Below are 72,089 nucleotides of genomic sequence, written 5' to 3'. Positions count from 1 at the left end.
GTAAATAGTGTTTATTCACCAGAATTAGGCAGTAATAATATTGTGTAATATAAATTACTGTGCATCAGAAAGGATACTTGTTAAGGATGTTAGAATTCTTACACTCACATCCTAATCCATTTACTCCTAAATCTGTTTTGTTGTTGATGATAAACATCAGTTTCAGTCAAAATGTGATCACATAGCCACAAATATAATTTTCATATAGATTTTGCCTTCCTGTGTAGGTTCAGAATAAAAGTTGTATACTCTGTTATGAAGATATTCAACAAGCTTCTACTATCTAACACAAAGCAAGAAATTAGGAATTTATTTATTTTTTTTTCACACAGAGAAGGTAGCACTGTTTTTTATAAAGCTGAATAAACATAAGATTTTAGCCATGAGAGCCACTACTGTTCAGTATCCTAATGATTTTTGTAATCCCTTTACTACTTGACTTAACAAAAATGATGTCTCCTAGTGGAGCATGGAATACCTGTCTAAGCAAAGCTAATGTATCTTCTTTCAGAGGTCCATTTTTGTACTTGTTTTTTCAACTACTGTTAGGAAAAATTTATTTTGCGACCAATTTGAATCTGCACTGAAAAAAAAGAAAAGGAGGAAGGGGGGGCGGCACCAGAAGACTTGGTTGGATGTCAATATAACTTTTTACACATTTTCACCACCAGCAAGAATGTAAATGATTCACATTGCAATTCTCTGATTAGAATTGCTTCTCTTGCTGTAGTATCAGCACCTGACAGAGTTTGAAAGGCCTCATTGTGGGTATCCATTTGGCTGACTGTTCGAATCATGCAATATCAAAATACACGTTGCATTCACTTGGGACCATGGCCTAATGTCAAACGGTAAATTTTGTTATTTCACATACGTGAACAGAATGCATCAGCGCTGCAGTACGTACAAAGTAAGGAGCGAGCAGTAGGTTCCCACGTTAGCTAGCAGAGGTGATTGGTGCCTTCAGAGATAGCAGGAACAGGTGCTGAGGCAGAAATCACTTGTCACATCATGGAAGAGATATGTAGGAAAAAGACACTTTGTCTGGTGCAAATCAAGTAATTATTATCAATAAATATTTGCTAACAACAGTTGTCTTTTGCCACTCAGACATTAGGAGTAGTCTATGGGTCACAAATACTACCTTTCAGTAATTTTATGATGCCAGAAAACATGGATATTAATAAATAAATGAATAGCTTTGGCATAACAGAAGATGTACTATCTTATATGAACTATACCGATTGTATGCTCACATTACAGACTGTGCACCATAACCAGCAGTCGTTGATAGGATACTTTTTGATCTCGCCGTGCAGTAGACCACGCTCTTGTACTGTTAACAGTTAGCTTACAATCAGTGTAAACAAGTTCATTTTATGGTGTTTCTTAAATAAACATGCCATAATGGCATCCCATGTAAAAATTATTTGCACAAAAAACTTCTTCCTGCTTCATTACATAAAACAGACAGTAGCATTGCAATTTCATAATGTGTTGGCAATATTAGTTTCTGCAAGGGGACATAAAAGTATGAGAGCATCAAGTAGGAAGAACTCCTACGTGATAGCTCACTAAGTCAGTTCACGGATGAACTGGCTTAATTATTGCAAAACTCAGATGGGAAAGCATGACCAGTTATACTGTATGTCCCTTATATCACCATCTATGGAATCACTGGCTAAAATGAAACGTTTCTGGAGGTTTAACGTGAGTGAGGAGTTACAGTAACTGCTTGGGAACATGAGAGCAGACACACTCTTGTCATGGTTCCGGTTCACTGCACCTGACCAAAACATGCAAGAATTGCTATATCATGCACCTCACGTTTTGTAACCCTTTCACATCTGTGCCAGCCATCTGAGAACAACTAATAAACTCCCTACAACACTCTGTGCCATCCTATATCATTGGTCAGAGACTAGCAACAGCTACACTAGGGAATTATTTATTTATTTATTCTCCATGGACAAATACAAGGTTTTTGTTTTGGATGGTTTACATATTGATCATTTCCCCTTATAACATTGTGGGAAACAATTACATACAATAGGACTACAGATAAAACATTATGTTGCCTTTTTTTGGTACATATAAATACTATTTATGCAAATGGAAGTATTCTACTCCCCTAAGAGGAATTCCTTAATACTATAACAACACTTATTGCTGAGGAACTCCTTCAAGGCAATTTCAAAGCAGCTTCCACTTAAGCCTTTTAATTTTTTTGGAAGTTTGTTATAAAATTAGATCCCTATGTAGTACGGGCTCTTGTCTGCACTTTTTGTATTATTTCTTTCCAGGTGATAATCTTTGTCCCTCGTAGTATTGTATACATACACTTCTCTATTTAGATGATAGTACTGCTTGTATTTTAGCATCAGCTGAACAGTCTTGTAAATATATAGTGATGGGAGTGTTAGTAGTTTCTTAATTTTGAAAATTGCTTTGCAGGACTCCTTATATACAAGCTTACACATGATCCTAACTGCTTTTTTTTAAGGATGAATACCCTATAAACATGCTTGGCAGCAGCACATCCCCATACTTCAATTCCATATGTAAGGTATGGATACACTAAAGCATAGTAGATTATACTGATTTGCTCATATTTAAGTAATTGTGATATTGTCCACATTGCATAAATTGATTTGCTAAGTTTTTGGCATAAGAAATCAATATGATGCTCCCAAGAGAGATGCTGGTCTAACATTACACCAAGGAAGTAAGTTTTATCTTTCAGTTTTATTTCTAAACCATCAGATGCAACACTCCATTGCATTTCATCTTGTTTGTGGTGTATTTGAAATTCCATTAGATTTGTTTTATTGACGGTTAAGCTTAAGTGATTGTTTTGGAAGTAATTCTTCAACCCAAATAAGACACCAGAACAATTTTGGGCCAAATCATTCTCGTTGGTTCCCCAGTTAACAACGGTTATGTCACCTGCATAGTTAAGTATCTTGCTAGAATGAGATTTTCACTCTGCAGTGGAGTGTGCGCTGATATGAAACTTCCTGGCAGATTAAAACTGTGTGCCTGACCAAGACTCGAACTCGGGACCTTTGCCTTTCGCGGGCAAGCGCTCTACCATCTCAGCTACCGAAGCACGACTCACGCCCGGTCCTCACAGCTTTACTTCTGCCAGTATCTCGTCTCCTACCTTCCAAACTTTACAGAAGCTCTCCTGTGAAACTTGCAGAACTAGCACTCCTGAAAGAAAGGATACTGCGGAGACATGGCTTAGCCACAGCCTGGGGGATGTTTCCAGAATGAGATTTTCACTCTGCGATGGAGTGTGCGCTGATATGAAACTTCCTGGCAGATTAAAACTGTGTGCCCGACCGACTGTATCCTTTCTTTCAGGAGTGCCAGTTCTGCATGGTTTGCAGGAGAGCTTCTGTAAAGTTTGGAAGGTAGAAGACAAGATACTGGCAGAAGTAAATCTGTGAGTACCGGGCGTGCTTTGGTAGCTCAGATGGTAGAGCACTTGCCCACGAAAGGCAAAGTTCCCGAATTCGAGTCTCGGTCTGGCACACAGTTTTAATCTTCCAGGAAGTTTCAAGTATCTTCCTGTTGTGTTCTGTGGGCAGATCATTAACATATAGTATGAACAATAAAGGAGCCAGAACTGACCGTTGGGGCACATCATACTTTACTATAGCTGGACTGGAGCTGTACTTCTCAATAACATTGCCCACTTTGTGTGTGACTTGTGTGAGCTGATATCTGTCTTGTAAGTATGACTGCATGAGACTTTTGGATATTCCTCTGATACCATAAGTTTCCAGTTTCTCAAGTAGCAGCTCATGAGATACTGTGATGAATGAACATGATAAATCTAGGAACAAGCATGCCACCCTTTCTTTTTCATCTAATTTCATAAGTATTGTCTGTACTAAATCACATATGGCAGATGATGTTGGCTGCCATCAACACAACAACACAAACAGCTGTGTTTGGAGTTGTACCATGAACAGAAAGCATGGACTGCTGATGAATGGCACTGTGCTATGCTCAGCTATGAATCATTGTTCTACACTACCCATTCTTGAGTGTTTTTGAGACGCACTGCAGTGTTACTCTTGGCATCATGGAACGGGGAGTGAAGAGGTAGGACTTCCGGTCATAGCTAGTAGTGGTTAAGGGAACTCTGATGGAATAGAATAGAATAGAATATTTTTATTAGCCCTTCAGTATTTTTCATGCAATTGGCTTCATCAAAGTTTACAGAGGGTTATAGTTTCAGTACGATATTCAAATAGTTACAGAAAGGGGAGGAAAGGAACTAAAGACCTTTTCTTCAGTATTATGTAAAACCATGTTTTATAAAATAATTAAGTACACACATAAGAAAAGAATCACTGTAAATAACTGGCTTATATAATATCAAAACATTTTCTTCATAACTTACGTAAAACATACATTTTGATGATTAGTTTCTAAGAATTCTTCAGTTGTATAGAATTTGTTGTTTTTAGCCAGGTTTGCAATGTATTCTTGTATTTATTTAGTGGTACTGTACGAGCTGAGCATGGTAACTTATAGAAAAATTTTATGCTTACGTACTTATTATGGACTACAGCAAGTCTTGTGGAAGGCAAGTCCAGCAGGTGACTGTTTCTTGTACTGTGTGCATGCACATCACATCTCATGTTCAATTTTTTCAGATTTTCTCTGGCATATATGGCACTATGGTACATCATGGTTATCTTGCATATTCATGTATTACCTCTCATGCGACACTAATGTGGTGCGACTTTTCAACAGGCCAATATTTCTTCACACATGGACACATGACATGTGTCTCTGGACTGTCTGTGTGATGCTGAGATACTCCCATGACCAGAAAGTTTCCAATATCTGCCCTCAATGGATCACCTCTGTCCCAGTGCCAGTAGTTACAACAGTTGTGGGACACCTTGTCTCAGGAGGAGATGCAGTGGCTTTACGACACCTTTCCCAACCAAACCAGTGCATTCATCCAGGCCAGAGATGAGGCAACATTTTACTGCTTGATCTGATTTCTGGATTACTGCAACACCATCACATACCCTCTCGACTCAAAGTGTAATTTTGTTTCCTCATCCACTTCTGGGTGCTTCAATTTTTTCATCAGCCAGTGTAAAATCATCTGTGCCAACTGCAGCTGCCATCAAGGCATTAAATATGATTTACCTTGTCAAGCTCATTCATTTTACACTCAATAAATGCTGAAAATATTGGGACTCTACTTCAAATTTAGTATTTTTCTGAGCATAGCATGTGGTACTTGTTTCTTCTATCACACTTTGCATTTTTTTCTCCTGTTGCATCTTGATTAAAGCTGGACCTCTGTAGTAATTAAACCTCACACTTCCTGCCATAAGACAGTCGAGTTTCAGAAGTTAGCCACTCTTTCTCTGATTCCATTCGTAAAAGAAAACTGAATTTCTGTCTTTTGCTGATGATGTAAGAATAAATTTTTGGAAATAAATAAATTTGTCAACTATTGTGGCAGAGCACTCCCTGCAAATATTGGACATTCAGGTTTGATATCTTTGACTGCCACATTTCACATTTCTTTTTGGTTGTTTGGAGAAAAGATAACTGCTCCTGTTAGAGGCATAAGCACAGCTGCTACTGAAAAGTGCAGCCTTTTTTGTGATTTTTCATTAACTTGATGAATGTAAAATAGTGTTCACTGAAAGACTGATAGAAAGTGTTAAATGACTAAATAGGAATGACTAGATGACAAATGAAAGATTATAAAAGCATGCTTGACTAGACAAAAGATAGGAGCTGCGTATAGGAAAATTAAAGAGACATTTTGAGAAAAGAGCATGTCTAGCAAGAGCTTAAATGGCACAGTGGTACCAAAGCAAAGAAAGGAGGGCTGAAAGGTGGAAAGAACATACAGATGAGTGAAATGATCTTGGAGACAATATTATAGAAAGAGAACAGAAAAAAATGAAGATTAGATGGACGATACAATATTGTGAGAAGTATTTGACAGACCTCTGAAAGACCTAGTTTGAATCAAGTCCCCTGGGATAGATGACATTCCCTCAGAATTATTCAAAAGCTTAGGAGAGCCAACAATGACAAAAAATTATTCTGCTTCATGTGCAAGATGAAATGAGTAAGGTTAAATACCAATATATTAAAGGATAACATAAGAATTCCAATTCCAAAATAGGCAGTTAGTAACAGGTGTCAATGTATCAAACTACACTACTGGCCATTAAAGTTGCTACACCAAGAAGAAATGCAGATGATAAATGGGTAATAATTGGACAAATATATTATACTAGAACTGACATGTGATTACATTTTCCCACAGTTTGGGTGCACAGATCCTGAAAAAACAGTACCCAGAACAATCACCTCTGGCCGTAATAATTGGCTTGATACAATTGGGCATTGAGTCAAACAGAGCTTCGATGGCATGTACAGGTACAGCTGCTCATGCAGCTTCAACACGATACTACAGTTCATCAAGAGTAGTGACTGGCATATAGTGACGAGCCAGTTGCTCGGCCACCATTGACCAGTTGTTTTCAATTGGTGAGAGATCTGGAGAGTGTACTGGCCAGCGCAGCAGTTGAACATTTTCTGTAACCAGAGAGGCCCGTACAGGACCTGCAACATGCGGTCGTGCATTATCCTGCTGAAATATAGGGTTTCATAGGGACCGAATGAAGGGTAGAGCCACGGGTCATAACACATCTGAAATGTAACATCCACTGTTCAAAGTGCCGTCAATGCGAACAAGAGGTGACCGAGACGTGTAACCAATGGCACCTCAAACCATCATGCCGGGTGATACGCCAGTATGGCGATGACGAGTACATGCTTCCAATGTGCGTTCACCGCAATGTCACCAAACACGGATGCGACCATCATGATGCTATAAACAGAACCTGGATTCATCCAAAAAAAATAACGTTTTGCCATTCGTGCACCCAGGTTCGTCAGTGAGTACACCATCGCAGGCGCTCCTGTGTGTGATGCAAGGGTAACTGCAGCCATGGTCTACGAGCTGATAGTCCATGCTGCTGCAAACATCGCTGAACTGTTTGTGCAGATGGTTGTTGTCTTGCAAACGTCCCCATCTGTTGATTCAGGGATCGAGATGTGGCTGCACGATCTGTTACAACCATGCGGATAAGTTGCCTGTCATCTCGACTGCTAGTGATATGAGGCTGTTGGGATCGAGCATGGTGTTCCATATTACCCTCCTGAACCCACCGATTCCATGTCCTGCTAACAGTCATTGGATCTAGAACAACGCGAGCAGCAATGTCGTGATACGATAAACCGCAATCACGGTAGGCTACAATCTGACCTTTATCAAAGTCGGAAATGTGATGGTACGCATCAATGTCGGAAATGTGATGGTACGCATTTCTTCTCCTCACATGAGGCATCACAACAACATGTCACCAGGCAACGCCAGTCAACTGCTGTTTGTGTAAGAGAAATCGGTTAGAAACTTTCCTCATGTCAGCATGTTGTAGGTGTCGCGACTGGTGCCAACCTTGTGTGAATGCTCTGAAAAGTTAATCATTTGCATATCACAGCATCTCCTTCCTGTCGGTTAAATTTCACGCCTGTAGCATGTCATCTTCGTGGTGTAGCAATTTTAATGGCCAGTAGTGTATTAGATTTGTGCATAAGCTCATAGCATTTCTGTTTTGTATGTTGGTGTGTCAGTTGCTATGGGTTTATTTATCAATTGTTACTTTTATCTGTAGTTCACTGTTGTACAAATTATCATTTTGTCATTTGGTGGTAGGGTGTGGAGCTGTGGACATTAGAAAATGGAGTGTCAGGTGGAGAAATCAGAACTTTTCTGGCATATTCTTCTGTTTGAAATCGGTGTTGGTGGTGGCAGCCAGAAACATTTGTGCCATTGGACAGAGCATGAGAAGAAAATGGTTTTCTTGTTTTAAGAGGGATCATTTTGGCATTAGTGTCTTTCAATGTTCACAAAGACCTCCAGGGTTTGATAAAGATGGTTTCAATGCATTAATCCACAATGGTGCATGACAGTGTAAACAAAAATTAGAAATATGATGAACTGTAATCATTCCACCATAGTGAGAGATTTGCAGGCAATGGGGAAGGTTCAAAAATCAGGTGTATGGGTACCGCATGCTGTAAGCCCAAATTACAAAACTCAGCTGGTTGCCATATATGCATATCTGCTTGCTCGTCATCAACTGGCTAGTGATAAACACTGTCAATACGTATCCTGTGTCATTACTGGTGATCAGAAATGTTGTCTTTATGTTAACATAAGGAAAAAAAACTGAATAGTTGAGCTGAAACAGAGCAGCAACTCCCCATACAAATACCTGAGTGGATCCACAAAAGATAATGTGCATCTGATGGAACAGCTTGGTGTGATGCAATATGAATGTAACCATCACTGCTGACATTTATCATCAACAACTGAGATGTCTTGCATACACAATCCAAGAACGATGACCCAGGAAGATTTCATGAAGTGATGTTACTCCATGATAATGCCCACCCATGTTCTGCTAGACTGACAAAAAATACTATACATGAGTTGGTTTGGGAAGTCATTCCACACCCATCTTATTCACCTAATCTTTGCATAATCAAATTTTCATCTTTGGTGCTCTCTATCAAAGAATCTTCAAGGAACTTCCTTTCCAGTTAAAAATGCACTCCAAAAATGGTTCGATGAGTTCCTTCACCTCAAAAGCACACGATTTCTACACTTGTGGAATAGAAAAGTTACCCCAGCGTTTTCAGACTGTTGTAAACAGTGAAAGAGAATATATTACAGATAACTAAAGTATTATTATGTGCATATGTTGTGTGTATTAAATTTAGGGGAAAATGCTACAAATTTATGAACCAACCTAATATCTGTTTAATAAGTGGTGGTTGCAAATGCTAACATGACTTATTTACAGAAGAATCGAAGAACTGGTGGAGGTAAACCTTGTGGAACATCAGTTTAGATTCTGGAGAAATTAAGAAACGTGCAAAGCAATAGTTACCATAAAACTTATCTTCTAAGGTAGGTTTAAGGAAGACAAAACTACATTTATTGCATTTGTAGATGTAAAAGGAGAACTTGTAGACTTTGAAATGCTGAAAGTAGCAGGGATAAAATGAAGGGAATGATAGATAATCTGCAACTTTTACAGAAACCAAACAGTAGTTAAAAGATTCAAATCACATGAAAGGGAGCAGTGGTCGAAAAGGGAGCAAGATCAGGTCATAGCCTCTCTCTGATAGTATTCAATTTGTATATTGGACTATCTGTCAACAGAACTGAGTACAGCTTTGGAAAGGTGATTAAAGTTCAGGGAGAAGAAATAAAAAACCTTGAGGTTTGCTGATGACATTTTAATTGTCAGAGGCAGCAAATAACTGGGAATAGCAGAATAATGGAATGGACAGCATCTGGAAGAGATTTTATAAAATGAACTACAAAAAAAGTAAGACAATGCTAATGGAATGAAGTCAAATTAAATCATGTAGTCCAGAGGGAATTAGATTAGAAAATGACACACTAAAAGTTATTTGGGTAGAAAAAAAAGGAGGTCAAAGTAGAGAGGACATAAAATGCAGACTGGTAATAGCAAGACAAATATTTCTGAAGAAGAGAAATTTGTAAACACACGACTCCACTCGTGGATTAGGCCTCAGGCCTGTTCTGACTGGTCAACTGCTGCATACAAGGCAATACGACGAGCTATCTGTGATCGTGGGTCATCAATCCCTCAACCCTGTATTGCCAGTAGATGAGCCCTTAGAGTGCCATGCCTTCTTTATTCAAGTAGCTCTTTATTTGGTCTTGCAAGACTGAGTACACTCTATTCAGACTGCCATACACCAGAAAAATCTTAGGAGGTAGCAGGAATCAAATCCAGGATATTCTGCTCTGAAGACAATGATGCTAACCATTCAGCTTCAAAGACATATAAATTTTTACAATAGTAAGTCTTTTCTGGTTGTATTTGGTTGGAGTCTAGTCTAATATGGAAGTGAAACAAGGATAGTACACAGTTCGGACAAGAAAAGAATAGAAGCTTTTGATATGTGATGCTATAAAGAATGCTGAAGATTGAATGGGTAGATCAAATAACTAAAGAGGATGTACTGAATAGAATTGGGGGAGGAAAGAAATTTATGGCATAACCTGACTAGCAGGAGAGGGCATCCAGCCACCCTCTGACACTAACATTGCCAAATCCATAGTAAGAGGGTGGGCCACATGTTAAGTGAGACAAAGGCCCAATGAAATGATGATGATGATGATGATGATAATGAGCCTGACTAGCAGGAGGGATCAGTTGGTAGGACATATTCTGAGACATCAAGGGATCATCAATTTAGTACAGGAGGGAAGTGTGAGGGGCAAAAATTGTGGAGAGAGGCCAAAAAATGAATACAGTAAGCAGATTCAGAAGGATCTAAGTTGCAGTAGTTATTTGGAAATGAACAGGCTTGTACAGGATAGAGTAGCATGAGAACTACATCAGACCAGTTTTTGGACATAAGACAACAGCAATACTTCTCACAAAAACATGAAGACTTTTTCTTCCTTTGATTGATAAATCAAGCCCTAGGGAAGTGTTCTCTTGAATGTATAAATGCAGAATTTTATAAGTCACTCAACAGACTGGAGCAACCGTACATAGCTGTGATTGAAGCAGCACCCCTCGTACAGCTGTATAATAAATGCTGTGGTGTACATCTGAAGGTTAATAAGAGTTTACTTGCATGACGAATTTACAGACACATTCAATGTAACTGAACAATATCTGTCCAATCCTGTGACTTCCAATATTTTCACTAGTGTTTTTTTGGATAAATGTTTCTGAAAGACTGAGCTGCAGAACAAGTATAGGTGTAGTTGCAACAATAAATAATATAAGGTAACCAAGACATTACAAAGGTTAACAATCACAGTACACTTACACTTTTCCATCAAAATGTAAGAAGCTTGTTCAGTAAGAAAACAGAGCTCCTCATGTCAATACAACACACTAAAGAATCTAAAGTTATTTATGCAGGTGTACTATGAATAATGGATCATCATCAAGAAGTCACAGAGATAGAAAAAAAGCACCTAGATGGATACAAGTTAGCATCATATTACTATAGATGTAATATGAAGAAAGGGAGGGGGGGTCTCTCTCTCTCTCTCTCTCTCTCTCTCTCTCTCTCTCTCTCTCTCTCTCTCTCTCTCTCTCTCTAGAAATTTAATTCTTCCCAAAAATATTTTTACAACATCATGAATCCAGTTTCCCTTTACAACTGGTCAGGAGTGTTTACAAAGGAAGCTCAGGAAAGGGTAGCTAACATCTGGGAAGAAAATACCTTCTGTTAGGAAGAGAGAGCTTTATTTAATGCAGAGAACCAGATCTAATGAAGACTTAAAAATGCACTATTAGGAATCTTGCAAAATTCTTTAGCATGTTATAAAAAGCAGTAAACATGTATTATGCACAAAAAAAATTCCAAGAACAAGACATACAGTTTGGAGCATTGTTGGGCATGAAAAGAATACGACTGGCAAGACAAATTATATTGAACTCCCATAAGTTAGTAGCAACAAGACATATGATACAAAGTAAAAATAATTGGCTAGTAAATTCAGTGAAGTTTCCCTAACAAAAACTGAAAGTGTAGAAACACAAATTGTCCATCAAATGCAGATCCACTGAACTTACTCAGAGAGATAATGTGTACTGCATCACCGGATGTCAGGTTTGCAACTCATCTGCTGGAGAGATCAAAACATTGTTTAGAGAAAGCAGCAGTCATGAGGTGAATTGAACCAAAGATTAAGCAGCTATACAGGGTATTACAGTGTAAAGTGAAGCACTGGAATGCCAATGAGAAACATTAGAGCAGAGAGGGCTGTGAAGAAGACGTCAGCCGATAGTACGCTGACTGACCCCTCTCTAGTATGACAACATGACAGCAGTGGCCCCTACGCAAAGAGAACATAAGCGCCGCTCCTGACTGGTTGCAGCCCAGTTCTACAGAAGCATCAAAACCAGTGTCCTGGATAGAAGCATACACTCTATTACTTCACTTGTATTGCATTGGTTATACTGAAGGACATTGAATATATTGCACGCCACCCTTTACTTATGATACATCTATGTATTTCTCAAAGTTAAGTACTGTCATTGACTCATTTTATAATAAAACTCTTTGATACAATTTGCTTGAATTGTTGTCTAGCAATCAGAGAAGCATGTTTTCCAGACACCCCATCTTCGATGACTAGGTAGGATACAACACAGGGTGAGTCAAATAGGACTCAACAGCTTACAGAAGTATTAAATCTGTCATTTTGTAGCAAACAACCTCAAGTTTCACATACAAATGTCAAGTATCATTTTGGTTCAGTGTGATTACCATTTGTGATGCAGCAAACATCCCACTGGTAATCAGTTTCTTCCCACACTCACTGCAGCAGATCAGGCATATCTTGTGCAATGACAGTGTGGATTTGATTTTTCGGGTCAGCAAAATTTCTTGATACGGAAGGAACATGCACACAGTCTTTAGTAAAACCCCAATGACAGGAATCTGGTGGTTTCAAGTCTGGGGAGTGAGATGACCATGCAATTGGCCCTTTATGGCCAATCCACCAACCTGAAAATCAGCTATCAAAGAAATCTCAAATTTCCGTGAGGAAATGAGGTGGTGCACCATCTTGCTGGCAGGAAACCATCCCATCTCAGTCATCTACATTGATTTGTGTAATTAAAAAGTATTCAAGCATATCCAGATACACAATACCAGTGGCAGTTTTCTCCAAGTAGAAGAAAGGGCCTTACACTTTCAATTTGCTAAGGACAAAAAACGCTAACTTTGGGGCTGTCATGAATGTGTTCTAGGTCGCATGTGGATTTTCGCATCCATATTCTGCAGCTGTGTGTGTTCACTGTGCCACCGATACAAAATGTTGACACCTTGCTAAAGATTATTGTGTTCAGGAATGTCCCGTCACCCTGTCTGATGCAACATTTCCAGAGAGAGTTCTCCAGTAGCAATCATATCTGTATCACTAACATGCTGTGCCATAGTGAAGTTCTATGGTTTCAACTGTAAACGTCTATGCAGTACTCACCAAAGTGCCATTTGTGGAATGCCAGTCTCACAAGACGCATGTCATGTTGACTTTTGTGGACTACAGCCTAAGCTCTCCCTATCCTGTTCGACATACTCATCAACACACAGGTGACCTGGGTGATTTATCATGTCACAGTGCACAACCCATCTCAACAAAGTTCATGAGGCAAGAGTAAATTGGAGTTTCTTTAGAGTATTTGGAGTGAAATTTGCACTGGATGACTGTTGCAGAATTCGTTTCCTGAATCCAAAAAATGCAGTGAAAGTAGCATGTAAACTACTAAAAATGCAATGATGGAGGTGTGTGTGTGTGTGTGTGTGTGTGTGTGTGGCGGGGGGGGGGGGGGGGGGGGGGGGTAACCTCCATGCAACTTTTAACCAAACTCCCAATTCTATTTGTGGTTAATAATAAGAGTGAATTTAGGATGTACTCAGCAGCTCACAACCACAATACTAGAAGCAGAAATAATTTCTTTATAGATTTAGCATCTCTCTAAAATTAAGGATGGAGTTTCATATGTTGGTGGTAAATCTAAAATAGATTGCCACGGATATCAGACAGTAAACTGAAAATACTTAAATATTCAAACACAAAGTAAAAGAATACATCATTAAGTACTCCTTCTACAATGTATCTGGATATCTGATCTTTCAAATGCAAACTCTGTGTAATTCCAATATCTGAGCCAGATAGATTCTGATTTTGTGAATAAATAGTGTGTTTGTTTTAACTTGAGACAATTAGATATCTCAAAAATCATGCATCGTATGAAAAAATATGTTCTATGTGAAAAGTTAATGTTAGTAAAGGGGACATCTGTTTGTGTTACAATTGGTCACTGCCCAACCTCCCATCCCATGTGGGCAAGGTCAAATAGGTATTTTGAAATGGGAACCGCCCCACCCAATTTTTACAACACATTCAAATTCTAGTGAAAGAACTGGAAGCGAGGTGTAGCAAAGCTAATGCAGTGAGCGCTCAGCTATGATCTACTCTCTTCTGCAAAAAGGAAGTCAGTAACAAGACTAAGTTATCTGTGCACCGTTCAATCTTTCAACCAACTTTGTTGTATGGGAGCGAAAGCTGGGTGGATTCAGGTTACCTTATCAACAAGGTTGAGGTTAAGGATATGAAAGTAGCTAGGATGATTGCAGGTACTTGTAGATGGGAACAATGGCAGGAGGGTGTCCACAATGAGGAAATCAAAGAAAAACTGGGAATGAACTCTATAGATGTAGCAGTCAGGGCGAACAGGCTTAGATGGTGGGGTCATGTTACACGCATGAGAGAAGCAAGGTTACCCAAGAGACTCATGGGTTCAGCAGTAGAGGGTAGGAGGAATCGGGGCAGACCAAGGAGAAGGTACCTGGATTCGGTTAAGAATGATTTTGAAGTAATAGGTTTAACATCAGAAGAGGCATCAATGTTAGCACTGAATAGGGGATCATGGAGGAATTTTATAAGGGGGCTATGTTCCAGACTGAACGCTGAAAGGCATAATCAGTCTTAAACGATGATGATGATGATGATGATGATTCAAATTCTAAGCCACAAGATACATGTGGTTTACTCAACCCACTGTTTTTAATTCATGGTAGATTGCACGGTAGTTGACAGATATCAGCAATCCCTGTTTTTGCAATAAAGAGCTAGCACATTTGATTTTACATTTCATTTATGATGTAAATGTAAACCTTCATGTTCTAACAGTTGATATTTATGCTCAAAATTGTACAGTACAAATAATATGGCTATACCTAGAACATTTGCTTCATACATTGCATCATTTTCGAGATATTTAACTGTCTCAAGTTAAAACAAGCATGCAATATAGACAGTGTAGTGGTCTTACGTGAACTCAGAATACAAGACAAGACTCCCAGGTAGATAAAACCCAAAAGCACTTATTTTTGACAAGAAAAAAAGAAATAATTCACAACTTAAGTGGAAAGAGGCAAGATAATTTGAACATGTTTAATTGATATTCTTGATCTGTACTTGGCAGTGAACAATAGTCTCTTAGAGTTCTTGGCAAACATACAAAATTGTGATATAAATGTGCCTGATGTGGACCAAAATCATGGCAAATAGCTCAAGTTGAAGCCGAAATGAGGCCTCAATGAAGACAGCTGTTGTTGAACACAATTACTAAAGTCAATATACATCTACAGATACTAATAGGTAAGTCCTGATACCCAGTGTCCTTGGAAGTCAATGTCAGAGAGGATGAGGCTCATTGCAGCTGCAGTGGCATGATGTTCAGGTTGATATGGCAGCTGAAATTTAGCAAGAGCTTAATGCTCCATGGCAGGACAGCTGCCTAAAGGCTGCTTGGTTGGGCAAATGTTGTTCAGCCTATTTGCTGGCATGTGACATGATGGAAGCAAGTAGTGCTGTGTTCACCATGCCTCCTAGTGGTGATATAAATGAACTGGCCACTGCTCGTCACATTAGTAGCTGCCAGACCTGCCCACAAAAACAAAATGGTGGTAGTGTTGTCACTAGGAATGTTTGTGTGTGGTTCCTGAAGACACATTGCCTATAGGCCCTTGGTCCTGCAATCTGCTGCATAGACCTGATGGTGGACTAAGGGTTATGACATAGCAGACCAGTGTTGGTGTTTTGTGCAAAGTGAAAATGCTTTGTTTGAAGTATTAGATATCTAATAAGAGCAGCTGAAGACGTGGTAGCTAGTACAGTGTCTTTTTTCTTCAAAGTAGCTGTTTTCTTCCTAAAATATGTATGTAGAAAGTGATGTAGAGGTAATTACTATTCGTGGTGCTAGTAACAACTTGTTATTAGAAAAGAAGTAGACAGCAGTGGCTGCTTCTACCTGTTAATGTATAGTTTGACTTGTTCCACATCCCTGAAGTCTCCCCTTCATGGTGGGATTTACGGAACACACAAAAAGTTTAAAAGAATAGTTGACCATGCACTAGTTAGATATGTCCTCAATAGAACAGTTCATAATGGGAGGGACCCTCCATGGTATCCAGTCGCTATAAATAAACTTCTAAAGGAACAGGGATTACTGCATAATAGGTATGAAACAAAGTGGAGGATGAGAGAGAGAGAGAGAGAGAGAGAGAGAGATATATATATATATATATATATATATATATATATATATGCTAAATGAAACACATGTGGCTATCAAGAGAGCAATACTGGATGCCTTCAATGACTACCATAGCAGAATATTATCAAATGATATTCCAAAAAAACTCAAAGAAATTCTGGTTGTGTGTAAAGGCTGTTAGTGGTATCAAAGTTAGTGTCCAGTACCTGGCAAATGAGACAGGAACTGAAATCGAGGGTAGCAAAGCAAAAGCTGAAATGCTTACAAACGTTCCAGTATAAAGCAAAACCCAGGAGAATTGCCCCAGTTTAATCCTTGTACCACTGAAAAGGTGAACGAAATCAATATTAGTGTCAATGGTTTGAGAAACAGCTGAAAACGTTAAAACTGAGCAAAAGTCCAGTTCCTGATGGAATCCCTATCAGATTATATACTGAATTTGTGACTGAGTAAGTCCCTCTTCTAACAATAACATATCAAAGATCTCTCAAACAGAAAACCATGCCCAGTTCTTGGAAAAAAGCACAGGTCACACCTGTATAGAAGAAGGGTAATAGATCTACAAAACTACCATCCAATGGCCTTGATATTGATTTGTTGTAGAATCTTAGAACATATGTCGAGCTCAAACATAATGAGTTATCTGGAACAGAATGACTTCCCTAATGCCAACCAGAGCAGTTTCCAAAAACATTGATCATGTGAACCCCCACCTCGCACTTCTCTCACAAGAGACACTAAAAACGTTGGAACAAGGCAGTTGGGTAGATGCTGTATTTCTTAATTTCTGAAAAGCATTTGGCTTGGTACCACACTTACAGCTATTGCCAACAGTATGATCACATCTAAATACTAATGTGATGTATAAACAAGAGTCCAAGGAACAGGTGTATATCTTTGCTGACAGCCACGGTAAAGGAGTTACAGAAATTATGAGAGATAATCACCCAGATTTTAATGTAACAGGCGTGATCAAGTCAGGCTCACCACTATGCAAAGTTTTGAAGAGCTGTGACAGCATTCCGATGACCTGTAACAACTGCATTGTAATCGGAGGCACAAATGATGTTTATTGAAATGAAACTTCATGTGCAATGAGAATTCTGAAGGAAACAATCAAGAGAATGCCTGAAGTACATTTCTACATTGTCAGTGTTCCATGGAGGCATGATCTGATGGAAAACATGTGCGTAAACATTGAAATTGTGAGAGCAAACAAAACATATGAGAAAATCTGTACAGGTTACCTGAATGCGACGTTTATAGAGATAAACAGTGGGAATAGAGAGCACTTTACAATACACGGTCTCCACATGAACACAAGAGGAGAAAAAAATTATGAGTGCCAAAACAATTAAATTCATTAATGAGTTGTCGAGAGAGCAAGGGACTCCAATCCCAATTCCACCAAAACAAGTCATCTGTAACAGTAGAACCAGCATTATCAGAGGTGACAGTTGTCTCTCCGTCATTATCAGAAACGGCAGCAGCACAACAACAAGCAACAGAAGCAATGTCATTATCAACTGCAGATCAACAACAACCACCAGTAGCAGCAGATAATCTGTCAGCCTTAGCATCAGCAGACACACCACCATCGTCAACAGCAGCATCCAGTCCATTAGCAGCAATTAGTAGAGCGTCAATCAGAAGATGAGTGACAAGACCCTCACACTTGAAGGATTTTTTTCTACCAAGCAGCCTGAAGGGGACACTAAGGTGAACAGTGCACCAAATCTAGGTAGCTTGACTTTGCTGTATCAGAATGTACAAGGACTAGGCAACAAAATGTGTGAGCTGGAAGTAATTTTAAAGTGTAATCTTAAAGAGGTTTCTGTGCTGTGTATCAATGAGCACTGGCTTTAATAAACCAGACTTTGATTCAATAAGTAGCTTTTGCGGAGAAACTTATAAATGTGAAGGTGTATACATCTATGTTAGAAGTAATGTTAAATCTAAAGAGGTAAAACTTAGCAAGGTGAAGCATGCAGAAAAAGATTCTGAATGTTGTATTTGTGAACTTAGAGACTGTCAAACTATCATTGCTTGCATCTATAGGTCACCATCAGGTGACATTACCATATTATTGTATTATATACATGATCTTTTAAATGAATTGAGAGGCAGGTCAAAATGCACAATAGTTCTTGGTGACTTTAACATTTATTTTAACAAAAGTAATAAGAACAATTTACAATTATTAGACTTGTTTAACTCATACAACATGCAACCTACTGTGCAGGAAATTACCAGATATGGGGATGGGTTTGAAACATTACTTGCTCAGATATTTACCCACAAACAAAGCTGTGCATGCAATACTGAAGTAACAGATACCAGCTTTTCTTACCATATGGCTTTAAAAATGATGACAAGGAATGAGAACAATAAGAAATGCACAGTCACTGAAAAATATGTACAAAGAAGTCTTATTAATGCTAATAAGGGTTTTTTAATAGTGTGCTAAAAAGGGTGCAGTGGGGCATAGAACAAACTGATAATGTAGACAAAATGTATGACAGTTTTTGTACTGATTATAAGTATTGCTACAATGTGGCATTGCCATTAAAAAGAATTAAAGTCAGAGAGAAGACAAACACTTGGGTAACACAAGGGATTAAAAAATCAGCAATCACCCTTAGAAAACTAAGCAAACATGCTAAAATAAATACAACAATAAAACCATACTATAGGAAATGTAGAAGTATCTGTAGGAAAGTTTTACAGGCAACAAAAAGGGTAAGCAATGATTCATACATTAACAAGGGAAGCAACAAATCAAAATCAATTTGGAAGGTTGTGAACAATAGCATAGGAAAATGCAAGACCAAGATCCATAATTTAAAAATTAAAAGTGAGGGTAAAGTGATAGAAAATGCTCAACAGATAGCCAATATATTCAATGAACATTATGTGAACATAGCACTGAGCCTAATTAAAAGTCTATGCAATTCAAACAACTAAAACACAAAAGTACCAACTTGTAAAAAGACAATGTTTCTGTACCCAGTAATACAATGTGAAGTTAGAAATGCTGTTAATAAACTAAAAAATGAAATGTCTTGTGTTATTGATGGAATTCCAGACAAGGTAATCAAACATAGTTCTACCAGTATAGATACACACCTAAATGACATTATTAATACTTCTTGCAGGACAGGGGGTGTTCCCATCAAAGCTAAAACTCTCCATAATAAAGCCACTTCATGAAAAGGATAGTACAGCTGACACAAATAACTATATGCCAGTGTCATTATTGTCAGGTTTTTCTAACGTTATTGTAAGAGTAATGTATGAAAGGCTAGCTGACTTCCTGAATAAAAATAAAATACTGGCTAATGTTCAAAATGGGTTTACAAGGAACTGTTGGGTCAGTAATCTGGCTCCTTGGTTCTTTTGTTTGAATACATCAAGTATGATGAGTAGACTGTCTTTGCTCTTGATGTTCACTCCCTTAAGTGTGCTACGTGTAATGTGTTGTTATCAGAATATAGGTATTATGAACAATCTGTTACTTATCTTTTTCAAAAAAAAAAAAAAAAAAAAAAAAAAAAAAATTATATATATATATATATATATATATATATATATATATATATATATATATATATAAAAACAAAGATGAGGTGACTTACCGAACAAAAGCGCTGGCAGGTCGATAGACACACAAACAAACACAAACATACACACAAAATTCAAGCTTTCGCAACAAACTGTTGCCTCATCAGGAAAGAGGGAAGGAGAGGGGAAGACGAAAGGAAGTGGGTTTTAAAGGAGAGGGTAAGGAGTCATTCCAATCCCGGGAGCGGAAAGACTTACCTTAGGGGGAAAAAAGGACAGGTATACACTCGCACACACGCACATATCCATCCACACATACAGACACAAGCAGACATATTTTCGCAACAAACTGTCTGTCTGCTTGTGTCTGTATGTGTGGATGGATATGTGCGTGTGTGCGAGTGTATACCTGTCCTTTTTTCCCCCTAAGGTAAGTCTTTCCGCTCCCGGGATTGGAATGACTCCTTACCCTCTCCTTTAAAACCCACTTCCTTTCGTCTTCCCCTCTCCTTCCCTCTTTCCTGATGAGGCAACAGTTTGTTGCGAAAGCTTGAATTTTGTGTGTATGTTTGTGTGTCTATCGACCTGCCAGCGCTTTTGTTCGGTAAGTCACCTCATCTTTGTTTTTATATATAATTTTTCCCACGTGGAATGTTTCCTTCCATTATATATATATATATATATATATATATATATATATATATATATATATATATATATATAGCTATGGAGTGCCCCAAGGTTCTGTGTTAAGCCCTCTGTTATTCTCGATGTATATGAACTATTTGCCAAACCATCTGACATTTGTAGAAACGGTGATGTTCGCTGATGACATTAGCATTTTCATAAAAGGGTACCACCCTCTCTGTTCATCTCCACCTCCCCCTATCTCTGCCTCTATTTTCGTCCCCTTGTCTCTGCCATCTTTCCTTTCTCTGTCCATCTACTCCTCCCCCGCTATCTGAGTCCATCTCCTTCTTCCCCCTCAGTGTCTGTCCATCTCCTCTCTCCTTTTCTCTCCACCCATCATATGCACCGCAATAGAACACTAGTGTTTCTTACCCTCACAGCATTTCCTTCCAGATCGTAACTAGTATGTGTACCAAATTTGGAGAAATCGTTCCAGGAGTTTAGGATGGCCTTCTTACCCATGAATTTTGCCAGCTAGGCACATGCCAAACATATTGCTCGTAACTCTACACATTTCTCCTATAACCCTCGCACATTTCTCACTGCAGATTCATTTCCACACAGCCTAATGTTTGTGACATCGTATCTCCTGAAATATATGCTCTACAATGATTTAATTTTGCAGGTTCATCCAGAGGTATAGGTGGCTAGTGTCTGAGAAATATGTTGTGAATAGATTTAGTAGTGATGTAGTAATAAATTAAAATGTCATGCATGATTCGGTAGTTTTTACGCATTTCACTGTTCATGACAACATATTTCCTGAACTATGTGTCATACAATGATATAGTTTTGTAGGTACATTCAGTGATATACGTGGATGCTGTATGCGAGATGTGTTGTGAATAGAGTCAGTAGTAAAGAAGTAATAAATTAAAATTCATGCAAGATACGGCAATTTTTCACGCATGTCAGTATTTGTAACATCATATCTCCTGAATGTGTGTAGTAAAATGACGTAATTTCATTGGAATGTAGGAGGAGATTTTTTCAAAGTTCCTCACCATCACTGAAATACACTATGTGATCAAAAGTATCCGGACACCCCCAAAAACATACGTTTTTCATATTAGGTGCATTGTGCTGCCACCCACTGCCATGTACTCCATATCAGCGACCTCAGTAGTCATTAGACAACGTGAGAGAGCAGAATGGGGCGCTCCGCGGAACTCACGGACTTCGAACGTGGTCAGATGATTGGGTGTCACTTGTGTCAGACGTCTGTACGCGAGATTTCCACACTGATAGACATCCCTAGGTCCACTGTTTCCAATGTGATAGTGAAGTGGAAACGTGAAGGGACACGTACAGCACAAAAGCGTACAGGCCGACCTCGTCTGTTGACTGACAGAGACCGCCGATAGTATGTATAATAGGCAGACATCTATCCAGACCATCGCATAGGAATTCCGAACTGCGTCACGATCCACTGCACGTACTATGATAGTTAGGTGGGAGGTGATAAAATTTGGATTTCGTGGTGGAGCGGCTGCTCATAAGCCACATATCATGCCGGTAAATGCCAAACGACGCCTCGCTTGGTGTAAGGAGCGTAAATACTTGATTGAACAGTGGAAAAACGTTGTGTGGAGTGACGAATCACGGTACACAATGTGGCACTCCGGTGGCAGGGTTTGAGTATGGCGAATCCCCGGTGAACGTCATTTGCCAGCGTGTGTAGTGCCAACAGTAAAATTCGGAGGCGGTGGTGTTATGGTGTGGTCGTGTTTCTCATGGAGGGGGCTTGCACCCCTTGTTGTTTTGCGTGGCACTATCACAGCACAGGCCTACATTAATGTTTTCAGCACCTTCTTGCTTTCCACTGTTGAAGAGCAATTGGGGGATGGTGATTACATCTTTCACCACGATCGAGCACCTGTTCATAATCAACGGCCTGTGGCGGAGTGGTTATACGACAATAACACCCTAATATACTGGCCTGCACAGAGTCTTGACCCGAATCAAAAAGAACACCTTGGGGATGTTTTGGAACGCCGACTTGGTGCCAGGCCTCACAGACCTCTCCTCAGTGCAGCACTCCGTGAAGAATGGGCTGCCATTCCCCAAGAAACCTTCCAGCACCTGACTGAACGTATGCCTGCGAGATTGGAATCTGTCATCAAGGCTAAGGGTGGGCCAACACTATACTGATTTCTAGCATTACTGATGGAGAGGGGCACATACTTGTAAGTCATTTTCAGCCAGGTTTCCGGATGTTTTTGATCACATAGTGTAGATTTTTACTTCCGCGTTACAAACATTAGGTAGTCCATGAAACCAAGAGATAGGTATACATACACTCCTGGAAATTGAAATAAGAACACCGTGAATTCATTGTCCCAGGAAGGGGAAACTTTATTGACACATTCCTGGGGTCAGATACATCACATGATCACACTGACAGAACCACAGGCACATAGACACAGGCAACAGAGCATGCACAATGTCGGCACTAGTACAGTGTATATACGCCTTTCGCAGCAATGCAGGCTGCTATTCTCCCATGGAGACGATCGTAGAGATGCTGGATGTAGTCCTGTGGAACGGCTTGCCATGCCATTTCCACCTGGCGCCTCAGTTGGACCAGCGTTCGTGCTGGACGTGCAGACCGCGTGAGACGACGCTTCATCCAGTCCCAAACATGCTCAATGGGGGACAGATCCGGAGATCTTGCTGGCCAGGGTAGTTGACTTACAACTTCTGGAGCACGTTGGGTGGCACGGGATACATGCGGACGTGCATTGTCCTGTTGGAACAGCAAGTTCCCTTGCCGGTCTAGGAATGGTAGAACGATGGGTTCGATGACGGTTTGGATGTACCGTGCACTATTCAGTGTCCCCTCGACGATCACCAGTGGTATACGGCCAGTGTAGGAGATCGCTCCCCACACCATGATGCCGGGTGTTGGCCCTGTGTGCCTCGGTCGTATGCAGTCCTGATTGTGGCGCTCACCTGCACGGCGCCAAACACGCATACGACCATCATTGGCACCAAGGCAGAAGCGACTCTCATCGCTGAAGACGACACGTCTCCATTCGTCCCTCCATTCACGCCTGTCGCGACACCACTGGAGGCGGGCTGCACGATGTTGGGGCGTGAGCGGAAGACGGCCTAACGGTGTGCGGGACCGTAGCCCAGCTTCATGGAGACGGTTGCGAATGGTCCTCGCCGATACCCCAGGAGCAACAGTGTCCCTAATTTGCTGGGAAGTGGCGGTGCGGTCCCCTACGGCACTGCGTAGGATCCTAAGGTCTTGGCGTGCATCCGTGCGTCGCTGCGGTCCGGTCCCAGGTCGACGGGCACGTGCACCTTCCGCCGACCACTGGCGACAACATCGATGTACTGTGGAGACCTCACGCCCCACGTGTTGAGCAATTCGGCGGTACGTCCACCCGGCCTCCCGCATGCCCACTATACGCCCTCGCTCAAAGTCCGTCAACTGCACATACGGTTCACGTCCACGCTGTCGCGGCATGCTACCAGTGTTAAAGACTGCGATGGAGCTCCGTATGCCACGGCAAACTGGCTGACACTGACGGCGGCGGTGCACAAATGCTGCGCAGCTAGCGCCATTCGACGGCCAACACCGCGGTTCCTGGTGTGTCCGCTGTGCCGTGCGTGTGATCATTGCTTGTACAGCCCTCTCGCAGTGTCCGGAGCAAGTATGGTGGGTCTGACACACCGGTGTCAATGTGTTCTTTTTTCCATTTCCAGGAGTGTATTTTCCACCAAGTTTCACAACACTAAACACTTCCAGTGTGTAACTTGTGCTCATTATCTGACATAGACTTACAGTCACGTTAAGATTTCTGGCCAATGAGAAAACATTCCAGCAGCAGATACACTGTTTACCACAAATAACATCGACTTCTGAGATAATACTTCTATTAAACGAATAAAAAAGACCTAAATGTTTTTGACAACGGAAATTAAATATCAGATGTTGGAAGGAGGTTGATGTCAACCTGCTGTGTTTACCTACAGGCTCATGACGCTATCAGCTACGGATTATTTGATATTTTGCCATTACAAATTGTATCCAAACGATGCACTTTTGATAGCTCAATATTGTATCGCAGCATTCAAAAGGTTTACTTTCATACCACACAAATAGTAACAATAAAATCATCAAATATGGAGAGCATTTAGCTACTGATAAGTAGTTTCCCGTCATTTTACTACGCGTTTTCGAGAGATCGTCAATTTACTGATGCTTTGAAACAGCTCGTATTCACAACATGTACTCTGTGATTAAAAAAACATGCCATATACATCCAATATGGCGGCTGCTAGGTTCTGCTTTTGAAGTAAAAAAGATGTCACATCTCGTTGGTCACGTTCCTCCCCAATCTTCGCAGTGTAATGGAACGTGGAATTCCACGCCATGATGGCAGCAACTCCTCGTCCACGTCTGGTTTCACGTCCTGTGAGAGGACAGCTTTTTAAGGGACTGAAGTACTGAGCCCACCTGTCTGTGAACTGTGCAAACTTTGTTCCGTGTTTCCCTTTCCTATCGACTTTCCTGAGGTGGAAGTAGGGGACCGGCCCAGCAGTTGCCTAAAAGAGCATGGAAAACCGCCTAAAAACTACAATTACGCTAGCCAGTGCACCAGCCCATATCGTGAAGTCGCTGCGCGGATTTGATTCTGCTCTGGCTCTCCTTCCTACCACGCTAGCTAGTGCGCTGTGCGAAGGAGAAATCTGCTGTGCACCAACTGAACAGCGAAAAGGCACATCAAGATGCATAAGCCAAATGTTAAAGTTGTAATCGTGACTGTCCGGCAGGAACTGACGCTTCGCGGCAAACACCACTTTGACGAGACAAATGTTCAGAATTTTCTTACTCTCCAGAGCTTCCGAGGAGAAGCTTGTGGTTCAATTTTGCAAAGACATCTTCAAAATGGCCGCACGAGTACAAAGTAGGCGAGAGTGTTGTAGGAGGGGCGTCCAACAAGTAATGCGACACTTCTTTTTCTCGGCCAATTTCGATTGAAAAAACGCGGCGGGACATGGTGGAATGTTGCTGCTTCAGCCCCAACAGTTTCATGTAGTTCCGATAGCTGGAGACGCTATATGTAGCCTTCGAAATAGCCTCTCTAATGGAGGTGTGTTACAAGCAGAGAGTTGTCACTGAGTTTCTTTTGGTCGAAAACCAGAGCATCGCAGGTATTTGTAACTACTTGGAAAATGTCTATGGAGACCTGGCTGTGAACAAAAGCACGGTGAGTCGTTGGGCGAGGGGTCTATCATCATTGCAAACCTGTCCGATCTCCAGTGTACCAGCCGGCTGTACACAGTTGTGACTCATACAGTGTTGGAACGTGCAGATGCCCTCATTCGAAATGACCGAAAGATCACAAACAAACACCTCGCCACACAACTGGGCGTCTCTGTTGGTAGTGTTGACACATTCGTTCACCAGCTGCGGTACTCAAAGGCGTGTTCCCACTGGGATCCACCCTTCAACCCAGATCGCGCACCTTCCGACTTCCATGTGGTTGGCCCAATAATGGATGCACTACATGGGAAGCAGTATGTGGTTGATGGGAAGGTTATTGATGCAACAAGACGTTGGCTCTAATGTCAACCCGTAGATTGGTACCATGCGGGCATACAGGCCTTTGAATTGAACGATTTTGAAAAAAGAGGGTTTTGTAGCCAAGAGTGGAGAATAATATAGTGTATTGGAATCCTGATTAAAACCAACATACTTTAAAAGAATATTGCTTTACTTGTTGAACCTAGGAGCTTGCGATGGTTTTTGGCCGGTAATTGAGTCTACTGAATGAGTTTAGAAGCACAGGTAGGGATGTGCACTAGAGACCACCATAAGCAATTTCCGTCGTTTTCTACAGTTTTTGTTATTAGACATGAGGTTGTGTTTTGCGCAGCATTTGTAAATACAAGATGCTTCTGAAAAGTTCGGTGACTGCTCTCAAAAAAATAAAGGAAACAAGAGTTAGAAACGAAATGCTTTTTACTGGCCTTCAATCACCACCAGCTACAGCACACTCCCAACATTGGCTGTAAAACAGCTGGAAAGTGTCAACAAACCCTCCTTGTGGGTTTACTCGAAGCACTGTGGTCACACGTCGTGGTACTCATCGTCTTCCCTACTTTCCAAAATACGTTGACTGGTGAAATAAAAATTGTTCGCCTTTTCCGACAGCAAGGCCTTGATCCATGATGAATTTCTACTCGAGGAAGGTGGGGAAGACGGTGATCACCATGCAGTTGATTATCGCTCGGTCTCCGGATCATATTGGATGCACCAGGTCACATCTTCTTTTTTCTGAGTCGTCAGTCTTCTGACTGGTTTGATGCGGCCCGCCACGAATTCCTCACCTGTGCCAAGAGTAGACCTTGCAATATAGATCCTCAATTATTTGCTGGATGTGCTCCAATTTTCTTCCTCTAGTTTTTTCCCTCTACAGCTTCCCCTAGTACCACGGAAGTTATTCCCTGATGTCGTAACAGATGTCCTACCATCCTGTCCCTTCTCCTTGTCAGTGTTTTCCAAATACTCTTTTCTTCTCCGATCCTGCGCAGAACGCCCTCATTCCTAATTTTCAATATTTGTTTGTAGCACCACATCTCAGATGTTTAAATTTTCTTCTGTTCTGGTTTTCTCATAGTTCATGTTTCACTACCATACAATGCTGTGCTCCAAACGTACAAATGGTTCAAATGGCTCTGAGCACTATGCGACTTAACTTCTGAGGTCATCAGCCGCCTAGAACTTAGAACGAATTAAACCTAAGGACGTCACACACATTCATGCCCGAGACAGGATTCCAACCTGCGACCGTAGCGGTCGCTCGGCCAAACGTACACTCTTAGAAATTTCTTCCTCAAATCAAGGCCTGTGTTGGGTACTAACAGACGTCTCTTGACGAGGAATGCTCTTTTTGGCAGTGCTATTCTGCTTTTGATGTCCTGATTGCGCCGTCCGTCACAAGTTGTTTCACTACCTGGGTAGCAGAATTGCTTAACGTCATCTACTTTGTGACCATCAGCCCTAATGTTAATTTTATCGATGTTCTGATTTCTGCTACTTCTCATTACTTTCATCTTTCTTCGATTTTCTCTCAATCCATATTCTGTACTCAGTAGACTGTTCACTCCATTCAGCAGATCTTGTAATTATTCTTTGCTTTCGCTCAGGATAGCTATGTCATCAGCGAATCTTATCATTGCTATCCTTTCACCTTGAATTTTAATTCCACTCTCGAACCTTTCTTTTATTTCCACCACTGCTTCTTAGATGTAGATTGAACCGTAGGGGTGAAAGACATCATTCCTGTCTTCCACCGTCTTCGTTCTTGAAAGACAGCATTCCTGTCTTCCACCGACTTCGTTCTTGATCTTCCATTCTTATTATCCCCTCTTGGCTCTAGTGCATATTGTACATTATCCGTCTCTCCCTTAAGCTTACCCTTATTTTCCTCAGAATTCCGAACACCTTGCACCATTTGACATTGTCGAACCCTTTTTCCCGGTCGACATGCTGCGAACTCTCTTGATTTTTCTTTAGTCTTGCGTGCATTATCAAATGTACTGCCAGAACTGCCCTCTGGTGCCTTTACCTTTTCTAAGGCCACACTGATCGTCGTCTTGCCTGTAATGGAACAGATGTCTGACAAAGCGTGACCACAACGTTTCGAGCGACTCCACAAGTAGCGTTTGCTGTTGGTTTCCGACATCTTCACAAACAATACCGGAAGTATGTTGTAGGTAATGGTGATTACTTTTCAGTAAAAATATTTTGTTTCTAACTCTTGGTTCAAATGGCTCTGAGCACTATGGGACTCAACTGCTGAGGTCATTAGTCCCCTAGAACTTAGAACTAGTTAAACCTAACGAACCTAAGGACATCACAAACGTCCATGCCAGAGGCAGGATTCGAACCTGCGACCGTAGCGGTCTTGCGGTTCCAGACTGCAGCGCCTTTAACCGCACGGCCACTTCGACCGGCTTCTAACTCTTGTTTTCCTTATTTTCTGACACCATTAACTGAACTTTTCAGCCACACTTTGTATTTCGCGTTGTACACATTTAAGTGCAGTATAATGTACGGGGTGTTCAAAAAGTCTCTCCGCAGTGCCGTATGATTGTTAGCCGCGCGTGCCGTATACCGCAGAGACTATACCGAAATGAAACCCTGTGAAATACAAGTTATTAATTTTTTGAATATCCATTTTTATTTACATATTTTCACATTAAGTGTTCAAAGTGTCCCCCCTCCCCCCCCTGTTGTTGAAGACACAATGCAGTTCGTCTCAAACACAAGCTGTGACTTTTCTTCTGTAACATAAGCAGTGAAAGTGGATATTGCGGTTTTCAGTTCATCGATGAATTTTGGACAGCTTTTATAGACAGTTGCTTTCGCTGCACTCCAGAAGAAAAAGTCAGGTGGTGATAGGTCGGGCGATCGTGGAGGCCAAAGTCGCTGTGAAATTATGCGATCACCAAAAACATCAGCAAGCAGTGACACCGAAACGCGAGCTGTATGCGCGGTTGCACCATCTTGTTGAAAATAACCGTCCAGTATTTCACTTAGCACAAGTTATCCTATGAATGGGTACAGAATATCGCTGCAGTATCGTTGTGCGTTTATTGTTTCGTTGAAAAATATTGGACCCACAATCCGACGTCTAGAAATTGCAATCCAAACTCCTATTTTCACAGAATAAAGTGGTTCCTCATGAATACACAATGGAGTTGCAGTACTCCACATACGAGAATTTTGCTAGTTCATGTACCAGGATAAATGAAACCACACTTCATCAGTGAAAAACGTTTCATTAAGAATATCCCTTCCATTTTGTTGAACGAAATTTCTGAACCATTGACAATAATGCAGTCTCTTGCCATGATCAGTATTTTTCAGCTCTGTCACTTTGTATGGGAAAAGTTCTAATTTTTTTTCCTTACAGCTGTGTGGGCCGTTCCGACACTAACATCGATTTCCTGGGCGAGTTTTCGTACTGACTTGTTCGGATTCATGGACATTTTATCGGAAATATCGAGTAGTTTATCCTCAGACAAAACGCAAGGACGACCACTTCCCGGTGCATCTGTCACTGAACCCGAACGTCGAAATTGGTTAATCAAATCTCGCACAATAACGCGATGTGGGAGCGTTGTCTCCGGGAAAACTGAATTAAATGTTTGACGAACTGAAACTGTGTACTTACAACCAGCTTTGAACACTTGTTCGACTAAAAACACACGTTCTTCAATGGTTAGCATTTTAACAGTGACAAAAACGAAACAAACGAACAAAGCAACTTAAACGTTCACGTCAACACGTGACGACACACACCAACGATACTACTGACGCTGGCTGAGATAAACGAAACAGTGGAATGTTGGGAGAGTCCACTTGAAGGGAAGTAACCCAGGCAGGCGAACAATCACACGCCACGCGCGGCTAACAATCATACGGTACTGGGCAGAGACTTTTTGAACACCCCATATTAAAGCTGTTTGGTATACATTGTTCATTCTTCAGGTATAGTATTTTATGGTGAGTTTGGAATTAGAAGACGGTTGTTTACCATGGAAAATGTGATACTTGCAAATGAAGTGAATTTCTTTAATGTCTTCAGAATGGAAATTAGTGTTAGTTTCCAAGAGCTCCTGTTTCAAAATATGTTTAACTTGCAACTGGTTTTTGTTAATACTACTTCTTAATTTGATTTCGCTTACAGGATGGTACCGACCGCAGAAACAATCGAAATATAGAAATTCCCAACACCACGAGCATCAGATGAACGCAGGCTTACCACAGTAACATTTCTTTGTATGAATCTCACTTGGGAAAGAAACGTCATTAACACTGTTGAAGATTTCACACATCGGGAATAATTCCGGGCCAACTACACGTAACGGATCACTTTGCCGAAAACTGGTGCTTGTAGTTGGTTTCACCAAAACAATTTCAAATAATTTTGTCACTGATTTATTGTTTTTTAATGTTCATTCGCCAGACATACAATTAGTACATGAAAGAGGAGAACCTTATTAGAATAAACATTGGAAAACATTCGTGTAGTAATTATCTGCAGACATGGGTAGATAAATGAAAAACAAAAATGAAAACAGTAATTTGGCGTAGAACATGAGGCGTAAGACTGAGGGACATACGAGGGTGAGTCAAATGAAAACCTTAAATTTATAATAACAAATCAAAATTTCGCACCGTAATCCTGTAAGTTGGTAAGCGTGCTACAAACAGCGTGCAGAATGTCCTGTAGGTGGCAGCATAGTGCAGATCATGGGTGCAGATGCACACATACCATCGCAGTATCAATATGAAGATGGCCCCCCAGGGAAGAACAGCGTTCCGTTATTAGGTTTTTGCGTAGTGAAGGAGTGAAACCTATTGAAATCCATCGACGAATGAAGGTTCAGTACGGTGATGCACGTTTGTCACAGCAGCAAGTATACGAATGGAGTAGGAAGTTCGCAAATGGTGTGACTTCAGTGGAAGATGCTCCTCGCCCAGGTCAGGCACAACGAGTTGTGACTCCACAGAACACTGCAGCAGTTGAAACCATAGCGAAGGAAAACCGCTGAGTGACACTGCAGCATGTTTACAGATTACTCATGTGTCAGCACACCACATTGTGCATGATGTGCTCCAGTTTCACAAAGTGTCTGCAAGATGGGTGCCACGGCAGCTGACTCCTGAAATGAGAGAACGACGTGTTGATGCTTGTGAAGAACATCTTCGGCGCTTTGAACGAGAAGGTGATGGCTTCCTTGCAAGAATCGTTACTGGGGACGAAACCTGGGTTCACTTCCACCAACCGGAAACGAAGAGTGCGGGCAAGGAATGGCGCCATTACTCATCACCAAAACCATGGAAGTTTCGAACAGAACCATCAGCAGGGAAGGTTATGCTGACTCTCTTTTGGGACGAAAAAGGCGTCATTTTGGAGCATTACATGCCTAGAGGGGCCTCTGTCACCAGTGCATCATACAAAGATCTAAAAAAAATCATCTGCGGCCTGCAATCAAATCAAAGCGACGTGGATTGCTGTCAGTAGGCGTCCTTTTGCAACATGACAATGCAAGGCCCCACACTGCCCGTACAAAAGTTTTGTACCGCTTCTGCACAGTAAATAACATTTAAAAAAATATTTAAGGTTTTCATTTGACTCACCCTCGTACAATTACTACATGAATGAGGAGAACCTTATTTGAACAAACAATGGCTGGCTCTGGGCACTATGGGACTTAACTTCTGAGGTCATCAGTCCCCTAGAACTTAGAACTACTTCAACCTAACTAACCTAAGAACATCACACACATCCATGCCCGAGGCAGGATTCGAACCTGCGACCGTAGCGGTCACGCGGTTCCAGACTGTAGCGCCTACAACCGCTCGGCCACTCTGGCCGGCAACAAACAATGGAAAACATTTGTGTAGTAATTATCTACAGACATGGGTAGATAAATGAAATACGAAAATGAAAACAATAATCTGGCTTCTAGTGAGAGACCGTGACGCTAGGCACTGTTCCACTGCTTCAATGGAATTATTTACCTGCTGAAATGCACATAAAAACTATGAAAACTTCGGCCGTCGTTTGCAAAGAAAAGGTCGAGTATCTAAGGTTAAGCGGAGATACACGTTCACTTGACCCCTCTTTCACTGAGCGAAGTATCTGGGAAATTGCGTTATGGCATTTGCCGTGTTCTCCCATCAAGTGAAAAGCTGTGGCGGAACCAATAGCCACAGCTACCCATCTACGTCATAGGCTGCTCCTAGGTCTGCTGAGAGACGCACAGCCGAAAGAGAATATTTAAAAACGATGTCGAACAGAAAGGTCTAAGACTAAAAACAAGACACAGTCCTCTCCCGTCATAAAATTCTCATACGCCGGCCATTTTTGCAACTGTTTATCTCCTTATTCAGGATCCGGGTGTATTTTTACATTGACCTCCTGCTTCGCAAAGTTGACTGTAACAAAATTATATTTGCAATTATTTTCGCCCTAATGCTCTTTTTCTTGGGCGAAGCATTTTTGTGAAAATAAGCCTGTTGATTGTGATTCAAAATTGTCAAAACTTGCGAAATACTGTTTCAGTACATCAGGGCAGAATGTAAATAGAAATTTTCGCTTACTACTACACAGTGAACTGATGACAGGAATGCGTTGAACCTCGAATCGGTGAAAGATATGTTGATGGTCCATTGCAAATTAAAAGAATTTTCTTGAGTATCTTTTTTACAGGTGTCTGCTAAGCAAGCCTACACTGTTACAGAAAGTTGGATTTTTAGGGAAGTACCTATAAATATTAAAAGTTCTATGTTGTACCTATTAATTAATTTATTTATGAAATGTGTATTTCCATATGTACTCTGTTGTGTTTGTAAATTGGATATTCAGAGAAGTGCGAATACAAACTGAGGGATGCATGTTTCAACGTGTTCTGTTTTTTTCTCAGAGAAGTATCAATAAAGGTTAAGGGATGTATGTTATATCTATTAATTAATTCATTTATTAAATTTGAACGCATGTTTTCATGTGAGTTCTGTTTTGTTAAGAGTAAAGGGTCGTATGTATCAATGTGTTCTCTTATTTCTTTGTCCTCCTGTACGAAGCTGTTTGTCGTCTTTTTTTTTATACGTCTGTATTTGGTCACCCTACCTCAGGCTTCACCTTGGACTCCACTAAAACGTCAGGACTTCCTGGCTAATCCCGTACGTATGGTCAGCCTACCTCGTGGCAAAGCAGAAAAGTAGAAGCGCTCGCAGCTTGTTTTGTTGACAGCGTCGCAAAGAATGGAAGGCTATCGGATTTGAAGCATTGCTACTAATGAGGACTGAAGAGACTACACGAGCTGCCATCTGGCGGCAGAAGAGCGAACAACATTTCCGCGGCGATGGCGCCCCGAGCGGCAATATTCGCGACTCGCCGGCCGCAGCGCGCCGAGTGAAAGATATTATTAATGGAGGACAGGCTATTACAAAACCACGTGCTCAGAGGGCCTTGTTAATTAATGGCACCTGATAAGTGATTAAATAACGGCGTCACAAGAAAACAGCTGATAATAAATGAGCGGTGGCACACAGCCCTATAACCGTTGCGCCCCTTGTGATGACGACACGTTGTATTTACTGAACTGCGTCCACTCAATTTTCTCTACTGCAAATGCTATTCAGACCGACACAGAAATTCTCTGGGTGAAGCAGCGCGACGGACAGGCGTTCCACAGTACTCTAACGCAAATCCTGGTGTGACTATATTAATTTTTACAAAAATTTGTGTTAGTGATTGAAAATCCATGAAGTCAAGATCGTACATGAAATCTTTCTTTTTATTTGGATTGATTGCTAGTGTTGGCTAACAGTCGAGCCATCAACAGATCATGAAACATTCTTGATCAGTGTTGGTATCATTACGGCTTCACAGATCGTTAAAATCTGTCTTAAAATGAAAACGTCCACACACAATTAGAAACAGCTTTCCACCGTTCGTGGCCAGCGTAAATGAACGATGGTCATAAAAACAATGGCGTTACGCCGTTTTTACCGAGGACCGGTTTGAGACAACTGTCGGTGCTAATCTATCCTGTGCGAACCTCTTCATCTCCGAGTAACTACTGCACTCTACATCTTTCTGTATTCATATCTTGGTCTCCCTCCTCCGATACTGAATTGGTGATCCCTCGATGTCTCAGAATGTGTCATATCAACCGATCCCTTCTTTTTGTCAAGTTGTGCCACAAATTTCATGTCTCCCCAGTTCCATTCAGTACTTCTTCATTAGTTTCGTGATCGTCCCGTTTAATCTTCAGCATTCTTATTTAACACCACATTTCGAAAGATTCTATTATCTTTTTATGTAAATTGTTTGTTGTCCATGTTTTACTTACATAAATGGCTACATAGCAAAGAAATCAGAAAAGACTTCCTGACTCTTAAATCTAGCTATAAGATTTCTCTTCTTCAGAAATGATTTCTTCCCTTTGCCAGTCCACATTTTATATCCTCTACACTTCGGCCATCATCAGTTATTTAGCTGACCGAATAGAAAAACTCATCTACTACGTTAAGTGTCTCGTTTCCTTATCTGATTCAAAAAAACGGCTCTGAGCACTATGGGACTTAACTTCTGAGGTCATCAGTGCCCTAGAACGTAGAACTACTTACACCTAACTACAGTCAACAACAGTCCAATGTCGGTGTTGACTGGTCCAGGCGAGGCGTAGAGCTTTGTCTCGTGCAGTCATCAAGGGTACACGAAAGCGTTCGGCTCCGAAAGTCCATATCGATGATGTTTCATTGAATGGTTCGCACGTCCATATTTGTTGATGGCCCAGCATTGAAATCTGCAGAAATTTGCGGAGGGTTTGCACTTCTGTCGCAGTTGGTCCCGTTCTTGCAGGATGTTCTTCCGGCCGCAGCGATGTCCGGAATTTGATGTTTTACCGGATTCGTGATATTCACGGTACACACGTGAAATGGTCGTACGGGAAAATCCCCACTTCATCACTACCTCGGAGACGCTGTGTCCCATCGCTCGTGCGCCGACTATAACACCATGTTACTGTAGTTGTGGTCTTCAGTCCAGAAACTGGTTTGAGGCAGCTCTCCATGCTACTGTATCCTGTGTAAGGTGCTTCATCTCCCAGTACCTATTGAATCTGCTTAGTGTATTCACCTCTTGGTCTCCCTCTACTGTTTTTACCCTCCGCGCTGCCCTCCAATACTAAACTAGTGATCCATTGATGCCTCAGAACATGTCCTCTCAAACGATCCCTTCTTCTAGTCAAGTTGTGCCACAAAATTCTCTTCGCCCCAATTCTATTCAATATCTCCTCGTTATGTGATCTACCCATCTAATCTTCAGCATTCTTCTGTAGCACCACATTTCGAAAGCTTCTCTTCTTGTCCAAACTATTTATTGCCCATGTTTCACTTCCATATATGGCTGCACAACATACAAACACTTCCAGAAACGACGCCCTGACAAATCTATACTCGATGTTAACAAAATTCTCTTCTTCATAAACGCTGTCCTGGCCATTGCCAGTCCACATTTTATATCCTCTCTACTTCGACCATCATCAGTTATTTTGCTGCACAAATAGCAAAACTCATCTACTACTTTAATGCCTCAATCCCTATTCTAATTTCGTAAGAATCACCTGATGTAATTCGACTATATTCCATTATCCTCGTTTTGCTTTTGTTGATGTTCATCTTATACCTCCTTTCAAGACACTTTCCATTCCATTCAGCTGATCTTCCAGGTCTTTTGCTGTCTCTGACTGAATTACAGTGTCATCGGCGAACCTCAAAGTTTTAATTCTTTTCCGTGGATTTTAATACCTACTTCGAATTTTTCTGTTGTTTCCTTTACTGCTTGCTCAATATACAGATTCAATAACATCGGGGACAGGCTACAACCCTGTCTCACTCCCTTCCCAACCACTGCTTCTCTTCCATGCCCCTCGACTCTTATAACTGCCATCTCGTTTCTGTACAAATTGTAAATAGCCTTTCGCTCCCTGTATCTGACTCCTGCCACCTTCGGAATTTGAGAGTATTCCGGTCAACATTGCCAAAAGCTTCTCTAAGTCTACAAATGCTAGAAAAGTAGGTTTGCCTTTCCTTAGTCTTTCTTCTAAGATAAGTCGTAGGGTCAGTATTGCCTCACGTGTTCCATCATTTCTACGGAATCCAAACTGATCTTCCCCGAGGTCGGCTTCTACCAGTTTTTCCATTCGTCTGTAAAGAATTCGTGTTAGTATTTTGCTGCCGTGACTTATTAAACTGATAGTTCGGTAATTTTCATATCTGTCAATACCTGCTTTCTTTGGGATTGGAATTATTATATTCTTCTTGAAGTCTGAGGCATATTTCACCTGTCTCATACGTCTTGCTCACCAGATTGTAGAGTTTTGTCAGGGCTGGCTCTCCCAAGGCTGTCAGTAGTTCTAATGGAATGTTGTCTACTCCCGGGGCTTTGTTTCGACTTAGGTCTTCCAGTGCTCTGTCAAACTCTTCACGCAGTATCATCTCTCCCATTTTATCTTCATCTATATCCTCTTCCATTTCCATAATATTGTCCTCAAGTACATCGCCCTTGTATAGAGTATAGACCGTCTATATACTCCTTCCATCTTTCTGCTTTCCCTTCCTTGCCTAGAAATAGATTTCCATATGAGCTCTTGATATTCATACCAGAGGTTCTCTTTTCTCCAAAGGTCTCTCTAATTTTCCTGTAGGCAGTATCCATCTTACCCCTAGTGAGATAAGCCTCTACATCCTTACATTTGTCCTGTAGCCATCCCTGCTTAGCCATTTTGCACTTCCTGTCAATCTCATTTTTGAGACGTTTGTATTTCTTTTTGCCTGCTTCATTTACTGCATTTTTATATTTTCTCCTTTCATCAATTAAATTCAATATTTCTTCTGTTACCCAAGGGTTTCTACCAGCCCTCGTCTTTTTACCTACTTGATCGTCTGCTGCCTTCACTATTTCATCCCTCAATGCTACCCATTCTTCTTACACTGTATTTCTTTCCCCCTAATGCTCTCTCTGAAGCTCTGTACAACCTCTGGTTTAGTCAGTTCATCCAGGTCCCATCTCCTTAAATTCTGCCCTTTTTGCAGTTTCTTTAGCTTTAATCCACAGTTCATAACCAATAGATTGTGGTCAGAGTCCACATCTGCCCCTGGAAATGTCTTACAATTTAAAACTTGGTTCATAAATCTCTGTCTTACCATTATATAATCTATCTGAAACCTTCCAGTATCTCCAGGTCTCTTCCATGTATACAACCTTCTTTCATGATTCTTGAAAAAAAAAAAGTGTTAGCTATGATCAAATTATGCTCTGTGCAAAATTCTACCAGGCGGCTTCCTCTTTCATTTCTTACCCCAATCCATATTCACCTACTATGTTTCCTTCTCTCCCTTTTCCTACTCTCGAATTCCAGTCTCCCATGACTATTAAATTTTCGTCTCCCTTCACTGAATAATTTCTTTTATCTCATCATACATTTCATCAATTTCTTCATCATCTGCAGAGCTAGTTGGCATATAAACTTGTACTACTGTAGTAGGCGTGGGCTTCGTGCCTATCTTGGCCACAATAATCCGTTCACAATGCTGTTTGTAGTAGCTTACCCGCACTCCTATTTTTTTATTCATTACTAAACCTACTCCTGCATTACCGCTATTTGATTTTGTATTTATAACCCTGTATTCACCTGACCAGAAGTCTTGTTCCTCCTGCCACCGAACTTCACTAATTCCCACAATATCTAACTTTAACCTCTCCATTTCCCTTTTTAAATTTTCTAACCTACCTGCCCGATTAAGGGATCTGACATTCCACGCTCCGACCCGTAGAACGCCAGTTTTCTTTCTCCTGATAATGACGTCCTCCTGAGCAGTCCCCGCCCGGAGATCCGAATGGGGGACTATTTTACCTCCGGAATATTTTACCCAAGAGGACGCCATCATCTTTTATCCATCCAGTAAAGCTGCATGCCCTCGGGAAAAATTACGGCTGTAGTTTCCCCTTGCTTTCAGCCATTCGCAGTATCAGCACAGCAAGGCCGTTTTGGTTAGTGTTACAAGGCCAGATGAGTCAATCATCCAAACTGTTGTCCCTGCAACTACTGAAAAGGCTGCTGCCCCTCTTCAGAAACCACACGTTTGTCTAGCCTCTCAACAGATACCCCTCCGTTGTGGTTGCACCTACGGTACGGCTATCTGTATCGCTTCCCCACCAACGGCAAGGTCTATGGTTCATATGGCGGGGGGGAGGGGGGGGGGTCGAACTCACTTAAATCTTGATAATCTGCCATTGTAGCAGCAGTAACCGACCTAATGACTGCGCCGGACAATTGTTGTCTTACAAAGGCGTTGCCGACCGTAGCACCGTACTCTGCCTGTTCACATATCTCTGCATTTAAATACCCATGCCTGTACCAGTTTCTGCGGCGCTTCAGTATAGAACCACTTTTTGTCTGTCTGTCTGTATCTGCCAGTCTATCTGTCTGTTAAAAACCGAATTGTTTTTATCAGGAGCGGGAAGAGTATCAAGCCGAAATTTGTGTCACATTTTAAGGGCTATGGTCCCTTCGCGGTATAATAAACGTTAGCTTCTAAGTCAGCGCAGTCAAAAGATACGGCCACTCATGTCCTGCTTTGAAACACGTGAACTCACTTATCAAAAGCTGTAGAGTACTTCCCTTTGTCCTAGAAACATGAAATTTGGCACGAAGCTGTTTCACAGTAAAAGTAAATGGAACAATGACAAAATTGTTAATTTGTAATTATATCACATGAAATGAAATAATTTCTTAAGTGATTTGTTATCCGACGTCAAACTGGAGATGAAAAGCGTCAATAGTTCTGCCGTCAGCCTGACTAGGTCGCAATGGTGAAAGTCGGACATCAGGCAAGGAATAACTTTACTGCTCATATGACACGTTTCGGAATTTATTCATCGTCAGATACCTAGGTGCGATTACTGCACGCAGATATGGCGTTTCACGTACAACCTGAAAAGTTAAAAAATTTTCTACTTCTAAAGATCGACAGCCTTCAGATGCTTAATAAACGTAAACATGGGACGTGGCAGCTGTAATGCGATGTTTATGTAACTGTGCGATTAGCTAATTTCGACAAAATGTCATTGTCAAGCACCTGTAAACATTTGTAACATCTGTATTTCGTGTCATTTTCAAAGCATTCTTACTTACAAGTATAAATGACGGAATTATATTCTTCACTTGTAATTAAGTGTGATTTGAAAATGATGTTACAAATGTTTACATGTGCTTGACAATGACACTTTGTCGAAATTAGCTAATCGCACAGTTACATAAACATCGCATTACAGGCTATTACGGACCATGTTTAAGTTTATTAAGCTTGAATAGTAGGCGAATGTTTGTTTTATATAGAACTTGGAACGCCAATCTACTCGCAGTAGTCGCTTCTGGGTGCCTGATGAAGGATGAATTCCTAAAAGCGTCATGTGAGCAATAAAGTCATTCCTCGTCTGATGTTTGACTTTTACCGTTGCGACCCAGTCAGTCTGAATGCAGAACTACTGATTATTATAATAATGATCACCCGCCTCTTGCAAGGTTTTGTGTCAGCTTTATGTTACTGAAATTAAAACATTCTCGAAAACCTTGGAATCCCTCGGACCGATAGCTTGCCACTATCAACGTCGTTAGCGGGGAAAAATGGTTGAGATTCTGAATTCCCGGAATTGAAGCTCTTTCTATAAACATAATTAAGTTAAAAAACGAACATTTTATGTTAGATTAACATCGAATGAAACAGCCAGTCCACTGTCATCTGTCAATGTTTATTTATATCCACAACGCGTTTCGAAGGTTTACACCTCCATCATCAGGTGGATTTACATGTGTTAGTATGACATATGTGTGTATTGTGTCACGATTTTGACGTACTTTGTGCCACTGTCTCGAATGGTCACAGGCTCAGTGCCCTGTCTTAAAACATCACATGTAAATCGTAAAGAACATATTTGCTACATGTTCTTTGCACCTAGTAGTTTCCAGACAGCATCTTTGTTTACAAAATATGTTTACAGGTGATATGTCAGGCAGAGAGGAGCCTGTGGCCTCTGGAGGCAGTGCCGCAATGTAACCAAAAACCGTAAGATATCTGTACGGTGCAAAAAGTGGCAATAGACCCTGAATAAAGAAAAATGTGAAGTTATTCACATGAGTACTAAAAGAATTCCGCTATATTCCGATTACGCGATAAGTCACTCATATCGTAAGGTTGTAAATTCAACTAAATACTTAGAGATTACAATTACAAATAACCTAAATTGCAACGATCACATAAATAATTTGATGGGTAGAGCAAACCAAAGACTGCGATTCTTTGGCAGAACACTTAGAAGGTGCAACAGGTCTACAAAAGAGACTGCTTACACCACGCTTGTCCGCCCTATTTTGGAGTATTGCTGTGCGGTGTGGGATCCGCATCAGGCGGGATTGACGGATGACATCGAAAAAGTACAAAGAAGGGCAGTTCGTTTTGTATTATCGCGAAACAGGGGAGGTAGTGCCACAGACATGATAGGTGAATTGGAGTGGCAGTCATTAAAACAAAGGCGTTTTCCGTTGCGACGTGATCTTCTCATGAAATTTCAATCATCAGCTTTGTCCTACGATTGCGAAAACATTCTGTTGGCAGCCACCTACATAGGGAGAACTGATCATCACGATAAAGTAAGAGAAATCAGGGCTCGCACAGAAAAATTTAAGTGCTCGTCTTTCCTGCGCTCCGTTCGAGAATGGAACGGTAGCGAGAAAAGTTGAAGGTGGGTCATTGAACCCTCTGCCAGGCACTTTATTGTGAATAGCACAGTAATCATGCAGATGTAGATGTGGACTCAATACACTCATATTTCATAAAAATGTTCAAATGTGTGTGAAGTCTTACGGAACTTAACTGCTGAGGTCATCAGTCCCTAAGCTTACACACTACTTAACCTAAATTATGCTAAGGACAAACACACACACCCATGCTTGATGGAGGACTCGAACCTCCGCCGGGACCAGTCGCACAGTCCATGACTGCAGCGCCTTAGACTGCTCGGCTAATCCCGCGCGGCATATTTCATACTAAAACATGTAAATCCACCTGATGGAGGTATAAATCTTCGAAATGGCTTGTGGATATAAACAAACAGTGGCTGGTCACAGTAAAATTGTTGTTTCATTCGATATAATTGCGACGGTACGGAACCCTCAGTGCGTGGCTCCTACTCGCACATGACCAGTTTGTTTGTTTATCTTATTGTTCGGTCATATGACAAACCTCTCTTGCGTCTCCGTTTGCCACGGCCATTTTTTCTGACAGGTTTAATCCTTTGCTAATTGTTTTTTTTTTTTGGCTGTACAGTGGCAATGGAATATTTTCAGTTGATGCAACAGCTGCAGCAAGCCTACCCTGAAACGTTTGCACTCGTATCGAGTCATTCACTACGAGACACTTCTGCTGCTCGGTAGAAGACCGCCTACGCTCGTAATGAGGACGGCGACCCTGAGGTCTCAAGCAGCGGCGCCAAGACCCGCGTACCAAGCGCCATCAGGGTCTCCTCCCCCGCACCCGACAACCCCCTCCCCCACTCCCTCCGCCCCCCGCACCGCCCCCACTTTCGGCGTTCTTCCCGGCGGGCTGTCAGTCGCTACAGAAGCGAGCGCACCACAAGATGGATTCGCGGGCCTCTCACGGGAGATTAATCAAAGTCTGCCGCGCCCTCTAACACCCCCTCCCCCCTCCCCCTCTTACACACACACACGTATAAGAAGACAAACACAGTTCTGCTGCGCCCAGTACCACGTGGGGCTACCCAGTCCCATGATGCACGCTCCTGAGGTCGCACTGGGTGTGAAATCTTCATGTGTGTTGTTGTGGGCGTGGGGTGGTGGTTGAGTGTCGCCTCCCACTCACCGTCCCTCCCAGCCGACCGTGGTCCACCCCCGCACCGCCCGTTTTTTTATGATTACTTTCTATTTTCTTTCGGCAGCAGCAGCGGCGCAAGTCTTTTCACTTTGCTGACGGCCGCCTTCCTCTCTTTCCTGCTGCCACCCTCGAACCGGGCCTGGAGGATGACGTAGCTTGCCGCGCGAAACTTTGGAAAATGTCGGCGTATCTGTAACGCGGAAGAGCTTCTCGATTTCCAAGAGACTTTCGACCGCGTTCCTCACATGTGTCTTCCAATTAAACTAGTAAACCCTCACTCCAAAGTCTTTAAAGAATCTAACTACGTTGTATAAAACTCCATATCCTCTGAACTACACACTCGGGAAAAAATTAGTTCACTTGGAAAGACGATGTCGATTTTGATCCGATGACGACATATGCCACCTGGGGTACAGTGTATGTACTGCCGTCCGCCAACAGAGAGCTTTTACTTATATGGACCGAGCGAGGTGGCGCAGTGGTTAGACACTGGACTCGCATTCGGGAGGACGACGGTTCAATCCCGCGTCCGGCCATCCTGATTTAGGTTTTCCCTGATTTCCCTCAATCGCTCTAGGCAAATGCCGGGATGGTTCCTTTCAAAGGGCACTGCCGACTTCCTTTCCCGTCCTTCCCTAATCCGATGAGACCGATGACCTCGCTGACTGGTCTCCTTCCCCCAGAACCACCCAACCAACCAACTTATATGGATATGGTGTCTGTTCTTTCAGACATGTCCGAAAGAACAGACACCATTGATGACCTGCAGCCGTCTAGACCGAAATTACAATTATATTGATACCTTCACCTGCTTACGGGCGTTGATACATATTAACGGGGACAGGTGAAAATGTGTGCCCCGACCGGGACTCGAACCCGAGATCTCCTGCTTACTTGGCAGACACCATATACATACAAGGATATAGTTCTGGCAATACCGGCCATGACCTGCTTCTGCTGGGTACAGTTGGAAGTATTTCAAAACAATAGCATATCAGACTGGCTTCGGATGTTTCAGTACGTGTACGGAAAAGACAACTCTTTCGCTTCGAATCTTCATTTCTGTGTGAAGTATCGACTGTTCATAGTTTATTCGTGATCTTATAGTGTACAGTTTTGCCTTGCAATCTTATAGTGTACACTTTTGCCTTGCAAGTAAGATAAGTGAGTATACGCTGGCCGGAAAGACACGAAAACATCGTGTCCAACGTGAAGCCGAGGCAGTGTGTCTTCAAAGCGTCCAAAACCAGCAAGGAGAAGTGGCTTTGGATCTTCATGAACATAGAGTGGCAAGTCATTAATATATATTAAGAACAATAAGGGACCCAAGACTTAACCCTGTAGGTCACCATTCTTGATACCTCCCTATTTAGAGGACTCTGCTGATTTTTGCAGTCTATCTGTACTGTTAATTTCAACCTTATGCATACTTCCAGTTAAATATGAATTAAACCATTTGTGTACTGTCCCACTCATACCACAATACTTAAACTTACCAAAGCAGAATTTCATGATTCACACAATCAAAAGCCTTTGAGAGATCACAAAATATCCCAATGTGTGATGTCCGGTTATTCAGTGCATTTAATATTCGATCAGTGAAAGCATATATAGCATTTTCTGTTGAAAAACCTGTCTGAAAACCAAACTGACGTTTTGTTAGTACTTCATTTTTACAAATATGTGATGCTACTCTTGAATACATTACTTTTTCATGAATTTTGGATAAAGGTGTCAAAAGTGAGACTGTGCAGTAGTTGTTAGCATCGCACCTATTCCCTTTCATATGCAATGGTTTAACAAGAGCATATTTTAGTCTCTCAGGAAAAATGCCCTGTTTCAGTGAGCTGCTGCATATGTGGCTGAGAATCCTACTTATCTGTTAGGAACAAGCTTTTAGTACTCTGTTGGAAATCCCTTCAATTCCATGTGAGCTTTTACTTTTGAGTAAATTTATTATTTTCTTAATTTTAGTAGGAGAGGTGGAATGAATTTCAATTTTATCAAATTGCATAGGTATTGCCTCTTCCATACACTGCCTTGCATTTTCAAATGAATAGCCGGATCCTATTTTCTCTACAACATTTACAAATAATTATTAAACATGTTTTCTACTTCTGACTTCTTGTTAACAAACTTTTCATTGCGTTTGATAAAAGTACAATCTTCCTCTCGACTGCCCTGTTTCCCTTTTAACAATATTCCAAATTGTTTCAGTTTTATTATCCGATGTGCTAATATCAGACATAATGCACATACTTCTGGACATTTTAATAACTTTTCTTAATACAGTGCAGTAGTTTTTATAATGTTTCACTGTTTCCGGATCATTACTCCTCCTAGCTGTAAGATACATATCCATTTTCTGTTTACAAGATATTTTTATCCCATTAATGGGCCATCTGCTTCCTGTAATGGATGTCACCACTCAGTAACACAGGTTCCATACGTCGGTATCTGTTTCAAACCAGCAAACATGTCGAGTTTTGTGCCTACGAACTACGATTTGCCGACAGTATTGATTTTCTTTCATCATTCGAAGAAAACGCCTGTAGAACGGTATCGAATGCTTCTCGAAGCTTTCGGCGAACATGCTCCTGGAAAAACACACTGTTTCGAGTGGTTCAAAAAATTGAAAAGTGGTAATTTTGGCGGGAATCCGAAAAATTTCGGATACAACAAATTGCAGGCCTTATTGGATGAAGATGATACTTGAACTCAACAGGAACTCGAGGGACAACTGAATGTGACGCAGAAAGCCGTTTCTCTTCGTTTGAAAGCCACGGGAAAGGTGCAGAAAGTGTGAAACTGGGTTGCGCATGAAATGAATGAAAGACAGCAAACACATCGAAAGAACACTTTTGAAATGCTGCTCGCCAGACACAAAAGAAAGTCGTTTCTCCATTGGACAGTGACACGTGATGAAAAACTGATATATTTTGAGAATCCTAAGCGTCGCAAATGGGTGAATCGAGGCAAATCATGACATCCACTGCAAGACGTAATCGCTTTGGAAAGAAGAAAATGTTTTGTGTTTGGTGGTATCAGAAGGGTGTCATCTATTATGAGCTGCTGAAACCTGGTGAAAACATTAACACTGATCGCTACCAACAGCAAATGACCGATTTAAATCGATAATTACGCGAAAAAAGCCCGCAATATGGAAAAAGGTAACACAAAGTCACATTACTCCAAGATAACGCCCCATGACACACAGAAAGGTGGATCAAGGAAAGGATCGAGGTGTTCAGGTGGGAAATACTAAGACATGCGGCTTATTCCCCACACTTGGCTTCTTCCGATTATCGTTTATTTGCATCACTGGGACGCATTCTCGCTGAACAACGGTACGATTCGTATGAAAATGTACGAAAATGACTCGCTGGCTGGTTTGCTTCAAAAGAACTGTTTTTTTTTTTTTTTTTTTTTTTTTGTGTGGCATTCATAGCCTGCTGGAGAGGTGAGAGAAATGTATAAATAGCAATGGAGACTGTTTTGAATAAAATATCGTTTATCGGTTTCAAACAACAGACGTGTAATTATTGCAACCAGATTCCGGTATCATACTTCTACGCCTGGTAAACCCTACTTTTTGTGATGGCTGGTTTTTTGTATTTTGCATTGAACAAATATGTAGTTTTCTATGTCCCACAGACAATAAGTGGTTGTTTGTTCAATACAAAAGACAAACAACCAGGCATCACAAAAAGTGAGTTTTAGGGTTTTATAAGATCGTATGCGGGGAGTGTCAGTCTTTCTACATTGGACAGACTGGGAGGTCAATCTGCACCAGGCTTAAAGAACATCATAGAAGCTCGAGATTCAAGATGCCTGATTCAACCTATGTAAAATATTACCTTAACAAAAACCACAAATACATAATACACTACTGGCCATTAAAATTGCTACACCAAGAAGAAATGCAGATGATAAACGGGTATTCATTGGACAAATATATTATACCAGAACTGACATGTGATTACATTTTCACGCAATTTGGATGCATAGATCCTAAGAAATCAGTACCCACAACAACAACGTCTGGCCGTAATAACGGCTTTGATATGCCTGGGCATTGAGTCAAACAGCGCTTGGATGGTGTGTACAGGTACAGCTGCCCATGCAGCTTCAACACGATACCACAGTTCATCAAGAGTAGTAACTGGCGTATTGAGAGAGCCAGTTGCCCTGCCACCATTGACCAGACGTTTTCAGTTGGTGAGAGATCTGGAGAATGTGCTGGCCAGGTCAGCAGTGGAACACTTTCTGTATCCAGAAAGGCCTGTACAGGACCTGCAACATGCGATCGTGCATTATGCTGCTGAAATGTAGAGTTTCGCAAGGATCGAATGAAGGGTAGAGCCACGGGTCGTAACACATCTGAAATGTAACGTCCACTGTTCAAAGTGCCGTCAGTGCGAACAAGAGGTGACCGAGACCTGCAACTAATGGCACCCCATACCATAATGCCGGGTGATACGCCAGTATGGCGATGGCGAATACATGCTTCCAATGTGCATTCACCGCGATGTCGCCAAACACGGATGCGACCATCATGATGCTGTAAACAGAACCCGGATTCATCCAAAAACATGACGTTTTGCCATTCGTACACCCAGGTTCGTCGTTGAGTACACAAGCGCAGGCGCTCCTGTCTGTGATGCAGCGTCAAGGGTAACCGCAGCCATGGTTCAAAAATGGATCAAATGGCTCTGAGCACTATGGGACTTAACTTATGAGGTCATCAGTCCCCTAGAACTTAGAACTACTTAAACCTAACTAACCTAAGGACATCACACACATCTATCCCCGAGGCAAGATTCGAACCGGCGACCGTAGCGGTCGCGCGGTTCCAGACTGTAGCGCCTAGAACCGCTCGGCCACTCCGGCCGGCCGCAGCCATGGTCTCCGAGCTGATAGTCCGTGCTGTTGCAAACGTCGTCGAACTGTTCCTGCAGATGGTTGTTGTCTTGCAAACGTCCCCATCTGTTGACTCAGGGATCGAGATGTGGCTGCAAGATCCGTTACAGCCATGCGGATAAGATGCGTGTCATCTCGACTGCTAGTGATACGAGGCCCTTGGGATCCAGCACGGCGTTCCGTATTACCCTCCTAAACCCACCAATTCCATATTGTGCTAACAGTTATTGGATCTCGACCAACGCGAGCAGCAATGTCGCGATACGATAAACCGCAATCGCGATAGGCTACAATCCGACCTTTATCAAAGTCGGAAACGTGATGGTACGCATTTCTCCTCCTTACATGAGACATCACAACAACGTTTCACCAGGCAACGCCGGTCAACTGCTGTTTGTGTATGAGAAATCGGTTGGAAATTTCCCTCATGTCAGAACGTTGTAGGTGCCACCATCGGCGCCAACCTTGTGTGAATGCTCTGAAAAGCTAATCATTTGCATATCACAGCATCTTCTTCGTGTCGGTGAAATTTCGCGTGTGTAGCACGTTATCTTCGTGGTGTAGCAATTTTAATCGCCAGTAGTGTAATATTTACCAACACCTTCCATTCAGCAAAAAAAAAAAAAAAAAAAAAAAAAAAAAAAAAAAGAACGTCAACTAAACGCTTTTTTAGGTTGATACATTAGTGTTGTCCTTTGGTGGGGAAAGATGGGCCCGAGATAGCGCGGCGGATTCGTCAAAAATATCCGTGTGTGGCCGGATAGTGGTGTTCGCAGACGTTAACAGGCCCGGTAAAGTGTTTACTTACTCCCTAGCGAGGCGCGAGTCCCGAGTTGCCGTTGGACGGGGTCATCCTTGGGCAGCGAGGTGATGTCAGTCGGCACACACTTGTCAGTCCGCGGAGAGGCGGCATCGCCTTCGGCCGCTTTGTGCCGCGTCTGCGGGCTGCAGCGGAATACAGACGACCGCCTTTGCAGTTGCCGGCGGACGAGCAGTCGCCTGCAAATGCCGGCAGCGGCCTCGTGCAACCACTTCCTCAGTCAGTTCCGTTTTTGGAAAGTGATGTCACCGCAAACCTCTAACGACGGCGAGAACGGACTGCGGTAGGTCTCTCCCCGCGTAGCCTCTGCCTGTCTCTCAAAACAACCATCCCTCTTTAGAGACACAATTATTCTGCAACCACCAACCCTTTGACATCTACAGTGAGTTGACAAAAGTCTTGGCTCAGCGATATGCACGTATACATACGGCGGTAGTATCGCATTCACAGCCGCGCGGGATTAGCTGACCGGTCCGAGGCGCTGCAGTCATAGACTGTGCGGCTGGTCCTGGCGGAGCTTCGAGTCCTCCCTCGGGCGTGTGTGTGTGTGTGTGTGTGTGTGTGTGTGTGTGTGCGTGCGTGTGTGTGTGTGTGTGTTTGTCCTTCGTATAATTTAGGTTAAGTAGTGTGTAAGCTTAGGGACTGATGACCTTTGTAGTTAAGTCCCATAAGATTTCACACACAATTGATTGCCGGCCGGGTTGGCCAAGCAGTTAAAGGCGCTACAGTCTGGAACCGCGCGATCGTTACGGTCGCAGGTTCGAATCCTGCCTCGGACATGGACGTGTGTAATGTCCTTAAGTTAGTTATGTTTAAGTAGTTCGAAGTTCTAGGGGACTGATGACCTTAGAAGTTAAGTCCCATAGTGCTCAGAGCCTTTTGTACCATTTGAACACAATTGATTGATTGAACATCGCATTCACAAGGTATAAAAGGGCAGTGCATTGGCAGAGTGTTCACTTCTACTAAGGGGATTCACCTGAAAAGGTTGTAAGAGGTCCATGACTAAGGAATTTATTGCTAGCGCACTCGAACCAAGCCCCTACCACGCCGTAGCGGAGAAGCGACGCAACTGTTCCCCAATTGAAGCAGCTGATCGCCGCCATTTGCAGAGATGAATCGTAGTACTGGGGTTGTGATTTGAGGTATATGAGACGCAACAAGCGCAAATTGAACCACAAATTAAACACATGTTTGTTTAAAAAAATACTGAGTATTCGAGTCTATTTTAAAAGTATACTTAAATAAATGAAGTTTCCTAATTTCCGAAATCTGCATAGAGACTCGAAATTTTCCCTGACAAGGTGGAGCGAGTTTACATCGAGATACTTGCATTAGATAATTACATGAAAATTTTTCGGAACTTTCCGAGCAAACATCAGACTTTAACATCTTACTTATGTACGACGGTACATACGCCCCATACTACCGCAATATGTGCAAGAACTTTGCTTCACTTCAGGACAGCGACCCCAGGTGGTCAAACATCAAAAAGAAATTACGTACAGGTCCTTCTTCCCACTTGCAGAAATATTACACAATACGCAGAAATGTACTTTTTCATAGGCATACCCCAGACTCGCACCATTGGTGTGTTTGTCTGCCAGACGCACATGTTGACGATTTTATTCTGTTCACACACAAAACTTTGGGACACTAAGGAGTCACCAAATGCACTGATAAAATAGTACAGTACTGTTATTTTCCCAATATGGGTCGGAGAGTGTTGAAAATTGTTCATAAATGTATCATCTGCCAAAAAGCGTAATTTTCCAACCGATCATCTTTGAATGAACTACATCCTATTGTACCAACCCGACCTTTGGAATTAGTATCGTTAGATATCACCGAACCTTATCCCAGAGCTCGTGGAGGTGTGAAATACATCGTTGCTGTACTTGATGTCTTCTCAAAATATTTAAAATTGTATGCTACCCGCACTGTCAATGCATCTGCTATTGCTAGACGTTTGACTAACAGCTACTTTGCAAGGTTTGGCAAACCCCACAGCATTATCAGGGATAACGCACCCTATTTTACGGGAAGAAAATGGAAATATTTTGTTGCCACACATGACATCAAACATATTCTTACATCAGCATTTCACCTGGAAGGGAACCCAGTAGAAAGCATTTTTAGAGAGTTTGGTCAATTCATGAGAATACATTCACCTCGCAAACACACGAAGTAGATCGAATTTTTAGCACCCATTGAGCAGATAGTAAACAATTCGCCTCATGCCTCAACAGGATACTCACCACAGGAATTATTATTAAACAAACCTGAACAGAACAAGTGGGCTATGTCCATTCCAAAGCTAACCACATCCACAACACATATACCTTTGGAAGAGAAAGTAAGACAGGCATACACTACGTTGTGCAATAAAGCCAAGTTCGAAAAAGAGAAGAAAAGAAAAGGTTGAAAATGTGGGAAGAAATGGTGAATAAAAAGGGGTTTTAAAATCGTTAATGACCGTGAAAAAGGGTAAGAATGAAATGCAAATCGGACTTCGTATTACGGAAAAGCTATCGGAGTTCGTGATTCGGAAAAACTATTGTTGGGGTGGTCCTTGTGGCGTTTCTGAGCAAAAGTCAAACCAATTTCCACTACAAAAATAATTTGAAAGAGAACAGAGAATACCAAAATATGATTAATAGGGGTAAATGGCGTAGATAAGAGTACATTCATTACCTAGTTAGTATGTCTTCTCTCGTGCGGCGTTCAGGTCTTGTTCTCCAACGATCTCCTGAATCATTTCTGCATGAAAAAAATCGTACTGCTCCAAACTCTTGCAGTAAATTTCATTGTCCAGGAATTACTAATGTCTACAAATTAAAACCATCTTGGTATTGAATGCAGTGTATTTTATGGCTTCTTCCATCCTCCAAATTTCATATAAGCTTCCACAATACTACACTCCTGGAAATTGAAATAAGAACACCGTGAATTCATTGTCCCAGGAAGGGGAAACTTTATTGACACATTCCTGGGATCAGATACATCACATGATCACACTGACAGAACCACAGGCACATAGACACAGGCAACAGAGCATGCACAATGTCGGCACTAGTACAGTGTATAGCCACCTTTCGCAGCAATGCAGGCTGCTATTCTCCCATGGAGACGATCGTAGAGATGCTGGATGTAGTCCTGTGGAACGGCTTGCCATGCCATTTCCACCTGGCGCCTCAGTTGGACCAGCGTTCGTGCTGGACGTGCAGACCGCGTGAGACGACGCTTCATCCAGTCCCAAACATGCTCAATGGGGGACAGATCCGGAGATCTTGCTGGCCAGGGTAGTTGACTTACAACTTCTAGAGCACGTTGGGTGGCACGGGATACATGCGGACGTGCATTGTCCTGTTGGAACAGCAAGTTCCCTTGCCGGTCTAGGAATGGTAGAACGATGGGTTCGATGACGGTTAGGATGTACCGTGCACTATTCAGTGTCCCCTCGACGATCACCAGTGGTGTACGGCCAGTGTAGGAGATCGCTCCCCACACCATGATGCCGGGTGTTGGCCCCGTGTGCCTCGGTCGTATGCAGTCCTGATTGTGGCGCTCACCTGCACGGCGCCAAACACGCATACGACCATCATTGGCACCAAGGCAGAAGCGACTCTCATCGCTGAAGACGACACGTCTCCATTCGTCCCTCCATTCACGCCTGTCGCGACACCACTGGAGGCGGGCTGCACGATGTTGGGGCGTGAGCGGAAGACGGCCTAACGGTGTGCGGGACCGCAGCCCAGCTTCATGGAGACGGTTGCGAATGGTCCTCGCCGATACCCCAGGAGCAACAGTGTCCCTAATTTGCTGGGAAGTGGCGGTGCGGTCCCCTACCGCACTGCGTAGGATCCTACGGTCTTGGCGTGCATCCGTGAGTCGCTGCGGTCCGGTCCCCGGTCGACGGGCACGTGCACCTTCCGCCGACCACTGGCGACAACATCGATGTACTGTGGAGACCTCACGCCCCACGTGTTGAGCAATTCGGCGGTACGTCCACCCGGCCTCCCGCATGCCCACTATACGCCCTCGCTCAAAGTCCGTCAACTGCACATACGGTTCACGTCCACGCTGTCGCGGCATGCTACCAGTGTTAAAGACTGCGATGGAGCTCCGTATGCCACGGCAAACTGGCTGACACTGACGGCGGCGGTGCACAAATGCTGCGCAGCTAGCGCCATTCGACGGCCAACACCGCGGTTCCTGGTGTGTCCGCTGTGCCGTGCGTGTGATCATTGCTTGTACAGCCCTCTCGCAGTGTCCGGAGCAAGTATGGTGGGTCTGACACACCGGTGTCAATGTGTTCTTTTTTCCATTTCCAGGAGTGTATATGTCTGCACATCAATAAGTTTTTACGTCTGTATCATACCAAGACTAGCGAATAAGTAAGTTAAGCTTCCACTCTCAAGAGACAAGAGCGGGTAGAAAACAAAAAGGGTTACAATTTTTGTACCTTCATTTTCTTATATATTTTCTCTGCCGTCGAGCGGTCATACAGCTGCGACGGTATAATTTATATCTGAGGGAACGAGTGTAGCGCGGCGAAATTCAAAGTCCCGCTACAAGCACAGTACGATTATTATTTAATTCACGTAATTTTCCTGTCAGCTCCTGTTTGATTTTTGCCGACTACTGTGTACATTTTGCACGCTTACTTTTGTTTAGCACAGTATTGTCTACACTCGAATTTTGGTATGATTCATTGTAATAACCCATATCACTTTAAATACCGTAGGAATTTCATTCGCACATTAGTGGAAGTGGTTGAGTTTGCAACATTTGATCAAATATTTGACCGTTTACGAAGTATAATCACCACCTGACAACACATGTTAAGTATCTACACGCAATTATTCGACCCACCTCTGATTCATACTTGATTAAAAATCTAAATACCTATCATGTGCCTACTTCTTCATTCAGTTCAAGTTAGTACATTAACCCTGTTAGTATTTTTAGTAATTTATATGCAAATACAATATAAGTACTTGACATGCAACAAAGTATCTTTGTCTGTAATCTAACACTGCAACTTTTTCCCTATGTAGCTTGCAATTTTTGTAGCAGAAAGTTTATTAGATACAGTATAAGGTGTAAATATAGACATCAGGTTAGGCTATAGAACAATCTGCTGTCACCTACATTTAGCATTTACATTAATTGACTTTGCAAACACTATACATTTTTCAAATGAGTTGGAAATCCAAATATTGTCGGTATAGCGTCGTCCTTCAGTCTACGTCTATTTACATAATTTTACATGTAACAATTCTCTTCAAAATGAAGAGGGCACAGCATATGATTTGCTGTCGGTTGGAAGTTCTCTCTCCGAGTAGCAACAATCCATTTCCGATTTAGAAAATCATTTGTAAGGGGAAATCTAAACAAAAACAAACGCTCATGATGTATATAGTATTTTCATGGAGAAATAATACAAGTAATAGAAAGTAACAAACAACCAGAAATGACTGACCTGTGAAATGTAACATTGTTTTCGTCTTCGTCTTTGCTTCCATTCTTACTGTTACAATTAAAAGTAGTGCACGAACGAACCATGTTTTACGCACTGTTTCCCTGGAAATGGCAGCTTCTATCACGTTCAATGTGGGGACGCGGCACTAGCGCCAATGCGCGGTCTAGTTTTTATTTAGTAAGTCTATGACTCGAAGAGATGTAACTTCGATGGATTGCTCACGCGCTGCCTGCGATATGTAAGCTACAATAGAATCGCAGACCAGAGAGCAGTATCGGCTGCAGTAGTAGGAGTAGCTCGCAGTCGGGCGGTTGGGACAGTTCGCTCCTAGAGAGCAGTTGTACAGCTCACAGAGAGCACTTATATCCTATATGGAATTACCAGGGCCGGTCGTGGAGAACGATGGCGGTGCCTCAGCGATGTAGTATAAGGCAAAAGCAAAAAATATTATTATTTATTGCCGCGCTCATATGTAATTTGCAACAACTCATTTTGTCCCACTGTTATATCAAAGTCACATGTAAATAATTTTTTAATAATTTTTCGATAATAATCTTTCTTATAAAAAAAACTTTTGACAGTCATTCGTCCGAATTTAAAGTTATTACTAATTTCTCCTATCCATAGTCATGCCATTTATCGTAAATAAAATCAGTTGTTTTTCATGCATAACAAAATCTAGTGGCCAGTATTGCACTGGGCTGTGCTAGAAAAATTTATTATAGGAGCAGATATATACGCGTTATCCAGCGACTTCATTGAGGTAAGAATTTTCAATTTATTCAGAATGATTTTTCAGGGCCATGACACAGATCTGCTGACATCCGAAATTTACCAGTTTAAATTCACAGTCAGTTAATTATTGAAAGGTTATACAGGGTGTTACAAAAAGGTACGGCCAAACTTTCAGGAAACATTCCTCACACACAAATAAAGAAAAGATGTTATGTGGACATGTGTCCGGAAACGCTTAATTTCCATGTTAGAGCTCATTTTAATTTCGTCAGTATGTACTGATACTGTACTTCCTCGATTCACCGCCAGTTGGCCCAACTGAAGGAAGGTAATGTTGACTTCGGTGCTTGTGTTGACATGCGACTCATTGCTCTACAGTTCTAGCATCAAGCACATCAGTACGTAGCATCAACAGGTTAGTGTTCATCACGAACGTGGTTTTGCAGTCAGTGCAATGTTTACAAATGAGGAGTTGTCAGATGCCCATTTGATGTATGGATTAGCACGGGGCAATAGCCGTGGCACGCTACGTTTGTATCGAGACAGATTTCCAGAACGAAGGTGTCCCGTCACGAAGACGTTCGAAGCAATTGATCGGCGTCTTAGGGAGCACGGAACATTCCAGCCTATGACCCGCGACTGGGGAAGACCTAGAACGACGAGGACACCTGCAATGGACGAGGCAATTCTTCGTGCAGTTGACGATAACCCTAATGTCAGCGTCAGAGAAGTTGCTGCTGTACAAGGTAACGTTGACCACGTCACTGTATGGAGAATGCTACGGGAGAGCCAGTTGTTTCCGTACCATGTACAGCGTGTGCAGGCACTATCAGCAGCTGACTGGCCTCCACGGGTACACTTCTGCGAATGGTTCATCCAACAATGTGTCAATCCTCATTTCAGTGCAAATGTTCTCTTTACGGATGAGGCTTCATTCCAACGTGATCAAATTGTAAATTTTCACAATCAACATGTGTGGGCTGACGAGAATCCGCACGGCATTGTGCAATCACGTCATCAACACAGATTATCTGTGAATGTTTGGGCAGGCATTGTTGGTGATGTCTTGATTGGGCCCCATGTTCTTCCAAAATGGTTCAAATGGCTCTGAGCACTATGGGACTCAACTGCTGAGGTCATTAGTCCCCTAGAACTTAGAACTAGTTAAACCTAACTAACCTAAGGACATCACAAACATCCATGCCCGAAGCAGGATTCGAACCTGCGACCGTAGCGGTCTTGCGGTTCCAGACTGCAGCGCCTTTAACCGCACGGCCACTTTGGCCGGCTCCCCCATGTTCTTCCACCTACGCTCGATGGAGCACGTTATCATGATTTCATACGGGATACTCTACCTGTGCTGCTAGAATATGTGCCTTTACAAGTACGACACAACATGTGGTTCATGCGCGATGGAGCTCCTGCGCATTTCAATCGAAGTGTTTGTACGCTTCTCAACAACAGATTCGGTGACCGACGTATTGGTAGAGGCGGACCAATTCCATGGCCTCCACGCTCTCTTGACCTCAACCCTCTTGACTTTCATTTATGGGGGCATTTGAAAGCTCTTGTCTACGCATCTCCGGTACCAAATGTAGAGACTCTTTGTGCTCGTATTGTGGACAGCTGTGATACAATACGCCATTCTCCAGGGCTGCATCAGCGCATCAGGGATTCCATGCGACGGAGGGTGGATGCATGTATCCTCGCTAACGGAGGGCATTTTGAACATTTCCTGTAACAAAGTGTTTGAAGTCACGCTGGTACGTTCTGTTGCTGTGTGTTTCCATCCCATGATTAATGTGATTTGAAGAGAAGTAATCAAAAGAGCTTTAACATGGAAAGTAAGCGTTTCCAGACACATGACCACATAACATATTTTCTTTCTTTGTGTGTGAGGAATGTTTCCTGAAAGTTTGGCTGTACCTTTTTATGACACTCTGTATACGCGCTATCCGGCGACTTGATTGAGGTAAGAATTTCCAATTTTATTCAGAATGATTTTTCAGGGCCATGACGTAGCACTGCTGAAGTCCGAAATTTATCAGTTTAGATTCACAGTCAGTTAACTATTATAATAATTATGTCGTGTGACTAGGGCCTCCCGTCGGGTAGACCGTTCGCCGGGTGCAAGTCTTTCGATTTGACGCCACTTCGGCGACTTGCGCGTCGATGGGGTTGAAGTGATGATGATAAGGACAACACAACACACAGTCCCTGAGCGGAGAAAATCTCCGCCCCATCCGGAAATCGAACCTGGACCCTTAGGATTGACATTCTGTCGCGCTGACCACTCAGCTACCGGGGGCGGACAGTTAATTATTGAAAGGTTATATATGAGTCACAACTTTATTGACAGGTTAGTCACCACATTTTTATTGGGAGGTTACGGAAATAATCTGTTGGGAGGTTACAAGGTTTCCGACCTGATTATGGCTGCACGATGGGAGTTAACGAACATTGAGCGCGGAATAGTAGTTGGAGCTAGGTGTATGGGACATTGGAAAAATGGAAATTAAGTCCCATGTTTCTTGATAGAGCGTAGGGGAACGATGCGGGAGACCCGCACCATCGTACTAGGGAAGATCCTAATGGAGGTGGTTTGCCGTTGCCTTCCTCTGACCGTAATGGGGATGAATGATGATGATGATGATGAAGACGACACAACAACACCTTGTCATCTCGGGGCAGGTAAAAATCCCCGAACCCGGGAACCCCGTGCTCGGACTCGTGGTCGTGCGGTAGCGTTCTCGCTTCCCGCGGCCGAGTTCCCCGGTTCGATTCCCGGTGGGGTCAGGGATTTTCTCTGCCTCGTGATGACTGCGTGTTGTGTGATGTCCTTAGGTTAGTTAGGTTTAAGTAGGTCTAAGTTCTTGGGGACTGATGACCATAGATGTTAAGTCCCATAGTGCTCAGAGCCAGCCCTGTCATCTCTGGGCAGGTAAAAATCCCCGAACCCGGGAACCCCGTGCTCGGACTCGTGGTCGTGAGGTAGCGTTCTCGCTTCCCGCGGCCGAGTTCCCCGGTTCGATTCCCGGTGGGGTCAGGGATTTTCTCTGCCTTGTGATGACTGGGGTTGTGTGATGTCCTTAGGTTAGTTAGGTTTAAGTAGGTCTAAGTTCTTGGGGACTGATGACCATAGATGTTAAGTCCCATAGTGCTCAGAGCCAGCCCTGTCATCTCTGGGCAGGTAAAAATCCCCGAACCCGGGAACCCCGTGCTCGGACTCGTGGTCGTGAGGTAGCGTTCTCGCTTCCCGCGGCCGAGTTCCCCGGTTCGATTCCCGGTGGGGTCAGGGATTTTCTCTGCCTTGTGATGACTGGGGTTGTGTGATGTCCTTAGGTTAGTTAGGTTTAAGTAGGTCTAAGTTCTAGGGGACTGATGACCATAGATGTTAAGTCCCATAGTGCTCAGAGCCATCCCTGTCATCTCTGGGCAGGTAAAAATCCCCGAACCCGGGAACCCCGTGCTCGGACTCGTGGTGGTGAGGTAGCGTTCTCGCTTCCGGCGGCCGAGTTCCCGGGTTCGATTCCCGGTGGGGTCAGGGATTTTCTCTGCCTCGTGATGACTGGGTGTTGTGTGATGTCCTTAGGTTAGTTAGGTTTAAGTAGGTCTAAGTTCTAGGGGACTGATGACCATAGACGTTAAGTCCCATGGTGCTCAGAGCCAGCCCTGTCATCTCTGGGCAGGTAAAAATCCCCGAACCCGGGAACCTCGTCCTCAGACTCGTGGTCGTAGGGTAGTGTTCTCGCTTCCCGCGGCCGAGTTCCCGGGTTCGATGCCCGGCGGGGTCAAGGATTTTCTCTGCCTCGTGATGACTGGGTGTTGTGTGATGTCCTTAGGTTAGTTAGGTTTAAGTAGTTCTAAGTTCTAGGGGACTGATGACCTCTGATGTTAAGTCCCATAGTTGGTTGGTTGGTTTGGGGAAGGAGACCAGACAGCGTGGTCATCGGTCTCATCGGATTAGGGAAGGATTGGGAAGGAAGTCGGCCGTGCCCTTTCAGAGGAACCATCCCGGCATTTGCCTGGAGTGATTTAGGGAAATCACGGAAAACCTAAATCAGGATGGCCGGACGCGGGATTGAACCGTCGTCCTCCCGAATGCGAGTCCAGTGCCTAACCACTGCGCCACCCCGCTCGGTAGTCCCATAGTGCTCAGAGCCATTTGAACCCGTGCTCGGAAAGTGAGAACGCTACCGCGAGACCACGAGCAGCAGACGTTTGGGGCTTTACATTTCGGAAATCGTTAGAGAATTCAATACTTTTGAGGTCCACAGTGTCAAGACTGTGTCGAGAACAGCAAATTTTCAGTCATTACCTCTCACCACGGACAACACAGTGGCCGACGGCCTTCACTTAACGACCGGGAGCAGCGGCGTTTGAGTAGAGTTGTCAGTGCTATCAGACAAACAACACTGCGCGAAATAACGGCAGGAATCAACGTGGGAAGTACGACGAACGTATCCGTTAGGACTGTGCGGCGAAATCTGGCATTAATGGGCTGTGGAAGCAGACGACAGACGCGAGTGCCTTTGCTAACAGCACGACATGGCATGCAGCGCCTCTCCTGGGCTGGAGACCATATCAGTTGGACCCTAGACGATTGGAAAACCGTGGTCTGGCCAGATGAGTCCTGATTTCAGTTGGTAAGAGCTGATGGTAGGGTTCGAGTGTGGCGTAGACCCCACGAAGCCATGGACGCAAGTTGTCAATAAGGCACTGTTCAGGCTCGTGGTGGTCCCCTAATGGTGTGGGCAGTGTTTGCATGGAATAGATTGGTGTACTCTGGTCCCACTGAACCAATCATAGACTCCAAATGGTTTTGTTCGGCGACTTGGGGACAGTTTGCAGCCATTAATGGAATTCATTTTTACGCGACAATGCGCCACATCAGTGGGCCTCAATTGTCTGCGATTGGTTTGAACAACATTCCGGACAATTCGAGGGAATTATTTAGCCCCCAGATCTCCCGACACGAGTCTCATCGATCATTTATGGGACATGATCGAAAGGTCACTTCGTGCTCAAACTTCGGCACCGACAACATTTTCGCAATTATGGACGTATACAGAGGAAGTATTGCTCAATATTTATGCAAGAGAGTTCCAACGACTTGCTGAATACATGTCACATCGAGGTGCTGCACTACGCTCTGCGAAAGGAGGTCCGACGCGATATTAGGGGGTATCCCATGACTTGCCATCTCAGTGTAGTGTTATCAGACCATTCACAGTCCCATCACCACGCCTTTTGTGGTAGACCACTTCTTACAATATACACTACTAGCCATTAAATTTGCTACACCAAGAAGAAATGCAGATGATAAACGGGTATTCATTGGACAAATATATTATACTAGAACTGACATGTGACGATGTTTTCACGCAACTTCGGTGCATAGATCCTGAGAAATCAGTACGCAGAACAACCATCTCCGACCGTAATAACGGCCTTGATACGCCTGGATATTTAGTCAAACAGAGCTTGGATGGCGTGTACAGGTACAGCTGCCCATGCAGCTTCAACACGATACCACAGTTCATCAAGAGTAGTGACTGGCGTATTGTGACGAGCCAGTTGCTCCGCCACCGTTGACCAGTCGTTTTCACTTCGTGAGAGATCTGGAGAATGTGCTGACCAGGGTAGCAGTCGAATATTTCCTGTATCCAGAAAGGCCCGTACAGGACATGCAGCATGCGGACGTGCATTATCCCGCTGAAATGTAGGGTTTCGCAGGGATCGAATGAAGGGTAGAGCCACGGGTCGTAACACATGTGACATGTAACGTCCACTGTTGAAAGTGCCGTCAATGCGAACAAGAGGTGACCGAGACATGTAACCAATGGCACCCCATACTATCGCGCCGGGTGATACGCCAGTATGGCGATGACGAAACGTGATGGTACGTATTTCTCCTCCTTACACGAGGCATCACAAGTAAGTTTCACCAGGCAATGCCGGTCAACTGCTGTTTTTGTATGAGAAATCGGTTGGAAACTTTCCTCATGTCAGCACGTTGTAGGTGTCGCCACCGGCGCCAACCTTGTGTGAATGCTCTGAAAAGCTAATCATTTGCATATCACAGCATCTTCTTCCTGTCGGTTAAATTTCGCGTCTGTAGCACGTCATCTTTGTGGTGTAGCAATTTTAATGCGAGTAGTGTACTTATCACGCTCCACAAACCGACATTCATTCTTCAAATACGACTCTATCGTAAACTCCACTCTTAGCGTCGCCATCCTCATCACGCTCCCCCCCCCCTTTTTTTTAGCTTCGTATTGGCCACCTAGGATGACTTAACGACTTCAGTTCTTCATCTTCTCTTGATGCTTCCTATTTTTTCAGTGCTTCATCTGCTCCCCTCGTTCACTTTTCCATGTCCTCTCTTCATCGCCTCCTCTCTAATTACATCTCCTCCTCTTCCCTCTCTTTGTCCATCTCATTCTCCTCCCTCTCTCTATTCATCTCCTCCTCTTCCCTTTCTCTGTCGATTAGTTCCTCCCACTCTGTTTATCTTCCCTTCTCTCCTCTCCCTGCCTCCTTTCTCCCCCTGTCTCTGTCCATCTCTTCGTCTTTCCTTTCCCTGTCCATCTACTTTTCTTTTCTCTGAGTCTACTTCCCCGCTCTCCTTGTCTCATCTCCTCTCCCTCCCCCCCCCCCCCCCCCCCCGCCCGTGTGCCCATCTCGTCCTTCCCCTCGCTGCATGCCCATCTTCTCCTCCCTCCGTCTTTCTCCACATTACCAGGTGAAAAAATAAAATATTCTGCGATCTATTTAAGGCATTTCACTATGTGATCACAGTATTGTCCTAGATAAATTGAAGTTTTATGGGGCTGATGGTATAGCCATCCAATGGATAATGTATCTATCGAACAGAATACAGAAAGTTGTAACTCAATATAATCTGGGGACATAATTCTGACTGGAGAGAAATTACATATGGGGTTCCCCAAGGCTCAATATTAGGTCCACTACTGTTAATCATATATGCAAATGATCTTCCGTCTAATATACAATTGTAATCAATGCAAGCATACATATAGAAACATAAGAAATGGTAAATAAAGTTCTTAAAAGTATCATTGACTAGGTTTCTGCGAGTGGTCTCACCCTGAGTTTTAAAAAGACATTTCTGCACATATATGGGTACGACAACAATCATAAGTGTAACACATGAGAGGAATTAATAAAAAGAGTGGAAATTTCAAATTTCTAAGGCATCCATATTGATGAGAATTTTAACTGGAAAAAGCACATTTTGGATCTCCTAAAACAACTTAGTTCAGAGTCATTGCAAGCCCTGAGGGAAGACAAATCAGAAAGTTGACACATTTTGCCTATTTTCATTCAGTTATGTCGTACGTTCTGGGGGTAGCTCATCTTTAAGAAAGGAAGTCTTCGTTGTGCAGAAACGTGCTGTAAAGCAATATGTGGTGCTCACCCACGATCACCTGTAGACATCTGTTCCAGACTGAAGCGCCTAGAACCGCTCGTAACCCAATGCAGTTCAAAAAGAACAATGAAATACATAATTATAGTACCAGAAGAAAAAAGACATTCATTACTCCACATTAAGGTTGGCTTTAGCACAAAAAGGAGTGTAAAATGCTGCAAAACATTTTTGATCACTTACCCAGTGAAATAAAATATCTGCAGGCAACAAAGTAAAATTTGAAAACAAACTGAAGCAGTTTCTCCTTGAAGATTATTATCGGAGAGAAAAATGGATACAAAAAACTGAAGGTGAATATGTCAAAATGGGGCAAAGGCAAAAAAATTACGTGTTTGTAAACACAGATACAGATATCTGAAGTATGAAATACCAATAGACCTGGACAGGGGAACAGAATAGTGTTGTACTTAAAGAAATTACGAAAATTAAAGAATTTTTTATATAGAGCGTTTGATGTTTTGCCTATAGAAGCCGTAATACACAAATTTTCTGAGCTAGTGACGCGCGAGCTAGCTACGTCGTCGTCTGTGAGAGAAACTTCGTCCTGAGGTCGAAGCTGATGGCTCGAAGGAGTCTTGTTGATGGTCATGGTGAAGCGTATGCTCATGGGAAACTGCAGGCGTTTGAATTGGAAAGGGAAATTTTTGGGAACGAGAGGTGTGCTTGGTATGAAAACTTTTTATCCAGCCCCAGAACTTCAGCTTCCTAATATTACCACGAAACGAAACCACTTTAAGGCGAAAACCTCTGAAGAAATGTACGAAAGTGATTTTTAGTGTCAACAGGAGAAACATATCAACGATAACAGATTTTTAGTGTCTACTCGACAAACTTATAACCGGGAGTAGTAGTGTGAACTCTACAAGTCATCAACTATTAATAGTTACAACTATTGAAGAATGAGTTGAAGAATGTATATAGATAACAGGATTAAACTGTTAACATTATCATTATGACGATGAAACTTTCCAAAACACTACTCTTGACGGAATCTGTCGTTTATATACTGGTTTATTTAGTTTAATTTTATAAAACTTCTGCTGTTCCGATTTTTTCCTTCCAGTATAACGAAATGATCCTTACACGAAATTGAGTCGATCCACATAAAAAACGTTTTTACAATTTTATTAATTTTCATTGAAAACTCAAGCTTGATTCTGGCAAAATCGTTTTCACAAGAAAGTACCTGAGGGTTGCTTTCCCTGCATCTACTATGGATTCCGATTTTCCCGTACTGACGCAGCTGAAAAAAACTCTCTGTATATGTAGGTAATTCGGCTTCTGGACGGCGTATTAAGATGAAACATGTACCAGATTCTAAGTTCACCCTGCAACAGTGCAACTGCGAAAATCACATCCAGTTTCGTGCAGTAGTTTTTGCGTGATGCAGGTACAAACATACGGACAGACAGACCGGCAGTCAACAAACAAACATTCTAAAAATAGTTGTTTTGGCTCCAATTGCCGTTATAAAGAACCGTCGTATTAAGTTTTCATAAATATCTCCTATGTACAGACAGGCATGGCATAAATTTTCATTCGTCGCTTCAGTCTGCACTTGTTTATTTAGAGACGCGTTAGGCTGGTGCGTAAGTACGTAGCGCATTTCCGTAATTTTAATAAACACAACAGATACGCATAGCGGCAACTTTAGTAATCAATAATATATTCTTCTTCACTATTTACAATAATCTGGAACAGTGGAGAAACTTTTCGATTGCGAAATTGTAGAAATCAAATGGTTTTGGGGCGAAGAACTCGTCGAGTCATGTTCAGAGCGCATTTTCACCCGGAAAGGAAGTTCCTTGAAAGTTGTTCGATAGAGGGCGGAAAGGTGAAAATCTGAGGACGCAAGATCAGGTGAAGAAGGTGGATGCGAAATGACTTCCCAACCCAACTCCCGTATAGTATTTTTTGTCAGTCTAGCAAAATGCGGGCGGGCGTTACCGTAGAGTAGTTCACCTTAGGCAGTCTTCCCGGTCATCGTTCTTGGATTGCGTGTGCAAGACAACAGATGTCAACAGTGATGTTTACATTCGTAGTACAGCACACTGTAGCTTTTCCACCACAGGCATAATATTACCATTTGTGGATGCGCGCAGTTCTTTGTAAGGGGAGATGCTGCGTTGTTTGGGCTCAACCATTTCTTTGTTTTACTTATGTTAACATAAAGTCATTATTTATCGCCTCCAGTTATGGTATAGGATAGGAATGGTCGGTGTTGTTCACGAGCCAATTGATGATGAGCAAGCCGCTCATTTCTGTGATTTTGGCTTAGTGCATGCAATACCCATACACCCGATTTTTGAACCTTCCCCATCGCATGCAAATGTCACACGATGGTGGAATGATCACAGTTCATCTCATCTGCCAGTCCTCTAGTACAATGACATGGATCATTATGGATTAATCCGTCTGAACGATCATAGTGAAACCAAGAAGGTCTTCCTGAACGTAGATTGTCAGTAATGTGAAACTGATCCTCCTCAAAAGGAGAAAACTATTTTCTTGCTGTGCTCTGTAGAGTGGCATTACCACCACCATTTCTTTTTCTTTTTTTTTGACTCATCTGTCTACTGACTGATTGATGTGGTCCGCCACGAATTGCTCTCCTGTGGCAGCCTCTTCATCTCAGAGCAGCACTTACAACCTCAAGCAGCACTCCAACTTCAGGCCCTCTTGTGGCCCATGGGCGCCATCCGACCGCCGGGTCATCCTCAGTTGAGGATGCAGAAAGGAGAGGCGTGTGGTGAGCACACTGCTCTCCCAGTCGTCATGATGGTTTTCTTTCACCAGAGCCGCTACTATTCGGTCGAGCAACTCCTAAATTGGCATCACGAGGCTGAGTGCACCCCGGAAAATGGCTCTGAGCACTATGGGACTTAACTACTGTGGTCATCAGTCCCCTAGAACTTAGAACTACTTAAACCTAACTAACCTAATGACATCACACATATCCATGCCCGAGGCAGGATTCGAACCTGCGACCGTAGCAGTTAGGCGGTTCCGGACTGCGCGCCTAGAACCGCTAGACCACCGCGGCCGGCCCGGAAAATGGCAACAGTGCATGGCAGCCCAGATGGTCTCCACCCAATTGCCGGCCATGGCCGAAGCGCTTAACTTCGGTGATCTGACAGTAACCGGTGTATCCACTGTGGAAGCCTACTTCCTCAATTATTTGCTGGATGTTTTCCAATCTCTGTCTACCTCTACAGTTCTTGCCCTCTACAGCTCCCTCTAGTAGCAATGAAGTCATTCCTTGATGTCTTAACGTATGTCCTATCATCCAGCCCCTTCTCCTTGTGTACTCCACCTTTCCTCACCGATTCTCTGGAGGACTTCCTTACCCTATCGGCCCACCTAATTGTAAACATTGGTTCAAATGCCTCTGAGCACTATGGGACTTAAGTGCGAAGGTCATCAGTCCCCTAGAACTTAGAACTACTTAAACCTAACTAAGGACATCACACACATCCATGCCCAAGACAGGACTCGAACCTGCGACCGTAGCGGTTGCGCGGTTGCAGACTGTAGCGCCTAGAACCGCTCGGCTACTCTGGCCGGCAATTGTAAGCATTGTTCTGTAGCATCTCATCTCTAGCGTTTCGATTCTCTTCCGTTTCGGTTTCCCCATAGTCCGTGTATTACTACCATACAATCCCGTGCTCCAAAGGTACGTTATCAGAAATTTATTCCTCAAATTAAGCCCTTTGTTTCACACTAGTAAGACTACTCTTGGCCAAGAGTGCCCTTTTGCCACTATTAGTCTGCTTCTGATGTCCTCCCAGCTCCGTCCGTCATGGATTATTTTGCTTCCTAAGTAACAGAATCCCTTAACTTCATCTACTTCCTAACCATTAATCCCGAAGTTAAGTTTCTCGCTGTTCTTGTTTCTGCTACTTCTCATTACTTTCATCTTTCTTCGATTTCCTCTCAATCCATATTCAGTAGTCATTAGACTGGAATGAGATTTTTCACTCTGCAGCGGAGTGTGCGCTGTTATGAAACTTCCTGGCGGATTAAAACTGTGTGCCGGACCGAGACTCGAACTCTAGTCTCGGTCCGGCACACAGTTTTAATCTGCCAGGAAGTTTCAGTCATTAGACTGTTCATTCCATTCAGCAGACCATGAAATTCTTCTTCATTTTCACTCAGGATAGGAATGTCATCAGCGGGCAGTATCATTGAAATCCTTCCTCATTGAATTTTAATTCCACTCCTGAATGTCTCTTTTATTTCTATTATTGTTTCTTCGATGTACAGATTGAACAGTAGTGACGAAAGACAAAATCCCTGTCTTAGACACTTTTTAATTCGAGCACTTCATTCTTGGTCGTCCAGTCTTACTCCCTCTTGGCTCTTGTACATACTGTATATTACCCAGCCCACCCTATAGCGTACCTATTTTTCTCAGAATTTCGAACATCTTGCACCATGCAGGGTGCATATGATTCTGGCTGACTCCGTTGCTGTCACCCCTGTACTCAAACAGAAGAATATGCCGGAAAAGTTCCTATTTCTCCACTCGGCACTCCATTTTCTAGCGTTCACAGTCCCACTCACTATCTCCGAATAACAAAATGACAATACGTAAACTCAAATAGCAACAGTGAACTACAAATAAAAAATTACAATGGGTGAATAAACCTATGGCAACCGGAGTACCAACAAGCAAAATAGTGTCGGAAGTTCCATGCGGCTTTTCGCGGATGATGCTGCAGTATACAGAGAAGTTTCCCTTAATTTACGTCTTTGGTCACAATCTTTTTTGTTTAACAAATTACCGGTTTCGGTCTTTAATGACCATCATCAGATCTGTTTCATAAAAATAATGTCATAATGTACTGCAGCTTACCGGCTTCGGCCTTTAAACAAAAAAGATTGTGACCATAGACGTAAATTAAAGGAAACTTATTACATATACGGGTGACTGTGTTTTTTCGCGACGATGTCGCAGCTTGTGAAGGTATACAGAGAAGTTGCAGCATTAGAAAATTACAGCGAAATGCAGGAAGATCTGCAGCCGATAGACGGTGCAGGGAGTGGCAACTGACCCTTAACGTAGACAAATGTAATGTATTGCGAATACATAGAAAGAAGGATCCTTTACTGTATGATTATATGATAGCGGAACAAACACTGGTAGCAGTTACTTCTGCAAAATATCTGGGAGTACGCGTACGGAACGATTTGAAGTGGAATGATCATATAAAATTAATTGTTGGTAAGGCGGGTGGCAGGTTGAGATTAATTGGGAGAGTCCTTAGAAAATGTAGTCCATCAACAAAGGAGGTGGCTTACAAAACACTCGTTCGACCTATACTTGAGTATTGCTCATCAGTGTGGGATCCGTACCAGGTCGGGTTGACAGAGGAGATAGAGAAGATCCAAAGAAGAGCGGCGCGTTTCGTCACAGTGTTATTTGGTAAGCGTGATAGCGTTACGGAGATGTTTAGCAAAGTCAAGTGGCAGACTCTGCAAGAGAGGCGCTCTGCATCGCGGTGTAGCTTGCTGTCCAGGTTTCGAGAGGGTGCATTTCTGGATGAGGTATCGAATATATTGGTTCCCCCTAATTATACCTCCCGAGGCGATGGCGAATCTAAAATTAGAGATTCGAGCGCGCACGGACGCTTTCCGGCAGTCGTTCTTCCCGCGAACCATACACGAATGGAACAGGAAATGGAGGTAATGACATTGGCATGTAAAGTGCCCTCCGCCACACTCCGTTGGGTGGCTTGCGGAGTATAGATGTAGATATAGATGAACAAAAAACGCTATGAACTTAAGCACCGAACTACTACACTACTGACCGTTAAAATTACTACACCACGAAGGTGACGTGCTACAGACGCGAAATTTAACTGACAGGAAGAAGATGCTGTGATATGCAAATAATTACCTTTTCAGAGCATTCACACAAGGTTGGCGGCGTTGGCGACACCTACAACGTGCTGACATGGGGAAAGTTTCCAACCCATTTCTCATACACAAACAGCAGTTGACCGGCGTTGCCTGGTGAAACGTTGTTATCATGCCCCGTGTAAGGGGCGAAATGCGTACCGTCACGTTTCCGACTTTTATAAAGGTCGGATTGTAGCCCATCGCGATTGAGGTTTATCGTATCGCGACATTGCTGCTCGCGTTGGTCGACATCCAATGACTGTTAGCAGACTATGGAATCGGTGGGTTCAGGAGGGTAATACGGAACGCCGTGCTGGATCCCAACGGCCTCGTATCACTAGCAGTCGAAATGACAGTCATCTTATCCGCATGGCTGTAACGGATCGTGCAGCCGCGTCTCGATCCCTGAGTCAACAGCTGGGGACGTTTGCAACAACCATCTGCACGAACAGTTCGACGACGTTTGCATCAACACGGACTATCAGCTCGGAGACCGTGGCTGCGGTTACCCCTGACGCTGCATCACAGACAGGAGCGTCTTCGATGGTGTACTCAACGACGAACCTGGGTGCACGAATGGCAAAACGTCTTTTTTTCGGATGACTCCAGGTTCTGTTTACAGCATCATGACAGTCGCATCCGCGTTTGGCGACATTGCGGTGAAGGCACATCGGAAGCGTTTATTCGTCATAGCCATACTGGCGTATCACCCGGCTTGATGGTATGGGGTGCCATCGGTTACACGTCTCGGTCACCTGTTGTTCGCATTGACGGCACGTTGAACACTGGACGTTACATTTCAGATGTGTCACGACCTGTGGCTCTACCCTTCATTTGATCCTTGCGAAACCCTACATTTCAACAGGACAATGCGCGACCGCATGTTGCAGGTCCTGTACGGGATAGAGAAAATGTTCGACTGCTGCCCTGGCGAGCACATTCTCCAGATCTCTCACCAATTGAAAACGTCTGGTCAATGGTGGCCGAACAACTGGCTCGGCACAATACGCCAGTCACTACTCTTGATGAACTGTGGTATCGTGTTGAAGCTGCAATGGGCAGCTGTACCTGTACACACCATCAAGCTCTGACTCAATGCCCAGGCGTATTAAGGCCGTTATTACGGCCAGAGGTGGTTGTTCTGGGTACTGATTTCTCAGGATGTATGCACCCAATTTGCCTGAAAATGTAATCACATGTCAGTTCTAGAGTAATGTATTTGCCCAATGAATACCCGTTTATCATCTGCATTTCTTCTTGGTGTAACAATTTTAATGGCCAGTAGTGTAATTCAGATTTCATGATCACTCTTGGCACGGCGCCGTCTCCACCTTGCCCTCCTGATTATCGTATTGGAGGAGTGCCTCGTGTCGGGTCTCGTGGGTGCTGTCCGGCCAGAGAGTGGCGGCCGGCGGGCCGGCCGTCTCGCTGCATTAGCCCAGTGACGCGTGACGTGAGACGGGAGGTCAATATGAGACGCGGCGGCTAACGTGACGCGCGCCTGGCACGAATCGCCGGAGACAGGTCCCGCGCCGGAAGCGCCGGTCTCACTGATGGCGCGTGACGGCAGGTTAGCCGCTACGGGACCGCAGCTGCCCCGTCCCTTCTGTACGGAAGGAAGGCCCGAGCCGTGTCACTGGCTGGGAGAGCCCCCTAGGAGATGTTTCTGCCGCGTAATCGGAAAGCATTTTCCTTCCTCCGCTCACAGTCGCCTATTTCCTCGCTGTGCATGAGGAAAGTGTCTCAAATGAATTAGTCAAGTGTGCAGGGAATTGGGCAAAATATGCAAACACCACCAGAAATCTGTATGCATTGACATCGATACAGGGTGAGTCACCTAACGTTACCGCTGGATATATTTCGTAAACCACCTCAAATACTGACGAATCGATTCCAAAGACCGAACGTGGGGAGAGGGACTAGTGTAATTAGTTAATACAAACCATAAAAAAATGAACGGAAGTACGTCTTTTAACACAAACCTACGTTCTTTTAAATGGAACCCCGTTAGTTTTGTTAGCACATCTGAACATATAAACAAATAGGTAATCAGTGCCGTTTGTTGCATTGTAAAATGTTAATTACATCCGGAGATATTGTAACCTAAAGTTGACGCTTGAGTACCACTCCTCCGCTGTTCGATCGTGTGTATCGGAGAGCACCGAATTACGTAGGGATCCAAAGGGAACGGTGATGGACCTTAGGTACAGAAGAGACTGGAACAGCACATTACGTCTACATGCTAAAACCTTTTTATTGGTCTTTTTCACTGACGCACATATACATTACCATGAGGGGTGAGGTACACGTACACACGTGGTTTCCGTTTTCAATTACGGAGTGGAATAGATTGTGTCCCGACATGTCAGGCCAATAGATGTTCAATGTGGTGGCCATCATTTGCTGCACACAATTGCAGTCTCTGGCGTAATGAATGTCGTACACGCCGCAGTACATCCGGTGTAATGTCCCCGCAGGCTGCCACAATACGCTGTTTCATATCCTCTGGGGTTGTAGGCACATCACGGTACACATTCTCCTTTAACGTACCCCACAGAAAGAAGTCCACAGGTGTAAGATCAGGAGAACGGGCTGGCCAATTTATGCGTCCTCCACGTCCTATGAAACGCCCGTCGAACGTGTACGTCACTCCTCATGGTAATGTAGATGTGCGTCAGTGAAAAAGACAAATAAAAAGGTGTTAGCATGTGGACGTAATGTGCTGTTCCAGCCTCTTCTGTACCTAAGGTCCATCACCGTTCCCTTTGGATCCCTACGTAATTCGGTGTTCTCCGATACACACGATCGAACAGCGGAGGAGTGGTACTCAAGTGTCAACTTTAGGTTACAATATCTCCGGATGTAATTAACATTTTACAATGCAACAAACGGCACTGATTACGTATTTGTTTATATGTTCAGATGTGCTAACAAAACTAACGGGGTTCCATTTAAAAAAACGTAGGTTTGTGTTAAAAACATACTTCCGTTTTTATGGTTTGTATTAACCAATTACACTAGCCCCTCTCCTCACGTTCGGTCTGTGGAATCGATTCGTCAGTATTTGATGTGGTTTACGAAATATATCCAGCGGTAATGTTAGGTGACTCACCCTGTATATACCGGGCGATCAAAAAGTAGGTATAAATTTGAAAACTGAATGAATCACGGAATAATGTAGATAGAGAGGTACAAATTGACACACATGCTTGGAATGACATGGGGTTTATGCAGAATGGCGCTCCACCCCATATTGCTAGACGCGTGGAAGATCTCTTGCGCGCGTCGTTTGGTGATGATCGTGTGCTCATCCGCCACTTTCGTCTTGCTTGGCCTCCCAGGTCCCCAGACCTCAGTCCGTGCGATTATTGGCTTTGGGGTTACCTGAAATCGCAAGAGTATCGTGATCGGCCGACATCTCTAGGGATGCTGAAATACAGCATCCGACGCCAATGCCTCACCATAACTTCGGACATGATTTACAGTGCTGTTCACAACATTATTCCTCGACTACAGCTATTGTTGAGGAATGATGGTGGACCTATTCAGCATTTCCTGTAAAGAACATCATCTTTGCTTTGTCTTACTTTGTTATGCTAATTATTGCTATTCTGATCACATGAAGCGCCATCTGTCGGACATTTTTTGAACTTTTGTATTTTTTTGGTTCTAATAAAACCCCATGTCGTTCCAAATATGTGTGTCAGTTTGTACCTCTCTATTTACATTATTCCGTGATTTATTCAGTTTTCAAATTTATACTGACTTTTTGATCACACGGTACATCACACTCCGCAAGACACCTGACGGTGTGTGGCGACGGTACTTTTTGCACGACTATCGGAGCCCTCCGTGGAAATTATGGTTGTCGGTAAGCGCTTGTTCTGGCCCCAGTTACTCCAATCTTCTCCTGGTGGTCATTACGCGTGACGTATGTGGGAGAAAGTAATAAACTGAAGCGGCAAAGAAACTGGTATAGGCATGCTAATTCAAATACAGAGACAGGTAAACAGGCAGAATACGGCGTTACGGTGGTGCATTTGTTAGATCGGTTACTGCTACTTCAATGGCAGGTTATCAAGATTTCAGTGAGTTTCAAAGTGGTATTACAGTCGGGGCACGAGCGATGGGACACAGCAAAAAAATGGCTCCGAGTACTATGGGACTTAACTTCTGAGGTCATCAGTCCCCTAGAACTTAGAACTACTTAAACCTAACCAACCTAAGGACATCACACACATCCATGCCCGCGGCAGGATTCGAACCTGCGACCGTAGCGGTCTCGCGGTTCCAGACTTTAGCGCCTAGAACAGCTCGGCCACACCGGCCGGTGGACACAGCATCTCCGAGGTAGCGATGAAGTGGGGATTTTCCCGTACGACCATTTCAAGAGTGTACCGTAAATATCAGGAATCCAGTAAAACATCAGATCTCCGACATCCCTGCAGCCGGGAGAAGATCCTGCAAGAACGGGACCAACGACCACTGAACAGAATCGTTCAACGTGACAGAAGTGCAGCCCTTCAAATTGCTGCAGTCTTGAATGCTGGGCTATCAAAAAGTGTCAGCATGCGAATCATTCAATGAAACATCATCGAACTGGGCTTTCGGAGCCGAAGGCCCACACGTGTACCTCTGATAACTGCACTACATAAAGCTTTACGCCCCTCCTATGCCCGTCAATATCAACAGTGGATTGTTGCCTGGTCGGGCGAGCCTCGTTTCAAATTGTATGGAGTGGATGGACGTGTATTGGTATTGGGACAACTTCATGAATCCATGGACCTTGCAAGTCAGCAGGGGACTGTTCAAGCCGGTGGAGGCTCTGTAAT

This window comes from Schistocerca piceifrons, chromosome 10 (genome assembly GCF_021461385.2).
Source record: "Schistocerca piceifrons isolate TAMUIC-IGC-003096 chromosome 10, iqSchPice1.1, whole genome shotgun sequence".
Lineage (NCBI taxonomy): Eukaryota > Metazoa > Arthropoda > Insecta > Orthoptera > Acrididae > Schistocerca > Schistocerca piceifrons.
The sequence above is the reverse complement of the archived record's forward strand: the minus strand, read 5'-3'. Positions refer to the sequence as shown.